The 72,089-nt window shown below is 36.0% G+C and overlaps 3 protein-coding genes across 6 annotated transcripts; 1 reads left to right on the top strand and 2 right to left on the bottom strand.

Annotated features, from left to right (window-relative positions):
• Positions 1 to 27,179: 27,179 nt before the first annotated feature.
• LOC133817320 (protein MAIN-LIKE 2) lies at positions 27,180 to 31,792 on the bottom strand. 2 transcript variants are annotated; one of them, XM_062249806.1, is made up of 6 exons: positions 31,369 to 31,792; positions 30,592 to 30,707; positions 29,826 to 30,470; positions 29,529 to 29,696; positions 29,050 to 29,439; positions 27,180 to 28,946 (listed from the first exon to the last, which is right to left on the bottom strand). In XM_062249806.1, the coding sequence occupies exons 2-6, from the start codon at positions 30,697 to 30,699 to the stop codon at positions 27,903 to 27,905; spliced, it is 2,355 nt and encodes a 784-aa protein (XP_062105790.1). In that variant the 5' UTR covers positions 30,700 to 30,707; positions 31,369 to 31,792; the 3' UTR covers positions 27,180 to 27,902. The 2 variants fall into 2 exon arrangements, with proteins under 2 accessions (XP_062105790.1, XP_062105791.1); XM_062249807.1 differs by lacking the exon at positions 31,369 to 31,792 and adding an exon at positions 31,125 to 31,301.
• A 1,564-nt stretch (positions 31,793 to 33,356) lies between these two features.
• LOC133817319 (serine/threonine-protein phosphatase 5) lies at positions 33,357 to 43,386 on the bottom strand. 3 transcript variants are annotated; one of them, XM_062249802.1, is made up of 14 exons: positions 43,229 to 43,386; positions 42,052 to 42,142; positions 41,452 to 41,621; positions 41,296 to 41,367; positions 40,631 to 40,781; positions 39,114 to 39,323; positions 37,737 to 37,845; positions 37,520 to 37,637; positions 36,870 to 37,017; positions 35,799 to 36,047; positions 35,539 to 35,664; positions 35,367 to 35,467; positions 34,076 to 34,150; positions 33,357 to 33,934 (listed from the first exon to the last, which is right to left on the bottom strand). In XM_062249802.1, the coding sequence occupies exons 2-14, from the start codon at positions 42,119 to 42,121 to the stop codon at positions 33,875 to 33,877; spliced, it is 1,659 nt and encodes a 552-aa protein (XP_062105786.1). In that variant the 5' UTR covers positions 42,122 to 42,142; positions 43,229 to 43,386; the 3' UTR covers positions 33,357 to 33,874. The 3 variants fall into 3 exon arrangements, with proteins under 3 accessions (XP_062105786.1, XP_062105787.1, XP_062105788.1); XM_062249803.1 differs by lacking the exon at positions 39,114 to 39,323; XM_062249804.1 differs by lacking the exon at positions 43,229 to 43,386 and having other exon boundaries at positions 42,018 to 42,142.
• Positions 43,387 to 49,231: 5,845 nt separating this feature from the next.
• Positions 49,232 to 49,822, top strand: LOC133813930 (uncharacterized). The gene has a single exon (XM_062246958.1). The coding sequence runs from the start codon at positions 49,232 to 49,234 to the stop codon at positions 49,820 to 49,822; it is 591 nt and encodes a 196-aa protein (XP_062102942.1).
• Positions 49,823 to 72,089: the final 22,267 nt, after the last annotated feature.

Genomic DNA, 72,089 nt, shown 5'->3' with positions numbered 1-72,089 from the left:
ATCCTCAAGTGTTCCTCGTGCTCTACTTCATCCTTGGAGTAAATTAAAATGTCGTCGATGAACACAACGACGAATTTATCCAAGTAGTCCTTGAAGACCCTATTCATTAAGTCCATAAACGCGGCTGGCGCGTTAGTAAGACCAAAAGACATAACCAAGAACTCGTAATGTCCATAACGAGTCCTAAAGGCTGTCTTGGGGATATCTTCTCCCTTTACCTTGAGCTGATGATACCCGGACCGTAGATCGATCTTAGAAAATACAGTCGCGCCTCGGATTTGATCAAACAAATCATCAATCCGAGGTAGCGGGTATTTGTTCTTAATCGTTACTTTATTCAGCTCACGGTAGTCTATGCACATGCGCATACTTCCGTCCTTCTTTTTCACGAATAGTACCGGAGCTCCCCATGGTGAATGGCTTGGCCTAATGAAACCCAAGTCTAGGAGTTCTTGTAGCTGCGTCTTTAACTCCTTGAGTTCCGTAGGTGCCATCCGGTATGGTGCCTTAGAGATAGGCTCGGTGCCCGGTACTAATTCTATCGTGAAGTCTATTTCTCTAGTTGGCGGCAATCCTGGCAAGTCATCGGGGAAAACTTCTGGAAATTCTTGTATGACTCGAACATCTCCAACTTTGAGTGATGTCTCCTTCTCCACATTCGTGATGTTGGCTAAGAATGCTTGACATCCTTTCTCCATCATTCTCTGAGCTTTGAGAGATGATACTAACGGTGTGCGTAGTCCTGAAGCTTGTCCCATGAAGCACAGTTTCTGGCCGTCAGGAGTATCGAATGTCACCTTCTTGCGTCTGCAGTCGATCGTTGCGCCATGCCGTGCTAGCCAATCCATGCCTAGTATGACGTCGAAGTCTTTGATCACCAGCTCTATCAGGTCTCCTTCTAGTTCCTTGTCCTCAATCTTGATTGGTACGCCTCGTACAATTCGTGATGATAGAACTACTTTGCCCGAAGGCAACTCGGTTGCAAACCTAGTTCTAAATCTTTCACTAGGTTTGTCTAGTTTATCTATCATTCCTAACGAAATATACGAATGGGTGGCTCCCGAATCAAATAATACATGACATAATTTATTGAGGATGGAAACCTGACCTGTGACCACCTTGTTGCTAGCATCCGCCTCTCCTTGGGTTAAAGCAAAAACCCGAGCAGGAACCATCTTTTCGTCCTTCTTTCCTTCCGGCTTTTGCTGAGGACAGTCTCTTTTACGATGCCCTTCTTGACCACAGTTGAAACACTCCTTGGTGTTGGCACGGCATTCTCCGGGGTGCTTCTTCTGACATTTGGCACATGGCGGGTATTCCACGTAGCCCGACCTATTTCCCCCATTACTTGGTCGTGCCCTTTTATTGTTGTCGGCTTGCTTGTTGTCAGGATGCCTTCTCTTCTGTCCGTTACCGTTGTTGTTGGACTGACTGTTGCTGGACTGATTGTTGTTCCGACTGGCCTGAGGTTGGCTCTGCTGCCTAGGTTCCGGCTTGCTGGCTTCTTCTTTGCTCACGTTGGCTTGCAACCTTTCTACTTCAATTGCCGTCTCAAGAACGTCGGCATATGAAGTGTTTCCCGGGTTTGCTAGTTTAACCCCCATCTCGATCTTCGGGCGAAGTCCTCTAACAAACTTGTTCACCCTTAGATAGTCGGTTGGAACCAACTCTGCTGCGAACTTCGCTAAGCGATCGAACTGACGAGCATATTCCGCCACTGTTAAATTCCCTTGCTTTAGATTGGTGAACTCCTCAACTCTCGTAGCAAGCACTGCTGAATTGTAGTACTTCTTGTGGAAGAGCTCCACAAATCGGGTCCACGTCATGGTGGCAGCATCGTGGGATTGCTGGACCAAGTCCCACCATATCCTGGCATCTTTCTTGAGCAAAGATGAGACGCAGGATATGCGGTCTGCATTACTAAGGTTCATGTGGGCTAGGATCGGCTCCACATTCCTTAGCCATTCTTCTGCTTCAAAGGGGTCCGTAGTCCCTTCGAAGTTCGGAGCGTGCTGCTTGCGGAACCTCTCGTACACTGGCTCCATGTGCTGTACAGGATAAGGAGCGTAGTTCGTCATAGGCCATCCCCCATATGGACCAACTTGTTGGGGTGCTGGGGCCATTGGCTGTGGCTGCGGCTGCGGCTGTGGCTGTGGCGGAGGCTGAGGCTGAGATTGAGCCTGTTGGCGTTGTTGCTGCAGAAGTTCCTCGACTTGTTGTCGCAGTCTGGCAATCTCTGCAGTGTTGTCAGCTGGCTGTGCCGGCGCGTTGCGGCGAGCAGTAACACGCACTCTCCTTCGGCGAACGGTAGGGACCGCATTGGTCGCTGGAACATCGTTGGAAGCGTTCCCGTTGGTGCGAGCAGATCTTCGGAGAGACATCGTAGCAGAGTTCTAACAGTTAAAAGAAACATGTTAGAACTTTTTCCTAATAGGCTCTAAGGCAAAAACTTATTCTAAAACAAACATATCTCGGACCTATTTATTATGACTTTTTATGAAAAATTATATAGGTCTTTATTTATTATTAGAGTGGGTTTCTATACTTAGAAAAACAAGTCATATTTATTTTCTAAGTGTGTTTCTAATCATCCTATATGACTTAATTCTCAGGCTCGAAACTTATCTTTGTTCCAAAGTTAACCATATTGAGGGAGGGCTGGGATCAGTAAAATCGTTCCCACTACTAAGGCCCCCTAACTCTCAACAAGGAAACCAGGTTCATTGATTCGTATCCACCCTCACCGAACTCAGTCATTATTCATTTTATTTAGTATTTATTATGATTGTGAAAAAAAATTTCAAACTCACACATGATATTCATTTGAAAAAAAAAAAATTTCTTATTACAATCATAACATAAAAGTAAATAAAACAAAAAACTACTAATCTAAAAATCGGGATCTTCTACATCCGATCCGTCATCTAACATATCATCATCTATAGCCTCATAGTCATCATTATCATGAGCATCAAAATGCCCTCTAGGAAGGTTTGTGAGAATCCTATTCTTTTGCTCCTTGGTGAATTGAAATTCAAATTTTGCGGTGAACCTAACTAAGAGGAAATAGTATCTCATTGCTAATGGTGATTCATCCTCATCATTCATTTCTTCCCATATTTCTTCTAAGGCTGCTATTACAGGATGGAAATCTTTAAACAACCTAATCACTAATACATATTGTTCCGTTGATCTTAGCATTATTTGTTTAGCCTCTTGAAGGCCACCTATTGCTTGGTGAAACAAAAGCAACCTTCGTGTAATCCTTTCTAAGGCTCCTATGGTGTTTCTTGGCTCCCTTATTCTTTTTAAGGCCTTAATGGCTCGGATATCTTGGTAGGTTAAAGCTCCATTCATTTTTAACTGAAACATAAACACTAAAGTTGTTAGCTATACACATAGACAAAGTAACTTGTAACTTGTAACTTAAACACTTACTTGGCGGTCCGATTCGGAGCTTTGAGCATGTGTATCGAGGAGAACTTCATGCGAAGGAACCGTTTGCTCTGATACCAACTGTAATGACCCACTAATCTAGACTAATTGGACCATTATCGAAACTATACATAAAAACTTACATTTTACGAAAATACCATAATTTATTGAGTAACTTGAAAATAAGAGTTATTTACAAAGAAACAGAATACTAAGAAGGATTTTGGGATCCCATTGTCTTTAAAACAAAATAAGATTTAAAATAAAAGACATTACATAATAATGCGGAAAATACATGTAAAACCATAAAAAACATAAAAGGAGACTACATCCTCGAATCGATAACGCTCGGCCCCTTGACTCCATTCATCATCGATACACATCCTCCCAAGCATCACGAATCTTACCGCCTCTAAGCTTATTTTCCTGCACATAAACAGAAAGGAGTGAGCCTAATGCCCAGCAAGGAAAAACCTAACACATAGTCATATACACAATTTCATAAGAAATCATAAAGACTTAACATAATACATATAACATACACTTATTATAATGGCCATTATTACTTGGGGTCCCATAGACTAAACAAGCATATGCCCATGGGGTTAATGGGGTCCTACTAGCTAAGTAGGTCATATGCCCATAACCCATTTGGGGTCTTGTTAGTCATATGGGTCATATGCCCAAGCCTACATACACATATACATATCATGACGCTTTTAATAACATAAACATATAGATAACATAAGCACATAACATATTAATTCTAGCCTATTTTCCTTACCAAAGTTACCGGGATAAAATGGACTGAGTTAGGACTTTTGGAACACTCCTAAAACCACAATGAACAAGGGTGAGTCTAAAGAAAGGAGATGAAATGAAAGAGAATAGGAAGACTAAACCATTAAACGAAAATATGCTTACCACCACTTAAGTGCTTAAGAACTTGGATTCCCTAACCAAAAATAAGAATAAGGTTAGGGGACTGAGTAGAAGGTTTTGAGAAAAGAAATAACATAGAATACAGAAAGGACTAGAGTTTTGGGTTTACCTCAAAGATTGCAAGATCAATCTAACATCCACCGAAATACTATAGCACTCACTTACTTCCCAAGTGTTTGATAAGCTTATGATGTTTAAGCTTATAGTTTTTCCCCAAACCAAGTGTTTACACTCTCTCACTCACTTAACACTAGCAGCCTCTGAACTTAGAGCAAATGGTGAATAATGGCTGGGTACTAGGTCCTATTTATAGAGTTTGGGAATGAAAATATCTTGATTTTACTTGAATAAAAATAATGGCTTTTTAGGTGAAAATCATTTGAATAATCGTTCAGCAGAGGCTGAAGACTCGTTCAGAAGATGCTGGACTGTTGAAGGAGTTTGAATGGCTGAAGGGAAAAGAATTCAAATGTATTTGAATTCATGCTGGTGGAGGCGATATATCGCCCCCTATAGGCGATATATCGCCTGGACCTTTGTTCCCGAGGCGACCGTGCATCGATTCGTGTTTTCCGTATCTACGTGCTGCGACATATCGCCCCCTATAGCTGCGATATATCGGCATACGCAGAATATTTAAACACGAGTTTACACATTTTTAGCTAAGTTTGAATGGACTAAACAGCCTTGACTAAGCCCTCAACGTGCTCAAAGCTGCTGACTGACCCTATACATTCAAACTTTTACCCTTATTTAATTTAATCCTCAAAAATACTTAATCCTTAATTACCATTCAAAACATGTGCTTAAAATCCTATTGGTTGATGTCTAAACCTTATAATATAATAATATAACCCTTAATATCAGACACATTAATCAAACCTTAGGTTATACTTAATATTCTTAAACTATAGGTTAAACTTAGAAAATCTATAAGTACTACTATGAGTGTCCAAATAACTCCCGGTCTGAACCAAAAATCCAAAGTAACAATGATAACACTAAACATACTATAATACTACTAAACAATTAGCTAAGTAAAGTTCTTGGACTCTACAGCCGTGGTGATCGAGCAGCTGCATATGTACACATCGTCACCTAAGCTCTCCAACTCAAGGATGGTCCAACTTTCTTTTGCCTTTACCTGCACCACATAGCACCCGTTAGCCGAAGCCCAGCAAGAAAACTCAATATGCTCATGAACAGTCATATCATGATATCAAATCATATCTGACATGCCTAGCAAACATAGCTATATTCAAGCATGCAAATAAATTCAAACAATGCTGGGGAATCGAGGATAAGAAATCCGGCCCTTCTGATTGGATGACTATCAAGTCAATCCTAATTAGATGAGTGATTTAACACTAGAGGTTCTAGTAAACCATACTGAGTGACTGACAAGCAAGTCACTACGAGGCTTAACACCCAAAGCCATGCAAATGATGGTCAAAATGATCATACAGAGCTTATAGCCCAGAATAGATGAGTGAATATAACTTTGAGGTTCTGTTAACCATACTGAGTGACTGACAAGCAAGTCACTATGGGGCTCAGTGCCCATAGCCATGTAACGAAACGGTTACCTGGGCTTTCCTGCAATGGCTCTATCAAATGAGTGACTGATGGGTAGTCACTAGCTTAAACAAATGAGTGACTCCTGGGTAAGTCACACAAGCGCTTTTAGTTTTCATCGAACTTGAGGTCGGTCCGGCGTTAATGCTCTTGTTGAGTCATCTAATGCAGATGTCAATTAGATCTAATCTTTATTGGCTTGCGTAGAACACGCTAAGGCCGTCCTGACTTATGAGTCAGCACTGTGTGACCAGTGCCCAGTACCACTACCGAACTTGACTAATGAGTCACAGCTTCACAGTTGATGCTGACACCTTTGCCAATTCTGACTAATTAGTCAGTACCATGCACAAGTAAGCAATGCTACCAAACATATGTCATATGTCGAATATTCAAACATAGGGCATTCAGCATGCTTACTTAACAGTTGCTAGCACAATTATGATCATGCACAAACACAGAGACTCAAGCTCTGATCAGTCTCATAGTCAATATTCATGGCATGCCCTAATCACATGTTTCTCGTGCATCACACGCATCACACTTAATCATCCAGCATGCCTCAATAATAACCATATACAAATGAGCAAGATTGCTAAGCATTCAATATGATATCAATGTCCACATTTAAGCATCCAACATGCATCAAAAATAACCATGCATGTCACATATGGGGTGCAGTTTTCTTACCTCGAGTTCGAGCAAGAATTAGCAAAAGAACAACCCTTGAGAACAATCAATCCTTTAATCCTTTAGTGGTCACCTAGTCATAACCAAATATGGAATCCCGTCAATAAAATAAATCATAAAAAGGTTTATAATCTAAAACCTCACTCCCGGGATCCATCCCACACTCTCGGGACTCTCAATCACCCAAACGGGGTAGTGGAACCATCCCCCGAGCCCCCAAAATCATCCAAAACCCCAAAAATATGTTTGCTGGAAATTGCACTAGCGCTGGGGTGCTGCCTAATGGCGCTGGGGCGCTGCCCCAAAGTCAGAGAAGTTCGAAACCTGCCCTGCCTAGCGTTGGGGCGCCAGGAATGGCGCTGGGGCGCCATCAGCAGACCCAGAAACTTTTCTGGTTTCCTCCCCTGCGACTTCCCTTGAAAATCAAGCATCCAAATCAATCCCAAACATCACCCAAACATCTAATTCAACCCCTAAACTTCATCTACAACACACCCTCATCAAAACCCAAGCAACCAACCTCAAGAACTTCCATTAATTCCCAACTAACACATAAAAATCCTCAACTGAAAACTAACAGAAAAACAGAGTATACACCAAAGATATTCATGGATGAATTTCTTACCTCAAGCTTGATTTAGATCCCCTTCAATGATTGAACCAAGGTCCTAAGCCCTCAAGCCTTGCTCTCCTAGCTTGGATCCTCAAATTGGCTCTCAAAAATTGAAAGGAAGAAAGAGGAGAAATGGTGTACGGGTGAGGTAGAGAGATGAGGATGATGATGCTCTGTTTTTAACAATTCCACAACCTTCTAAATAATACATATCCTTTGCCAAATAACCAAATTGCCCCTAGGTCAATTAAATCCCTCTAAAGACTTCCAAGGGTAAAACTGTCATTTCCCGCCTATCTCGTTAATTATAATTAACACCCTCCAATTCCCGTTATTCTCAATATTCTCAAATACCAATAATTCATATCCCGTTACCCTCTAATTCCCGGCAACGTTCTAATCACCAAATTACCCCGAGACTCACTCCGAGCCCCGAACTTAATCCCGTTATGATTAGACCGAAAACTTGCATTTCATGATCGTCTCATGCCGAATGGCTCAAACCAATCCACACATAATGTGGTATTATTTATAATTCACCCACATGCATAAAAATACACAATCACACCCTCAACGGGCCAAATTACCAAAATTCCCTTATAATTAAATGTGGATCCATATGCATGCATTTATCATCATATAATAATATAATTTACATAAACATGCATATAATCCTTTAATATCATAATAAATCAATTATGGCCCTCCCGGCCTCCTAATCAAGGTCCTAAACCTTATTAGGAAATTTGAGGCATTACAATACCTATCACCAAATAATTTAATAATTAAATATTATAATTAAGAAAGATTCACAACAAATCTCATAACCATAGAGTGTTTAACAAAATAATTAAATGTACAACAAGCTAATAAACTTTAAGCAAAACAATAAAAATATAACAAACTAATAACAAAGAAAAAATGTAATATAAAAGTAAATATTATTTTAATTAAGGAGGAATATCTTTAAATTGAAGTAGAATATGTGTTAGCATCCTATGAAACATTATATTTATTTTCTAGATATTGTGTATATTATATTATACTATATAAATATTTACGCATTAACTTTAAATGTAGTAAAATTAAAAAATATATATATAATGATGCGGTACGGTGTGGTTTGAACCGCATTTATAAAATTTAAAACCGCAAACAGTACCGCACCGTGTGGTTTGGCAAAAATACAAACCGCAAATTGCGGTGCAGTGTAGGCGGTTTGTGCGGTGTGAGCGGTTTTATGAACACCCCTAACTCTAGGTATTGTCCTTAAGAATCAAGAAGTCATATTGTAGAAGCTAGCAACACTTGGTGGTATACCTACTCCTGCATCTACTCCAGCAGAGGATGTAGAGTACAACATTCTCCCCACATGTTACGAGGCTCATGTTGGAGAAGCCACACCTCCTCAGCCAGTAAAGACGGTCTTAGGTACTACTAATCTGTAACGCCCTACTTCCTTAGAGTCGTTACTAAGTGAGTTTAAAACATGCATTTAACTCACAAATTGAGGTTTTAAGACAAAAGTGTAATTAAACCATAAACAGAGTCATAAACTTCGAAAATAATTCCATTTACTGAAAAACATAAAGTGTTTAACATTTGGGATCCCAAAATATTGTTTAGAAATATTTACAACTCAAAAATATAACTAAAGTAGGCTAAACGACAAAATTTAGGTTTAGTACAGTCATCTTCCAAAATACCTCTGACAGTGGCAGCCAGGCAGGCCAAACATGTACGTGCCGCTCATCACGCTCTCCACACTCAAGGCTGGTCGACTTTCCTCTTGCCCTTACCTGCACCATAGAGCACCCGTGATCCAAATCCTAGCAAGAAAACCCTCACAAGCAGATAACATATGCATATTACACACTTAACATATAAACAAGCCATCACCAGGATAACCACATACGGCCATGCCGTCCTAGGCGCTTTACCAGGCCCTGGGTTCGCAATCCACACCGTGAGGATATCTTAGGTATCCTTTAGGGTTTCGCCCTAGCAACTCGCACTTCGCGTGCTAAACGCTGCTCCCGGCCTCTTGCCGTTCTCGGCTTTTCTGTTCTCGGCCCTCGCTGCTCCTGGCCCTTGCCGTTTATTCACATATATGCACACATAGTATAATTAAACATATACTTAAACATGGATAAACTCAATCAAAGACTATGCCTTGCAACACAATCATGTAGGGTTGTGCCCTGCAACACAAGCTCTACGGGTACAACATTCTTCTTACTTGTGTCCCGAGCTTCCAAGCACTGATGTCCCGAGCACAGTCCTCTAGTCCGAGCCTTGCTGAAACTCTACATAAACCCTAGCACAGTCCTCTACCCCGAATTTGGGTCATTACATAATCCATGAGTTTTTACATGTTTTAAAGAGATTATATACTAATTGCTCCTGTTACAGGTAAGCTGTAGAGTTCAAGAACTTTACTTAGCTAAGTTAGATAGTAGTATAATAGTAAAAATAGTATTATCTTTATGACTGTGGATTTTTGGTTCAGACCGGGATTTATTTGGACACTCATAGTAGTACTTGTAGATTTTCTAAGTTTAACCTATAGTTTAAGAATATTAATTTTAACCTAAGGTTTGATTAATATGACTGATATTGAGGATAATATTTAGTATACTATAAGGTTTAAATAAGAACCAATATGATTATAGCACATGTTATGTATCGGTTATTAATGATTAAGTATTTTGAGGATTAAATTTATTAAGGGTAAAGTTTGAATGCTCTAAGGTCAGTCAGCAGCTTTGAAAACGTTTGAGGGCTTAGTCAAGGCTGTTTACTCAATTCAAATTAAGCTAAAAATGTGTAATTTCGTGTTTAAATAATCAGCGTATGCCGATATATCGCAGCTATAGGAGGCGATATATCGCAGCACGAAGATACGAAAAACCCGAAACGATGCACGATTGCCTCGGGCATACTGGCCCAGGCTATATATCGCCTATAGGGGGCGATATATCGCCCCTCTCAACACATTTTGAAAGTTTTCAAAATCATTTCCCATTCAAACCTTCAACCTCTTGACAAGTCCAGCATCTTTTTGAACGAGTCTTCAGCCTCTGCTGAACGATAATTCAAATTATTTTCACTTTAAAAGCCATTATTTTTATTCAAGTTAAATGAAGATCTCTTCATTCCTAAACTCTATAAATAGGACCTAGTACCCAGCCATTATTCATCTATTACTCTAAGTTCAGAGGCTGCAAGTTGCTAGGTGAGTGTGAGAGTGTAAACACTTGGGTTGGGAATCATAAGCTTGATCATTATAAGCTTATCAAACACTTGGGAAGTAAGGTTTTATAGCATTTCGGTTCAAGGTTTAGATTGGTCTTACAAGTCTTCAAGGTATTTCCACACTCTAGTTCATTGGTATTATTTTATTTAAGTTCTCATAGTCTTCTACTCAGCCTTCTAACCTTATTCTTATTTTGGTTAGGAAATCTAAGTTCTTGAGCACAAGGTTTTGGTAAGTATATTTTAATAGTATAGTTCCTTCATCTCTTTCATCTCTTTTTCTTCAATAGACTCACCCTTTCATAAATGGTTTTTAGGAGTGTTCCAAAGTCCCAACTCTGTCCTCATATCTCGGTAATTTTTGGTAAGGAAAATAGGATAGAATTTATATGTTATATACTTTTATATGTTATCTTATGATTTTATGTTATGCAATATGTTATGATATGTATGATTGTAGACTTTGGCATATGACCCATATGACTAACAAGCCCCATATAGATTATGGGCATATGACTTGCTTAGCTAGCAAGACCCCACTAATCTAATGGGCATATGACTTGTTTAGTCTATGGGACCCCAAGTAATAATGGCCATTATAGTATGTATGTGATATAAGTGTTATGTTTTTATGTTTTTTTATGAAATTTATGTATATGGACTATGTGTTAGAATTTTCCTTGCTGGGCATTAGGCTCACTCCTTTTTGTTTATATGTGCAGGAAAATAGTCTTAGTGGCGGGAAAGGTTCTTGGATGCTTGGAGAATGTGTATTGAGGCGGAATGGATTCAAGAGCCGAGCGTTCGATTCGAGGATGTAGTTTTGTTTCTTATGGTTTTTACATGTATTTTCTGCATTTTATTATGTAAATCTCTTTTTAATTATTTCATGTTTTGGTTTTAAAACAATGGGATCCCATATCCTACTTGATATTTTATGCAAGGTACATCTTTATTTTTTTACAAGTTTCTTAATAAAGTTATGCTATTTTATCTTGTAAGTTTTATTAAGGATTAGTGTTTATGTATAGTTTTCGTTAATGGTCCATAAGTCTAGAGTAGTAGTTGGGTCATTACATAAGCGCATGATGGACCCAAAACGGGTGTGTTTTAAAAAATTATAACTCGCAAGCGCATGAATCGTATATGAAGTATAGTGTTCTTGTAAGCACGAGATCGAACTCAAAGGAGTTGTCTAAAATCAGAAAGAAAACTAGTTTAAACCAAAATTAATAAATTCTAACCTACCTCCAAAGATTGATGAGATTTTTGTATAATGAAAATAAAATAAAAGATAATAATAAAGAAATTAAAGACAATATAAAAATAAATTTGTTTATCCAAAAAACAGCTGTGGATGACGTGGCAAGAATTTTTGACACGTGGCAGAGATGCTGCTCGCCTATCGACTAGAGATACTTCCATATGCGAGGTTCAAGATTTATAAACGACTAGTCTAGTCGTATGCTCCGTTTATTTATGTATAAATTTGTATAGTTGTAATGATAGCCGAGAATATCTCTTCATTATAACCTGAATATCCATTTATTAAGGAAAATATGATTAATTGACTCATGTAACCCTCCTTGAGCCTATAAATATACAAGAAATAGCTCAAGGGGGGATCTTTTTTCGAATCCTCTTTTCTGATCCGAGAAGAAGAGAATTGTATTGCTATTATTCATCATCTGTATTGTTTCTCCTTCTAAGGTTTGTGAAACTCAAGAACCCTAGTTCTTTGATCACGCCTTTGAAGCTCAACATTAATAATAGTATCAAGTGGACGTAGGTCATTACCAATCTTTGGGGCCGAACTACTATAATTCTTGGTGTCCTTTACTTTCCATTAGATATTGAGTTATATAACCTTCTTCACCGAACAGTTTAACTATATAACCCTCTTATGATTCAAATATATATTTTTTTATTAATTTTTTTTTACAATTTTAGTAATAAAATTACTAATATATCCTTATTCTAAAACTTAATATTAATATTAGACTTAACATTACAATACAGAGAGCATCTCACACAACAAAGACAATTTCTTTCATACAACTCAGCAAACTCTCTGGTCATCTCATTCTCTCTATCTCAGCTAACTCAAGTGCTCTCCATTTGAGCTAGCTTAGTATTTTTTAAGAGTCCAAGCTTGTCTAGCCATTTGATCACACTATTTATCTTCTTCAATTTTTTTTCTTCAGTTTTTCTTCAAACAAAGGTATGTAATTTTAAATCTTAAATAAGAACAAATTGCAACTTGTTTCTATGAGTGGATTAAAAAAACTTGATAGACAACTACTTTGATTTTTGTTCTTGCTAGAGTTTTGCTATTAGTGGGTAAATTTTTTTTTTCTTTATATATTCTTGATGATATTAAAGAATGCAAATCATATGTTTGTGAAAATACCTCTATGAACTAACTTTATTAAATTAGATTGAGATTTTCAACTCATATACAATATGTGATGTTGCTTATGGTTTGATATTTGAAATGAATATTTACATTGTTTGTACTACTTCATTATCTTTTTTTGTTAAAAAAATATATTGGATATGTGATGAAGGATATACATATTAGCTTAGTTTTATAATTGATATGTTAACAATCTTGTTTTTATTGAAGATTACAGTCATGGTGCATAATCACTTCAAGTCAATTTCCTTAGATTCATATATTCAAATAGATCTTATTATAGTGTTTGGGTAATGATATTTTTATGTAAATTTGCTTTCTATTAGCGTTTTTAGGTGGATCGACTGTCTAATTATCCAAGCTCAACTCTTATACACTCTATTTCTTGGATTTCATGGCACGGACGAAAGTACCAAGCATTAGAGATCCACAACAACCGATTCAACGACGGTTGATTATTCACGAATCTAGTCTGGAGTCGTGCTCAAAATCGTCGGATTCTAGTGTGCCACCAACACCTCCAGCAAACACAACAATGACTCAATCAGATAATGAGGTAAATGAAGTTAAATACATTTTTTCTATTCTTATACTTTTTTTATTAGATAATATATTTAATTGAAATCAATTGACTATAAATTTAGAGCACTAAAGGCATGATTTGAAAAATATTGGTCTAAAATGTAGAACTCAACCAAAACAAGTAGAGCTCAAGGGTTATGGTTGAAATTTAAAAAAATGCTATGAACTTTCAATTTAGAGCTTGACTAGCTTGAGTCGAGATTTGCAAAGTCTAATTGATAGAATAGAGCTCGACCATATATAGTTGAGATTTCAAAAGTCTAATTGATAGCATAGAGCTCGATCGGTGAGTAGAGCTCGACCATATATTGTTGAGATTTCCAAAGTCTAATTAAAATTATAGCATAGAGCTCGACTGATGTGAGTAGAGCTCAACCAATGAGCGTAGAGCTCGACCATACAAAGTGGATATTTCCAAAGTCTAATTGAAATTGTAGAATGGATATCAACTAGTGTGAGTCAATAAATACCATAAATAGTCGAGAGTTCCAAAACATAATTGAAATTGTACCATAGAGCTCAACTGGTGTGAGTAAAGCTCTACTGATGTGAGTGGAGCTCAACCATACATAGTAGAGATTTCCAAAGTCTAATTCGTTGTAGAAAAGAGCTCAACTGGTATGAGTAGAGCTCGACTGGTGTGAGTAGAGCTCGACCATACATAGTCGAGATTTCAAGGCTTAAGTAGAGCTCTACCAAACATGGTTGAGATTCCAAAATTTTAATGAAATTTTCATAGGTTTTCTCAACTGGAGTGGGTATAGCTCGTCTAACATGTGTTTTAATCTATTGATTAAAATTCTATCTTTCTCTTGTATTTAATTACTAGGTACATAATGAAGAAGAGTCAGTGACATGTTTTGAGAAACAATCAGAATCACATGTTGATGAACAATCAAATTCTTCCTCTGTGCCACGACAAAATACACTTCCAGTAAGTTTTATTTTGTAATATATTTAATTTTTTATGTTATTTATTATTGAGAAATATGATATTTAATTTATTGCAGATCAAAAAGATTCCTCGATTGAAGCCTATATTAGAGGAGAATGAACACTTTGAGTGCAAGATAGGTGTAAAAAGTAAGATGAAGGATGTCACAAAACTTATCAATGATGTACTAAAGAATGATCTGACCAACTTAAAATTATTCAAGGAATCTCCATTCAGCCACTTTCTTGAACTTAAGAACTATGAACATTTAAATCAAGTGATGTGGTTATTACTCATTCAGGAAGCCGACTGTGATAGAGAATCAGATATGTGGTTTGTTGTTAATAAGGTATCGATCTGATTCTCGTTGGTTGAGAATGCATTAATATCTGGGCTAAAATGCTCAGAATATCCAGAAGGTTGGAAAAGTCAAGCTAAGTCAAACACATTTAGAGACAGACACTTTCGTGGGAAAACAATAGTTAGCATTGACGATGTGAAGGCCAAATTTACACAAATGTCCAACCCAAACCAAAATAAAAAAGGTCGAAAGAATGTAAATGTATAGCCGAGCTCTACTCATATCAGTTGAGTCATATTATAAAGGTTCTACCAAACTCAACCATGTATAGTTGAGCTCTACTCATGTCAGTCGAGCCATACAGTAAAGGCTCTCAAAACTCAATCATGTATAGTCGAGCTCTACTCATATTAGTTGAGCCATACTGTAAAGGTTCTACCAAACTCAACCATGTATAGTTGAGCTCTACTCATGTCAATCAAGCCATATAGTAAAGGCTCTCAAAACTCAACCATGTATAGTCGAGCTCTACTCATATTGGTTGAGCCATATTGTAAAGGTTCTACCAAACTCAACCATGTATAGTTGAGCTCTACTCATGTCAGTCGAGCCATACAGTAAAGGCTCTCAAAACTCAACCATGTATAGTCGAGCTCTACTCATATCAGTCGAGCTCTACTCATATTAGTTGAGCCATATCGTAAAGGTTATACCAAACTCAACCATGTATAGTCACATTGTCACATTTATTAAGATTCAATTATTCGTATCAAATACATTGTCACATCTCCTATCTACTATATATAAATTATCGCATTTAATTAATACAATAATGTTCATGCCAATATTTTACTAATAAATAAAATTGTCAATATAATTAATAAATTAATTGTACAAAAAATATTTGTATTTTCATAATTTTTCTAGACTAAATTGTCACATTTGTTAAGATCCAATTATTCTTATCAAACACATTGTCACGTCTCCTATTTACTATACATAAATTATCACATTTAATTAATACAATAATGTTCATGCCAATATTTTACTAATAAATAAAATTATCAATATACTTAATATATTAATTGTACAAAAATATTTGTATTTTCATAATTTTCTTAGACAAAATTGTCACATTTATAAATAAAATTGTCAATATACCTAATATATTAATTGTACAAAAATATTTGTATTTTCATAATTTTCCTAGACAAAATTGTCACATTTATTAAGATTCAATTATTTTTATCAAACACATTGTCACGTCTCCTATCTACTATACATAAATTATCGCATTTAATTAATACAATAATGTTCATGCCAATATTTTACTAATAAATAAAATTGTCAATATAATTAATAAATTAATTGTACAAAAAATATTTGTATTTTCATAATTTTCCTAGACTAAATTGTCACATTTGTTAAGATTAAGTTATTCTTATCAAACACATTGTCATGTCTCCTATTTACTATACATAAATTATCACATTTAATGAATACAATAATGTTCATGCCAATATTTTACTAATAAAGAAAATTGTCAATATACTTAATATATTAATTGTACAAAAATATTTGTATTTTCATAATTTTCCTAGACAAAGTTGTCACATTTATTAAGATTCAATTATTCTTATCAAACACATTGTCACGTCTCCTATCTACTATACATAAATTATCACATTTAATGAATACAACAATGTCCATCCCAATATTTTACTAATATATAAAATTGTGAATATAATTACTAAATTATTTGTACAAAAATATTTGTATTTTCATAATTTTCCTAGACAAAATTATCACATTTATTAAGATTTAATTATTCTTATCAAATACATTGTCACAAGCTCGATCACCCATAGTTGAGCTATACTCATGTCAGTTGAGCTCTAAGATGAAATTATCATTAGTTTTCCAAATCTCGATCGTTAACAGTTGAGCTCTACTCACATCAGTTGAGCTTTACGCTAAAATATTTATCAATCTTTGCAAAGCTCAACCATCCATGGTCAAGCTCTACTCATGTCAGTTGACCTCTATGATGAAATTATCATTAGTCTTCCAAATCTCGACCGTTGACAGTTGAGCTCTACTCACATCAGTAGAGCTCTATGCTGAAATATTTATCAATCTTTGCAAAGCTCAACCATCCATGGTCGAGCTCTACTCATGTCAGACAAGTTCTATAATGGAATATTTATCAATCTTTCGGCTTTAGTGTCTCTTTTTGGCCATCGAAACTTGACCTCACAGCATTAGCAATTACTGCAGCAGTTGCTTGACGATGCTTTCTTTTCCGACTAATAAGGGAACAAGTGTGAGTGTTACAATAAGTTCGTATTGAGAAACGCTCTGAGTTGGTAACTTTTGCTGCACGCACTGACCAATTGCATGACTTGTCAATACATTTTGTCACATATAATGACTTGGTAGATTTATTAATTTCCATTTCAAAGCAAGCCTTTATTGCAATATCATTCAACTTAGTTTTTACCTCGTCCTTGTTCTTGAATTCTTGACCAATTGCCAAATCTGATCCATTTGGGAAACTAAACGGGTCTTCACTAGTGACTTGATTTTGTTAGTCGTGGTGGTCTGATGGATCATAGTAGTTGAGTGGGTCAATGTCATCTGGAGTTGGAGATGATGATGTCGTCCTTTTGTTAAGAAGGTCCATAGGTTCATAACCTATATTAACACAACTTTCGCCTGGTGCAGAAGCAGCATCACAAATATTATTTTCAATGTAGAATTCACGGTCAAAGTAATCATCTATTAAACTTTGTTCATTTTCTTTTATTCCACGTTCAACTTCCCTATCACATATATCTTCTCTCTTATGATGCTAAAACTGTCGCCAAGATTGTTGTTAAGGTGGAACAGATCCTTCAACGATTGTACACTTATGATGCAAATATTTAGTTCTAACATTCAAATGTAGAAAGATTCAAAATTTAAAATACTAATGTCGACTAAGTCCAGTTGAGCTCAACTACTATTTTAACCATAAATAATTGAGCAACAATTGAGCTCAACCATGCACCCTTGTTTGGTTGAGCTCAACTGTACATAGTCGAACTAGTATCTCACCCATGTTTGGTCGAGCTCTACTGTAACTATCATCTCAACTGAACCTAATCGGGCTCAACTGTACATAGTCTATAACCATTTTCTGGTTTTTGAGTTGAAAATGTCAATTTTTCAAAGTGAAACTCACAAAGAAGATAATACACAGATCTCAACTGTGCACAGTCGAGATCTACGTATCATCTTCTTCGTGAGTGCTCTCAACTGTGCACAGTCGAGCTCAACTGTACACAGTCGAGATCTGTGTATCATCTTCTTCGTGAGTTTCACTTCGAAAATCGCCATTTTCAACTCAAAAACCAAAAAATGGTTATAATATGGCTAACAATGTACTTATATTGTTTTTTTTATCACATTTACATGAAAAAACAAACATCTAAGCCAATAAAATACAACTTTCTTTATTTTCACATTCAAATCAAAAATTAAAAAGTTAGGGTTTTTCACTTACTTTACCTTAATGTAATTGCTTTTTTCTAACAATGTCACTGAAATAGATAAGTAAGTGTGTCATAACATAATTCTTCTATAGATTTGGAGAGATTTTGAAGAAGAAATGGTGGATGGAGAAGAAAAGGATCAACCCTATTTTTTTTTCAGATTTTTTTTGGAACATCTTATTTTTGTTCTTCTTTTAATTAAAAATAAATATAAAAATAAAAGGGGCATTATTGGAATACCAAAGTTTCATTAAAGGAGGAGGTTAATGCAGCTAAAATTTGAAAAATAGAGGTTACAAAGCTAATATAAAAACTTTTTAAGGTTATATAGCTTAATTATCCTATTCTCAAGCATCGTACTATTTTCCTGTCGTATATTTGACTCCGTGTCGTTGACTAATTTGAGGGTCAACAAAATTAATAGTAGAAATCAAGATGGTAAATGAAGATTATTAAGGTATTAGAATCCACAAAATATAAGCTCAATAATATTTATAAGTACATTGATTCCCAAGTTTCATCAATAGTAGAAATTAATCAACTATCACTTATTCAAATTAGATATTCTATTTAAGCACAAATTATTATAGAATTGTAGGATTTATCTTCACTTTTAAAATTATAAGTTCAAAGTATTTAATGTAAATCAATCTAATGAAATAACAAATAAATCAATGAATATTATTTATAAGGCAAAACATAATATTTTTGTTCTAAGCATTTGATGTGCACAATTTAATGGCACACCTTAATCAAAGAATATTATGATTTTGCACTAATGAAGAAAGAAGTGTAAATATGTTCTAACAATAAAAAATACAAGATATTTAAGATGAAAGAAAATATTTGAAGAAGAAAATTCATAAACTTTATTGCACAAAATGAGAAATCAACACACAACATAAATACTATCTAGTTACATATTGTTTCATCATCACCTTAATAATCTTAAAAAGATTAGAAACTCATAACTAGCATAGAAATTACAAACCAAAACTACAAACATAAATAGGAAAATTTGGAGGAGGAACCCCCAAATTTTTCCTCTAAAAACTCATAGAAAAATGACCAAAAAGAAGAAAATGATGAAGAAAATGGAGTGGTCTTGAAAGTGTAGAAATTTTGTAGTGTGACCTCCTCTAAAAATAAGCACCCCAAATGGTCTTGAAAATTCCCTATTTATAACCAAAATGAGAGTATTAAAATAATCAATGCCAAATATGGGTAAATTTTAGGGTGTAATGATAATTTTTGGGTAAAATTTGTGGAAAAGTTTGGGTAAAAATATGACATTTTTAGACATTGGGGACAAGGGGACAAATTGAGCTCAAGGGGAAGGGTGTAGGTGGCTTGGTGGGTTGTGGCAGGCAGTTGGGCCATGTTTCAGGCTGCTGGGCTTGTGGCGAATTGGGCCAGGCGACTGCTGGGAATGATGGGATATAATGAAATAATACTTACCCATGATTTTTTCTCTTAAAAAACACAAAGAATGATAATTTCTTCACTTGAAATGAAACTTCCAGATCCGAGCAGTCCAATTTCTTCACCGATTTTAGTATATTCGACAATGCTATTAAGGTTGTTGTGAAATGGTTGTAAATGATGGATGCGAGAGAGAGATAAATGTGTGAAGTGTTAAATTTTCACTATTTTTAACTGATGATGGTATTTTTATCCAAAATAGGGGAGGGGGCATATTAGTGGGAGAATTTTTATGATGACATGTTAAAAATTTTAACTATATTATGATGTATATAGTGTAAAATTTCTCTTTAACAAAACATAGGGACCAATCGAATTTTCAAGCAAAACACAAGGGTCAAATTGATATTTTCCCATATAACAACATAACAATAAAATTTTATTATAAAAATAACATATAATATAAAAAGTAAGTTTATTTTTTTAATTATTTTCATAAATTTATATTTGAGATTTTATTTAAACATTTAAAAAATTTATTTAATCATCTATTTTACTAAAAAAAAAATTAAATTAATCATATAAAAAACTTTAATCTCCAAATTTAGATAAATAAAAAGCACAATTTTTTAATTTTTTTTAAGAGGTATACAAATCAAAACTTAATATAGAAAATATATGAGGTGTAATTATAAATTAATACATTTTAATTTGTGGAATAAGGTGTGTATATAAATTTATAAGGTATAAATACACCTTTCGTTTTTTTAAAATATGTATCCTGTAAATTTTTCCAAAAAAAAGTTTAAAATTTGTTATACCCATTTTTTGGGCATGTATGATGTTTATAAAAAATAGCAATTATAAATGGGTGATGAACACATCATTCATATTCTCACGAAGCACAAAGCAAACTACCAAGCGCTAACATGAGAGATTTGGTCGCGTAGCCACATTCTTCAGCCTCTGCTCGCACAAGGCAAACTATTACACGCTAACAATAGGATCATGTTTGTTCAACACATACTATCCGCGATAATAGAATTGTCAAAGGAGTACAAAGTTGTCATTTATCAAAATATAATTGTATTTGTGTTGTATTGTATTATTTATGGGTCAAGCCCAATAGCTTAGGCCCATGATCTAAATGCAACCATAAACTCCTCACTATAAATAAGATGAGATTGGATAGAAATAGAGGGAGAATTCCAAAACTCCATTATTGTATAAACAAGTCCTTATGTAATATCAAAGTGAAGGAGGACTGTAGAAGAACCGACAACGTAAGTTCATCGAAAACTATGGTTCTTCAGGTTAAAATATCAATAAAAGTGTCTAAGTGGACGTATGTAATCTTTTTAGGGTCGAACCACTATAAAATATGATGTTATTTATTTTGTCATATCTTTATTCTTGAATCCATGCTCTTATGTTCTTGAGTTGACGAAAATCGATGTCAACAGTTTGGTGCTTTTATTGAGAGAGCAGATTCAAGATGAAGGGATTCAATCTGACAAAGTTTGCAGCTAAAGACTGGTGAAATTATCTCCAGCAAACCCCCAACGTCATCGGCCAGATTAGTCCACCTGTTCATTTTTACCTAGGCCATCCGCGGAGCAATTGCAAGTCGTAAACAAACACCATATTCGTCCAAGATATATCGCAGATTTAAGTGGAAAATAATTCCACTTAATTGCGTTCGAACTAGGCATAATGTTGAAATTAAAAATCCGACGATTCTGATTTGCAAGGTGGAGCGATCACGACAGTTCAAGAAAAGATCCACCTATGGTGGCAGCTCAGTCCAGATAGTAGGAGTGATAAATAAGCTATTTGGAACCCTAATGGAATAAGTGGGTATCAAAAAGCTTGTGAAACTCAAAAAAAATTCTTGTTCGTTCACTTGTGTATAACACACACGAACAGAAATGGTGCAATATGTTCGCCTAGGTGTATACATTAGGGGCCAACATGACTCCTACAAGGAAGGACCAAGATTCAAAACGAATACTATTAGCAAGATTCAAAGTCATACGAACCTGTTATTGCTCCCAAGAGAAAACCTATTCTCACACTTATGTACAAGAATTCATTTTGCCCCATATCATAGGCAATTCCAAGATGACGTATACGAGCTATCAAGGACATAAACTCGCAAGCTTCATGGCACCTGGGTTCAAACTCAAGCTCTCATGGCAAAAAGATTATGTTCATTTAAGAATCTTTAAAACAAGCAGGAGTGAACAGAGCTTCAAAAACAAAGGGATCTTATGGAACTAACAACTGAAATCATTGGGGACAGTTTTGAGATCGGAGACATTCAAGCCATAAATGAAATTTATCTTCGAGCTGACCCATATGCACCCTTCGAGATGACCCATATGTACCCTTCGAGCTGATTACCCCTTTACACAAATTGTCCGAGCAACATTCGATACTCATACCCAAGCTAGTCATCACTCCACACAAGTCATTCGAGCCATAGATGGGGTTCATCTCCGAACTAAACCATAGTTTACAACCGAGTTGGGGACAAAGTTCATATCCGAGACAGTAATCACCCGAGCTAAAACTATAACATAAAAATTTATGTTCTCAACCGTGCTTGTGTAAAACAAGCAGACAAGAAATTTCATAGTTTTCGAGATGACATAAAAACCTATTCGAGATGACTTGGGTTTCGAGATCTTGTTCACTCATTAAAGCATGCTAGGTGAACATGAAAGGAAGATTAGGCTTGAGACCATTTCGAGGCCACCACAAAACCATGTTCGCACACACAAAGGACAATTCAGATTAATCATAGATGGTTAGATTTGTTCGCTCAAAATATTCGCTAACTCGACTTAACTTTTTAATGAAACTTATTCGCCCATCTGTCCTTAAATGGGGCGAACAGGAATAAAGGAATACAGCTCGAAGGATTATGCTCGAACTATTTCGAGGTCAACTTTGGATGGCCAAATTAAAAGCTTATGAAGACAGCTCAAAAATTTATCAGCTCAAAGACATTCGGCATCCGTACAAAGATTAAGCAAAGTTGTTCTCCCTTATGCTGACACATGAAACAAACATAGTCCAAAGAATAATCAAATGAGCTTGTTCATTTATAGTGCATTATGCTGCCCTGTAAAAAACAAACAAAACACTCAAATAAATTGGAACACATTTTGACCTGTTCACCTATAGTGTATTATTCAAAACGAACAGGAAAAGAAAAGTATGATTGAAACTCCTCAAAGTTACCCTAAGAGGTCTGGTCGTCTACAAGCCTTCATAAAGGCTAAGGCAACATATTTTGACTTGCTCTCCTGACTATATATAAGAAACGAACATAATCCTGAAAGCTAGAAACAAGCTCGTTTATCCAACAATGTACATAGAGAATGAACAGAAATGAAGAATAAATATGTTCGCTTGTGGCATGAAGACATACTCTACTTGAAAACCACAAACAAAGTCTGTTCGCTCGTGTGCCTTAACAAGGACTAATAGAATCAGTCCAAATCTGTTTGTTTACCTTTGCAAACACGTACTAACAGACTAATGGAGCAGGGGCAAGGAATGACCTGTTCGCCCAAGGTTACTTTTAAGGTGCGAACATGAGTCAAAAATGTCAAAGCATGTAAACTCGCTTTAAAAACTATGTTAGCGTTATCTCTTCATCATTTCATCTCCAATCCAATACCTTTCTCCAACTCAAGGTTTACCGAGATAATACCAAAATGTATATAAAATAATATGCTATAAAAATAAAAAAAATTCATGAAAAAAGTAACTAATTGGTAACTTATTAACATTTTAAGTAACCAAAAGATTACTTTTTTAAACCCAGAAAAACGGGAAAATCGAGATTTCGGGAAAGTTTCAAATTCAGGTATATTACTTTTAAAATCCAATCTTTTTTGATGACGTGACAATGTATTTTTGTACATAAAATTTTGTAGGTGGTTTTTGTAATTATTTTATATTATAGGTATATAATTGTAAAGATCCCATAATGAAACTCTCTTTTCATAAACACTCTCTCAAAATCATCATTTATCGAAGAGGAAATTACATTTTATATGAGATTTTTAATAGAGTGTGCAAAAATATGACTTTTTTTTAAAAAAAAGTTAATCACGGCTTTCTTTAAGAATTTTCACTTTTAAGGATTTATTTTCTCATATTTTTGTATAAAAGTTGGTTTATGCTATAGTTTTACTCTTAATCAAGTTTTATTAATTTGGAAGGGTATGTTTGTAATTTAATAATTATTTTTTTTTAGCTTATTTGTTTGTTTTATATTATTTTTATATAACTGATTTCATATTAAATTTTTCATTGGTTGCTTTGCAAAAAAAAATTTCTTTTTTTTTTTAAAATATGAATTTTGTTTATTAATATTTTTTATTTATTGTAAACATCTTTTTCCTTTTATTTTTAGATTGTACGTTTCTTTTTTCAAATCTTAGGTAAGGTAACTAATTACTTGATTGATCTTCGATAGTTATGTAAAAAAAAAATTATAGAGCTAGATTAAATAACATGTACCAGGAGGGGTAGCCAGTTACCCTGGGTAGAGTAACCTTCTGCCATAAGAAGGGTAACCAATTACCATAAGAGGGATGACGGGTTACTCATATTAAATATGAAAAGAAAACATTAAATTTGAAGGAAAAAGATAAAGAATACTTCATCAAAAAATGAAAAAATAACTATAATTTTAGTAACATAGGTAACCAGTTACTATAAAAAACTCATAAATATACACACATCAGAACGTAAAGATAACTAGTTACCTCCAGAAATATACACACAAAGAGAGAAAGGGTTTGTGTGGCTGGGGTTTGAGAGAGAGAGAGAATAGTGGAATTCTAATTTTATAATATTACCCCTTGGTTGATTTGTTTTGGTTTTAAAATTAACTTCTATATTTAGTTAGTTACTAATTGTGTTTCTCATACTTTATCTTTTTCTTTAATAAATTTTCCCATACAAATTAACAAAATTATAATTCCCATATTTTTGCACAATAATAGTATAAAAGCCATATTTTTTAAAATTTCTCATTATTGAATGCTATTTATTCCATTTGGCCTAGAGAAAATAGCCGAAGTACAATCACGGTACTCCCCATATTTTTACAAAGGAAAATTAATCTCTAGTTTTTCGGACTCGTACCTCATCGAAAGACTAGGTTTAACTTTCAAGCATAGCAACGACCAAGGCCCAAGCTTTCTCTTCATGCTTATCCATAATATAGAGAACGAGATCTTACACCAACAATTTACATAAGAGTTTGACACTAAAATGAACTTTTCACAAAGAGTAATAATAAATTCACACAGACCATGCACCAAATTTTTACGTTGACATTTTTTTTTTCAACAAATCACATTTATTTAATGTAAGATCCACTATGTTAAAAAGGTATAACATGTCATTGGGTGTGCAAATTTGGTGCATAGTTTAGTACAAATATCGAGGAGATAGCGTATAAATTTTGTATAAAAAAAATAATTGTAAACAATATTTTGAAATATCTTTTGTCTATTTTATAATAGAGAAATTTACATTTGACACATTTTTTATCATCTTAAATCAAAAAATGTCTTGACCCATCTTAATTCAAATATATTGTTGCTCCTAACATTTTTTGCAAACAATATAACATTATATTACTTCTTTCTCTCTCTTATCCACAACTTTAAAATAAATTTGTCACACCGTTAGTCGTTTGGGCTCAAGAGTGGTACTATCACAACTTAATCTTAAAGGTGATCATTTTGATATGTAAAAAGCATATATTTTCTAGTCATCACCGAAATCAAAAGCAATCATTTGGTTGCTTACGATACTAATTAAATATTGATTAGTTACCATTCTTAAAAAAACTTTATTTTCGTTAATTAACTTCAAGTTTAGTTTTGCAAAGTGATTAATAGTCTCTATTATGTATGAAAAGTAACTTTGTAACTAATTATTAATTTTTTTAAAGTAGAATTTAAATCAAAGAGTTCAAAAAATGTGCATTATTTTTGTTATGATGGGTTTCTTGCCGTCGTCAGAGAAGATGGTTGGGATGAGTCATTTTCTGTTGTGTTGAAAAGTTATCAAAAAATGTATTCTTATTTTACATATAAAAGATATCATACGGTATTCTAAACAACTTAACAGCTATTTTTGAAACATTTCAAGTAACTTTTTTAAAATAGATTATTTAAGATATTATTTGGTAACTTTTAAATAGAACATAATAAGACTATTTTGGTAACTCACTTAGTTGGTTGCTTTAAATTTGTTTCATACTACAAAAAAAATAGTAGTTTTTTAAAGTAATTATGTAGTATACTAAATTTTTTTTTTCTAATAAGCTATTCATGGTAAATTATAACTATAAGAGTAATTTTTTATACTATATCATAACTAATTAGTTTCTAAAATAGACTTGAATGTAACTTAAACGTTTCTTAAACAATAAGACGTAATTTACATGAGTGACTAAAAAAATCTATTATAAGTTTTCATTTAAAAATTGTTGTGTAGTATACTAAATTAATATTTAATAAGCTATATGGTAACTTACTATACTATATGTCAACTCATTAGCTTATGATATAAGCTTGTAGGTTACAAAATTGTATCTTAAATAATAAGATACAATAATATAACCAAAAAATAACTAATAGTATATTAAGATGTCTACAAGAAGTTTTGGAGGTAATCAAAATGTATCTGAAATAATATAATCTGAAAAATAAATATTTATATATATATTTAAAAAGTAACAAAAATGTATCTTATCGGAATCGTAAGCAACAAAAAAATAGATTTTTACAACCCAGAAAACAAAAAAATTTGGGAAGTGCGATTTCCTAATTTTTTTCAAATTTTGGTATATCCTGACGACGTAACACGATATTTGTGTAAATAAGTTATTTTAAGATATTTATGAAATTAATTTATATTTTTAAGGTATTTGTTTAAATCTCCCTAATAATAAATGGATGTATTATACTTTTAGTATGATGTTGTATTCTTTTGTTGCAATTGCTTAGCAAACAGTATTTTTTTCTATAAATACTTTGAAAACCATATTTTAAATAAATTATAACTGTACAATTGATTAAAAAAATAGCTATTTTTGAAAGAAAAAAATTTAAATCGATGATGCTATTAAAAATAGTAATTATACGATTTATTTTTTTTATTTCTAGAATTTTATTTAAAATGGCATCTCTACAGTAATTATGTTATGACATAGCATCTCTAATATAATTCTATATCCCATCTGTAACTAAATTCTTTACTGTATTTTAACATCTCTGTAACTTGAAATCTTGTATATTTTAATAATCCGAAATGGTATTTTTGTACAAATTTCAGAATTAGTCGTAATTTTATATATTTTTTTTTAAAAAAAAACCAATTGAAAATTCATCAAAAGTTTGGACTAACCAATGCTAAGATTGGCTCCAAACTTTTTGGGTGGGGCAATGTTGTAACAACAAAGGTGATAAAATGAACAATAAACACTACAGTTTTTTCATCAATAAATGTCAGCAGACAATTCAATTCCTCCTCCAACCTGTCCGGTACATATTGACATAAGAACAGTAATAGATCAATGGTCTAGCAGAAACCAACTGTTGAAAACTATTACAATAACATTATGTGTACAGGGAAAACTATTTTTGTTAACTTTTACCTCTTGTCCTAATGTTTTTTACAACTTCACGTGCATGCCACAAAATAGTCATTTATTGGAAGAAAATTGTCAATGAAAATAACTGAAGTCAGCCAAAAATATAAAAATGTTTCCTCATTTGGAACCAGAAGTGACCATCTCTAATTACATAAACAAACTAATTAATACTATTAAGCTACTCTCTTTTTTCTTTGTCAGCATAAGATGTAGAAGCAACATTTCATTCCAACTGAGAAATTATATGACTCTATTGGTGTTGGATCTTATTATGGCACCATTTCTTGCTCCAAAACAGATTGCAGAACCATGTTGCTCAGAGTAAGAAAACAATAAGCAATGAAGGACAAAAAACAATCCAATAAATAGGGGAGGGCAGAGGATACCATTAAATAATGCCTCTTCAAAGTAATAGATGCTATACCATGTAGAAAATCCTATCTATTAATATTTGACTGTTCTGGAAGAATTAATTACCATGAAAAAGTTGCATGATAGCGCCTTCGTGTTTGTCCTATGACGCTACAGCATTCTGTTGTTGTACCATATCTATGGAAGTCTCGAGAGATGATTGTTGAACAACCTCTGCTGCTGTTACATTTTCTTCACCTGTCTGCTGATCACTCTCACTAATTGCATGAGAAATTTGAGATTTGCTGGCCTTGTTAAAAGCATCAGGAATCTGCGAATCCATAACCTCCCTTGCATCACTAAACTGTGACTCCATGACCTCAGTTGTATCACTCAGCTGTGAGTTGACAACCTCCTCCGTTGTCTCATTAAGCTGTGAGTCAGGGACTTCCTTTGTGGGATCATTAACTTGAGAGGCAGCGACCTTCTTAGTTGCATCAGGGTGCTGCAAGACAACCTCCTTAGGTGAATCACAAAACCGTGAGTCAACCTCCTTAGGTGCATCTGTAAGCTGTGAATCAACCTCCAGAGTTGCAACAGAAAGTTGGGAGTCTTTGATCTCCTGCATTGCATCACAAGGCTGAGAGTCATTGTTGTTTTCTGTTTCATTAAGAAACTGTGTTTCATCATCTTTGGTCAATGCATGGCTCATCTCAGCATCAGCTACCTCATCAGTTGCATGGTTTAGCTCTGATTGATTGATCACAATATCAGCATCATTACATAGCTGCATATGGTCAACCACACCATCAGCATGTATAATCCCTAAAGGATGTTCCTCACTATCTAGAGCGCACAAGTGTGAGTGGCTCTCTTCTGTATCAGCTTGATGTAGTTTGTAATGATCAATAGCAACAGTTACCCCAAAATGAGATTGGTCATCCTCGCTAGCTGTGTTATATTGTGCCAGCTCATCCTTACGCAAACGTTTTCCAGTACTCTTTCTTCTTACTCTCTCCTTTCCTCTAACCCTTTTTCCGACTTCAACTTGTGGAGTAGCAGTCAGGATGGCTGGACCTCCAACTTGGTCCCTAAGACATTCATGGGCAATATATCTGATTCTAGAAATCAATTCAATTTGTTGAGAATCCAACCCTTTTGTGGAGAATGTATCCGCTATATGTGCAATATCCCTCAACCCGGCATTCTGCAAAATTCAACAGTAAACAATTAGTATAAGATCGACAAATAATTTGCTTTCTCACAGCAGTAAATACTATTCCCCAAATTCATAATCATCTCAGCCTTACTGTTCTTTGAAACTCTGTTGAGAGAGATATAGGTCTCCCTACAAATTTGCGGGTAACTTTCAGGTACCACTGCAAGTAGTCATTTTCATCTGTGCTATCGTCACCTTCCACAATATTATATCGACGTTCTGACCATTCGTTAAGTTCAGATTCCATCTTCCCAGACAAGTCAACCCCACCGTCAACTCCACGACTTTTTCTCTCCCATCTCTGTACATCTTCTGGAATTGACTGAAGCATACCATACTGCCTAAGACAACGATTAGGGAGATGCCTTTCTGCCTTGTCAAAACAAATCAACATTGTCTTTGACCTTCCTAGAATCAGATTACTTTTTATATCTTCTGGAATTAATGTACTGTCCATATTTCTATAAGGAAGCCACTCCACCTGCATATGAAAAAGCATACTATTTGTATCATAATTTCCAGAATAACCATAAATTGAACATTATCCAAAACAGTGAAAATATAACTTACATCACAATGTTTTAGTGAATCCAATGCCTTCCGGTAAAATACTACATCACGGTTAGCAGTGGGCCCACTTTGTTTCCCCTTCCATTTAAGCACAAATGGAAACCGGTCATGTGTTAAGTCATGATTGAGCTTTGGTCGACCAATGTTCAAGTGGAAGTAACTCCAGCACTGCAAAAATAAAAGCAGATTAACAAAGACTATTTTGAGAGCAAATATTGAATGGAAACCCAGAGACAGTACTAAAAAGAAGAAGTAAGAACGAATGAGACAAAGAAAGAGAAAGAAGCCTAAAATTACCTGTAAAAGTGTTAAACAACCACTAATCGTACTCTGAGATCTCAGTGAGGCATTACCTAGAGCCCTATACAAGAATGACAAAGCAGCGGCCCCCCAAGCATACTTTCCACACTGCTCAAAATTCTCAAATAAGGGAAGGTACATAACAGGGACTTTATTTCCTGTAGTAGTGGAAAATATTGTGCTGCCTACAAGGTATAAGAGGTAAGCACGAGTATGACGTTCAATAATCTCAAGTGGCGCATCCTCAGGACAGCGTGAAAAAAACTCTTTCAACCAACTTAGCTTCACCATTCCACCACTCGTATAACCAGATTCTGGCGCTTTTCCAAGATATTTTTCACAAACAAATTGGCAGGTGGTGTAAGTTGTCCCAATTACTGGTTCTCCATCTATAGCTAGTCCAAGCAATAATGCAACATCCTTGAGGGTCACAGTCATTTCTCCAACATTCAAGTGGAAAGTGTTTGTTTCTCTCCTCCATCTCTCAACTAAGGCAGAAATAAGAGGATTGTCCAGACTTATTGCAGGGATCAGTTTTAAATAACCAAACCCAGCCTTCTCTACAAACTCAAGTTGTTTTGGCGTAAGTGCCCATTGATCTAACTTTGAAGTGTGTTCATGACATCTAAGCGCACCACGCTCCTGTAATCAAAATTCAAAACACAGTCAAACACTATATAAAGGTGTTATTAAATAAGAATGTCAAAATAAATAGTAAAAACACAAAAGAAAGAAAACTTAGAGCCTATTAAGTAAACTCCACCTGCCCGTCCCAAACTGCTGAGGAAACATGCTTCTCTTGATCATAAAGTACTGAACAATCAATTGGTCCAGGATTCGTCCCATAAGGGTCTGCCACTGTTACCTCCATTAGCCACACTGGAAAAAAAAAACCCATCAAAATAGAAGCATAAAAAACACATTAGTTACATAAAGTTTGATCAAGAGTCAGCATGTTTAAGTTCACAATCATATAATGCAGCAATAGAAAGAGATAGAAGTGAAAGGCTTGTAATGGACTCATAATTACATAAAAAATGAACACACAACCCTTTAACTATTTGTGAGAACATATCTCCATTACCCGTTTCGCTGAGCTCCTTCTGTTCAATGTGGAATAGTTCATAAACAAGCTTTTGTGAAAATTATCACGCATCTAAATTAATACAACACCATATTGAAAATCAAATATGTCATAATCTATCTTCAAGTCAGGTCCCATACATGACAAGCAAGAAAAAAGCCCTCAAAATTTCAATGACAACTAACTAAGTAAAGAGTAAATAATCCACACACCCCATTTATCTCTAACGCTTGCTACAACAAAGCTTCATTACATATCTCTATTCTAACTTCACAACAATACATCATATCTCAACCCAAACAAGCTTGATACTCTCAACCAATTTCCTACCTTACAAGAACATTGTGTTTCTGCGAAAAAAAAAAACCTCGAAATTTCTCTCTTTCCATGGTCCCAACCCAGTCAAACCCAATTGAATCCTTTCAAAAAATGAAAATATAAAAGAAAAACAAATACCTTAGAATAAAGCCAAAAAAGGGGGATGCAGCGAAGGATTCGAAGAAGGGACCCTTAATAGGTCACCGGAAATAATTCCGGCAACGGGAGACCGGCGAGGAATCAGAGAAGGAAAAAAAATCAAATAACTCCGATTGATTTTGTAAAGGCCGCAACGACGCCGTTTTCTCAGATTAGATTTAGATGTAGTCCTAGAATTGCTGTGTATTTCTTGAAAGAATAATACCTATTTCCGCTTTTTCACTCCTAAAGAGAAACCGACACCGTTTAGAATAAAACTTAAATAAAGAACGCAAAATAATAAAAATGACATTTATTAGGGACCAAAAAACAAAATAACAGAAGCAAAACCTAATAATATGGCGAACACTCAAAACGACGACGGAATGAACCCTAAAGAAAAACGACAGAGGAAAGCGGCGAAGAAGTGAATAAGGGCACTTGGAAATTTAACAAGTCTTATCACTTTATAACCAGAAGGAAAATGGTTTTTTTTTGTTGGTGATATTTCATGTTTGCAGGAGTGAAACAAAAAATTAAAATTATATTTAGCAAAATAAATAAATCATAATATTAACGAAATAACAAGAAAAGAAATATATATATATTTGCTAATGCTTAGAAATAATGTTATATTTGCTGCAAAAAAAAAAAAAATTATATAATATTGCTTTTTCTCAAAAAATATCTTACTTTTTTATTATTATTTAAAATTAATGTGCTTATTTATTATTTATTTTTGTAGGTTAGTTTATTCTTCTCCAAACAAAATGGATGATGACTAATCAATTTTTCCCAACCTATATTTTTTATTGTTGAATAGGACTAAGTGGACTTTTGAGGATTATATTAAGAATTCTTGAATTGATTCGCAAAAAAATAATATTGCTACAAAAAAAAAAGGAATCCTCAATATAAAAATATCTTTTTTAGATATTTTTTTAAAGTTTAATGTCTAATTTTTTAAAGTGTTCCAAAGTGATGAAGAACATAATGCCTAATAAATTAGTTATCCATACTATTCGGGTGATAGAAAATTTATTTAGTTAGAATAATTTTTTTTCTCCATAATGTAAAGATGATATGTTTTTTTTTCCAATGATATTTACTACTACAACATAATAATAATGTAAAAGAAATTGCCCATTGATTCTTAAGAGGACATTTATACAAACTTGTAAAAAATAGTTAAATTAGTCCACTTAATAAAATTGAGGATTGTAAGCAAATCGTTATATTTATTAAATCTAGTGTTACATTAGTTTTGATTTCATTTGCATCTTCATGTTTTATATAACAACTCACCAAAATCTTATTTTCAATTCAACATACCAAGTCCCTCCCTCCCTACCTCTAGTAAAGAGTAAAGACACTCACTACATACCAAGGCAAATCCCAACAATAAAGCTTATCCTTATTCTATCATTCGCTCATCATCAATGCCTCCATAGTACACTCAATACTGTCTTCCCTCTAAGATAAGAGCTCTCTAGTGGCACCAAAGATATACTTTCAATCATGGGTCACCCATCAACACACCATGTCTGGTGCCTCAACACATGTTTGTAGACCATTCAAATTATCTCTTACTGTAGCACTTATGGTACACTGTACTGATACATTTATGGCCCCCTAGTCTCCCTTTTGTGTTGACACTCGTGGCCATATTTGATTATTACGTCCATGAATCTCAGACCAGAGGAACTAACACATTATCTGGTTGTTCCAGTAATGTCTACAAGTTAGTTCCTAATATAGGTTCTCTTATTGTTAGGGGGAAGAATTTACACCAAGTACTTCCTAAAAACCATGTGCAACTAACCATGATTTCAACTCTAGAGACATGCTTTCATAAATTATATCTTTGAATTTTCAAATTCTGTTGAAGATATTGCTCACTTTTCTTTTCTTTTTATTTATTTATTTTTTTTAAATGAGTATTGTCATCAATTATCTGTGCCTCCAAGAGTCTACCTCAAAACGGTAACTGAGAAAATGGAAATTACATGCATATATCATTATCAAAATATTATCTAAAAGTAAGAGATGGGGGTTTAAAAATAATAATAACAAGGGTCAAGGGAGATAGTGGCTTCAATTTTTAAATACAGAAAAGCACTGCCACTTTCCACATCTCCAGAGAACAACAAGAAAAATAAAACTACACAGGATTAAAATGAAAAAGAAAAAGGAAGAAAACAATCAATAAATACAGATTTTGATTGTCTATTTCAACAAAGCAGATTCGTGTGTCTTTTCATCTAACCTGACTGCCAGGTAAGAAGTTGAAAGGGAAAACGGGTATCAAACGAAATGCAATAAAAATGGTCTCCAAAGATGCGAGGGACTACAAAGTATCAAATAAACGAATTGTGTGGCGTTTCTCTAACAGACCATCATCACAAACATCATACTGTATTTGGGCTGTCTCCATTTTCTTTTGTGATTTTGCAGACAATCTAATGTGCACAAAATGCAATTGTTGGTCCTCCCTCCGGGAAGGGAACTATTGAAACATTCGGAGGAAGTTATTTGCATATGCCATTGGCTTCACATCAGGGTGTGGCTGTAAGTTCATTCAAATACTCAAAATATTAAACTCCAGACATGTTTACTTTTACTAGACTGTTTAGGAGAGGTAAAGGTAAATGAATGAGCAAGCACTAAAAATAAAAGCATTGTTTGGTAGCAGAAGCAAGCAACTTACCACTGCTGAGAATGTAACAATGTTTGGTTTTAGTTCAGGAGCTTCGAAACGGATAAAAGCACCTTTATTGCCCATCTGCAGAAAAGCCATCAAATGTAAATTAAGCATGCGTTTCAAGCTGACAATGTACTTCGAGTTACTAGCTAGACAGACTACATTGCTAGATAAAGTGAACATCCATTGCTCTAATTCTAGAATATAAGACAACAAAATCACCAACATCATCATTTGATTGATCTTCAATTTCAAAAGTAGAGCTTACAAATACATCGATTACCTTTGGTTGCAGTCCACCTTTCATATTGACATAACAACTACTCAAGGAATAAATCAATGCATGATATAGGATCATGCATTATTTCTGATCGCACCCAAATACCAATCAAAAAGCACAAAAAAATTGTAAAAGCAGGTCGATGGCCATCTTAACAGAGCTATTCTATAAAGGGGAATAATATTAACTCATCTTTATTGAACATACACAGATTATTGTGCAGTGCATGAGTTGGCAAAAGAGATATTGGCGGCATAAATATCTAAGTTCTACTAAAATACCTAATTTTTTTTTAAACATAAATACCTAACGTTTATTTTTTATTGCAACCGTTACTTTTTCTGTTAAAAGGAAAATACCAAACTTTTTAATCAAGGATATTGGCGGCATAAATATATAAGTTTATGTAACTGTTGCACTTAAATACCTAACTTTTAATTTTTGTAGCATAAATAATAAAAAAAATTAATTTTTAAAAAAGTAAATATATGCTAAGTATTTAAGTGCAACAGTTACATAAATTTGTGTATTTATACCGCCAATATCCTTGATTAAAAAGTTTTGTATTTGCCACTAACGGAAAGAAGTAACAGTTGCAACAAAAAATAAATATTATATATTTATGCCATCAAAAAAATAAGTTAGTTATTTAAGTGTAACAAAAACATAAACTTAGGTATTTATGCCGCGAATGTCCCGTTAGCAAAATGAAGAGATAAGATTCAGGTAGAAAATGTTAGCATCTATAAACAAGAAAACAAAACAGAAAAACCAGCACAAGATTTTCATGATCTTTAACAAAGATTCAACAATCAGTGACTCATCCCGATTGAATGAAACCATTGAATGAGCCGGTCAGTATAATGTCCAGAAATAATTTGGTAAAGGTCATGTCAAAGTGCAGATCCTTAGAGTTATTGACAAAAGCAAATGGTACATACTGCAAAGGTTTAAAAATGCTTAACCACTCCTGGAGCATTATTGTGGAATTTAAAACACTAAACATAATTGGATTACCTGATCACAGTAGTTTGGTGCAGAAAATACAGTTATGAGTTTACCATCATGCTCAATCTCATACCCCTCATCCTTTACCTCATGAGAGCGCACAACTAAATCTGTCATTGGACCAAGCATGTGAGGTTGCTGACTATAGAGCAAGAATGTGAAGAAACAAAATGAAACGTACCTAAATTGTTTTCCTGCAAAAATCTCTTCGTCACATCAGCACCAAAAGAAAGGCCTACACCACGTTTGCTAGGTCCTCTTCCCAGTGAAGGTTGTGGATCACTCCATAGCAATTCACACATCAACCCTATCAAAATAAATATAAGAAAAACAAAAGAAACAAGCATAAATCCATAGAGCACAGAATGTCAACGGCAACATATTTGGACATGTAGCTTTCACATGCCAATAACATCATATGACAAAAGTTATGGTTTAAACCTTCCTCAGGAGGTTCACAGAAACGATCGATAGCTCTAATGTCTGAGAGTTTCACTCCATCAACACTAAAAAGACCCCCATGAACGATAAAAACCTTCTGATTGATTACATGGGCCAGTGGTAAGCAACAAAAAACTTCTGCAAATAGTTCCACAAACGTTTCATTCAACTTAGAGCGAACTTCTCCTTCAAAACCATATATCTTGTTCATGCTCTTGCTCTCATGATTTCCCCTTGCAAGGTACATTGCTGAAAAATATACAAATATGTTAATAAAACAGCTAAATTACACATGAAAAGTGTGGAAACAGTTTATCAAAATTTATAAGTACATAACTTCTTTTTAAAATAAATAAACAAAACCCAAAGAAAAGTTATTAATATGAATTCATAAAAAAATTATTGTTTTCTCTTATTTTTGGGCTACTGTAAGCTTTTTTGTTGTTTTCAAGCTCTTCGTTCTTCTTTTTAAGACCATCTTGCTCTTACTTTCTCTGTACTCTATTCTTATGATTTAATACAAAGTTATGTTTGTATTAAAATAAATAAATAAAAGTCAGAAGCTCCTGGAACACTTGCATGCTTTCTAGTTGCTATCATAATCAGACCAAAATTGCATAAAACCAAGACATTGATGGTACTACTAAATAAAAATAGGAATATAACCATTTGGTAACCATTGTTTTATCAAAATACAGATTTAGTACCATATAATTTTAATAATGCTCATCTGGTACTCTATAATTTAAAATTATACATATTTGGTGCCATAAACTCAAATTTGAACAATAAAATTTTATCAATACGATCAAACTGCCCTCAATTATATATAATTAAGTAATTAAATTTGAATTTAAAACTCATAATTGGAGACAGTTTGGTCATATTCATAAAATTTTATTGAAAAAATTTAAGTCCAGATACTAAATATGTTTGATTTCAAATTAGAGTATTATTAAAAACATAAAATACTAAGTATGTATTCTGATAAAACACAAGTACCAAATGATTATTTATCCATAAAAATACAGACAATGCCAGTAAAACAATTACAAATTGCAGGTGGTTTACCTGATGGAGACATGCACTTGAATGCAAACAGTGTAAGGATGACCTCCAAAGAAAACGATCCTCTATCCACAAAATCACCATTGAATAAATAGGGATTATCTTCCGAAGGAAGCCCATTAAGCTCAAAAATATTTAGGAGGTCATAGAACTGCATCATGAGAAAAATAAAAGAAATTTAAGAAATAGCAATCCATTAACAACATGGCCACAAGACGCAGTCATGGACAAGAACAAGAACAGAAAATTTTGAGAACACTAGTATATCAATTGAAACCATCAATCAGGATATTGAAAAACAAAAGGGAGAAAAACTAATAAAAGGCCATCAAACAATTGTCTTGTCTTTCAGACAAGTAATAGAAGACAGTGCTTAAACATTGAAACATGGGACAATGGCTACATGACAAGGTATGAATTGAATGTCGTACACATAGATTGATAGACCATAACTAACAATCACCATTTAATCTCACTATGAAAGTCCAACCATACCTCCATCGCTATTAATTACTTAGGATGTGTTTAACGAACTTCATTCATACTCTAAACTCAGCCGGCTATACATTTAAACATGCTCTCTCTAGCTTTGAGTGTTGGGTCTAATGTGTCAAATACAGTGTAGTACCAGAGAGAGGAGATAAACAAGTTACCTGACCATGCACATCACCACAAACAGTAAAGTGCTTGCCTTCTGGAACAGTTATATCAACGAGAGAAGGCAGGTTCTGCAACATTTCTCTTGTTTGTAATACTATCTGGAATGCATATCTGCAATATGAAAACCAAATTAGAAGACACTCAGAATGATATCTGCAATATGATATTAATTTATGAACAAGACACTCAGAATGATGTCTATCAATGTACCGTTTGTGTAGGCACTTTTGATTCTTGAAATCCTCCATCATTTTCTTTACAAATTCCAACGTAATAGTATCTCCTTCTATCCGTGCACCCGAATACTGTGGCTCCACATCTGGAGTTAAAACAAAGAGCAACTTAATGAATACCTAGGGGTTAGCACATATCATGAACTTCCTTTACTACAAGAAAGATACAAAAACGTAACAGAGATACAGATCGTTATACAGACAAAAGAGTAAAGGACTCAGCAATTAATGTAAGAACCTCGTGTCTAAAAGTTTACCCTAAACTAAGTTCAGGAAAAGTATATCCTTCTATGCCATGTATCACTAGGACAAAACTCAAAGAAAGACAAACTTTTTACTTAATACAAAAATATTGTTCCTAGTCCAACCACAATTAACAAGACAAACAGGTTGAGTTTCAAAGCACATTGAGGTAAAGCTACCTATTTATGAAGGTAATATAAACTCTTTTGAAAGCATTAATCAGCCAAGAAACCAATAATCTAGAACATGGTTCACAGACTGTTCATTTTTCCCCCCAAATGGAAAAACTGCAATTTGCAAGATTTTAGCAACCATTTCTTTCAACAGCTAATCTTAATATACAAGACACGCCTTTCAAAATCACAAATCAGTGCAAGATGAAATAATAAGTTTCAACCAAGTTGTGGTTACAGATAAAACTTGTGCAACTGCACAGTCAATGACTTTAGCTTGCCAATATGAGCTTTACTTTCAATTCTAATTGCATTGATGATTCACTAACTTGGATATTGCACATTGCAATCCAGTATCTCAAAACAATTGACTCTAAAATTTTAAAATTCAAACCATAGCAACATTTCTCTGGTTTGTTTTCGATAATTTCAAAAGGATTCTTAAACCAGTCTCCCGTCAACCTGATGAGAGTGAATGGAAAGAGACTAAACACCTACAATTTGGTTAGCCAGCAAAATTATCTTACACTATTGAACTCTATCATGGCTATGTACTACACTAAATCACTCCCTACCAAGTACTTAAAAAACATCAAAAGAATGACATGAGTATGACTACATATGATATCATTAGGAAATAATGTAAATCATGCAATGTTTGACCTGTCAACTTAGGCTATCATCCCAATTTATTGGCATACCATTTGCCTCCCTACATTAGGCACATGAACAGAGTGCACAAAAAAGATTCCCTTGGGAACATTTTTTTTCTACCCGCTGCATTGAAAAAACCGTATTCCCAAAGAATTGTATGATGCAATCTTTTATAGCAGATCTATGAATTTACCATCAGTGAATGAATTTAATCAATCATTCAGTTCCTACACTCTTAAAGCTTATTAAATTTTGTTGTGATATGACTTATTGTGAACTCAAACCTAGGTCATTAACTCGACTTTTGGCATGAATACCACCAATGCAGCCAGACCACCAACATGCCCCAAGAACCATCAGCAGCACCACCAATATTGTGGCTACCACTATGGCTGTTGTTGTTCCCACTCTCATCACCATCGCTGCCACAATTGCTACTGCCACAGCTGCTACAGCCACTTGAGTGGGCACTGATGATGAACTGGGGGTCGCTCCTATAATGATACATTATACAAGAATACTATAAATAAACTAGTTAATTTTTTTATTTTTGTTTGAAAAATAAAGTAGTTAATTGTCAATATATAACAGTAAACATAATGCTGATCATCAGATATGATCAATGAATTAACCAAGCTTCTCCTGGAAAACCCAGGCTGCAGAAGGTCACGAATCTCAAATGGGAATGGCAAAACTAGAATAATTTTCTAATCGATACTTACCAAGAGTCAACACTGGAAATTTATCCAACTACAATGACATCTGAACAAAGCTGGATACCTTGGTAAATAAAACCCTAATTAATCACTTAAAACAGGTTCTCCATGAAGGGTTAATTAATCCATTTAGTTACTTTGGTCCAAGGCAATTTTCCTAATGCACAGTCACTGTCAGCTTTCAAAATTTTCCATATTGAAACCCCAAGACCAAAGTCACAGGTTCTGGTTTGTCAACTACATTGAGACCAACTTTAACAAGTACACTTTTCTATATGACATAACCTCAGAGATCAGTAGGACTGCACCTTTTTTCACAATTATGTAGCTCCTCAAAAGTTTCAGGTTTTTTTTCAAAAACTTAAATACTAAAAAAGTGAGGTACTTGCACAAATCAGAGGTTGAAATGTGGCTATGATGACAAGCCTGACATTAAAATTAAAATAGCATCAAAGGAGCTGCATAGAGACTTTAGTTAAGCAATGCCCAACAATCTCTATCAATTTGTAGAAAGACATATCAAGGGAGGATTGTTACTAACAAATGGGATCAATGATGAATCTAGCCCCTTATAAGTAGACACAAGACACATTTGTGGTCTATGGACCTAACCATATGGGTTAGGCATAGTATACATACAAAGGACACTACAGCCCTACCACATGATGAGGGTAATGACTCAAGTCAAGCGCCTGAAATTGGTCATTCACTAAGTAGGACTCAATTACAAATCATATAGAACTTTTAGTGAATGACCTGAATTTCTACACATTTTCCGCCTCAAATAATAATTTTACTAATGAGCCCATACAATCACTACAAATATAAATTAGGTATATATATCAGCAAAACTAACGAATCAAAATAAATAAATAAAAAACCCCAGAATTGCTTGAAAGTAAAACAGTGAAACTTTGTATAAACTTGAAAAAAGAAAAGCAAGAAAAAATGGTAAATGATAAGACATAAACCAAACCAAATAAAATTGCTTCAAAAGTTTGTAACACTACCTAAGCACTCAAAATAATAATAAAAATAAACTACTAAAAAAAACAGAAACAGCTTGATATTAATAATATCGATACCTATAGTATGGAAATCAATAGATTCTGCAATAGATCGCTTTTCAGATTGTGGTGCAGCAATTGCTTCTTCAAATTTAAGCTTCATCACTGCTTTCTCGCACTCTTTCAATTTCTTGGTGGCATCAGGATCATTGGGACATATTCTCTTCACCTGTTTCACAAAAGAAATTGAACTGGTCAACAATAAAGACACTAAAAGATGATTAGCATCTAGATAAAATTAGTGACCTGCAAAGGGGTTATTAAATAATCACAAACAAAGAAAGAACTGAAAATAACACAACAAAAGGTAGACTAAAGCTTTATGGGAAAAATATACAAGATGCTTCCACTAAATTGAATTAATTATGAAGGCCTAATACAATAATGATATGACTGTTAACACGTATTCCACAAATTACATGCACCTCCTTTCGTAGAACCTGATTACACTTACAATTTCCACCCTTCGAAATTACATGAAAGCATATGGTGTCGAAGGTGAGTTTCAAACTACTATAAAATTAACTAGAAAGAAATAATACACATGAGATTACTGAGTCTGAAACATGAAGCCAACCTTCCAGTATGATCAGTGAATTAATAGCATACTAAAATGCCATGAACATAGATGCCTTTTAAAGAAAAACCTTGAGACACGCAGACACAAAGAGTGAGAAACCAACCTGCTGAAAATCCTTGAGTGCTTCTTTGAATTTCCCCATGGCAAGATAAGCTGCACCTCTCCTGTAATAACCCTGTAACAACAGAAAATTATCAGAACATGATCAAGAATATTTGGATGAAGAGTAACTATAAGAAGTTAGACCACAAAATCATGCCTTGGAATATTTAGGATCAACTTCAATAGCTGTCGAAGCATCCTGTATAGCACTGCCATATTCCTCCAGTTTAAGATGAGCAAATGACCGGTTAGCCCAATATACAGCATTTTGACTGTTTATTTCAATTGCTTGTGTATACAGATCAATAGCTTGAGCATATTTGCGGACTGAAATCAAAGCATCACCATCAGCACAACAAAAATGTAGAAAAATAGCACAAAATCCAGTAACTGTTCTTAAGTCTTAAACAAATGATAGATATAAAAAATGAAAGGATTCTTAGATGAGGTAAAATTGGTAACAAATAACATCTGCCTTGTAAGCTCACCCTATACATTCTAATTTCTACTTCTTTATTGCAGCGACATTTTAGTTTCTATTTTTTAAATATATATAATTAAGAACTCACGCCATTAATAAAATAAATTATATTAAATTTAATACAAGGAGGAGTAGAAATTCAAGTTAGATGATTTGGATTCAAGTTAGACTTTCCATCAAGGTCAAAATCTTGGTCCAATACCTCGATAATAAGTATTTTATTAAAAAAATAAAGTAATAACCTTAGAAGCAGATTCCAGAAGAATGATTTATGACCTTTAAATGCTTCATTGGCCTGGACTTTGAAATCCTCAGCTCGTGAAACATCAGATTTTTCAGTTTCCATACCGGGCAAAAAATTTGTTGTCTGCAGTAAGTGAGATACAACACTTGGCAAATAAAGTTACCATAATCAAGCAACCAATTGACAAATTAATGATCACACACGTGTGTGTGCACGTGGCGACCATAATCAAGCAAGCAATTGAGAAAATAACAAATGACACATGTGGCGTGCACATGACAATCAAACAAACAATCTTGTATCCATTCAGTAACCAGAATAAATAGTCAACAATCAGTGGTGAGCGTAAAATTCACACAAACAGTCTTGTGAGTTGTACCCATTAAATATTCACATAATTAGCCAAACAATCAACACCATACTGATCCCCCATCTCCCCCAATTGAAGGACCTCCCCCAACCCCAACCAGTGAAAGTAATCCCTATTCCAACATTCAAATATACAGAGTACCAAAAAAAGAATAAATACATTTTAGAGTATAAATTTCCACTTATTTGTCTCCTAAATGATACAGCACAAACACAAAAACTCTTCATGGAAACATAATTTAGTAAGTATGAAACTTATGGTTCAAATCCAAGTCAAAACTCATGTCAAAACTCGCCACTCTGGCAGAAATTAAATCCATACATAAATATACATATCACTTTGCGACAAGTGCTTATAGGTGCAGCAAAACTCTAACATATGAGGATCAATCCTTATCAATGTTTTTTCCAGTAAATTATTCTTTTTTTAAATAAAAGAGGATAATAAATCAAATAAAAGTATGATTCCTTACCAGTTTTGGTGTCTTAAAAACACAAACCCCATTACAAAAAGGGACCTGACAGAATCATTGAAAGAGCAAAACATATTGTTGATACAAAATTCATAAAACTATTTTCCTTTTCACTCAATCCCAGCAGCCAAATGGAGTTCATGCTCTGTTCGGCTACCGACAATGATTTTTATACACATAAATATATGTATATATAAGAATGAATTTAAGCAAAGTGAGGTGAAAATACACGAGTGCAGGAAACACAAAAAAAAAAATTGTGAACATACAAAATATTTTCCTACGAACCAAACAGATTATAAATTAATGGCGTAAAATGCTAATTTAAAGAAAAAATAAGATGTACCAATGGCAGAATGAAGCTTACCTAGTGCAAGTGTAGTCGATCTCTTCAGAGACCAAACAACAAAAAACGAGTTTGGAGGGAAAGCGAAAAACCCTAGTCTGAGTCTAAGACAGAAATTTGAGAACCCACTCCCACTTTTTATTTATAATAATGATAATAATAAATAATAATAACTTCACAAAACAGTAGATAGATAGCTCTGAAGTTTCTTCCCTCTCTTCTTTTACCACTAATTAAGCACACAAATAAAATAGATAAAAGATAAGAAAAGAGTATATTTTATTTTATTTTGGAAAATTGCAGTCAAAATTAGTTAGTAGTATAAAATGTTGCACTTAAGCCACAATAGACTGAAAAGTCTTGTATTTTGACATGGTTTGAGTTTTCTCTCTTTATAGTGTGTGAGGGTTTGTGTGTTTCAAATGACTTATAGTTACTCAATGTTTTGGGATGTCAAATCTGGTGGATCATTATGAAACTATCATGCTAGAAGAAGAGGGTAATGGGAGTATCTCCTATGAGGATGATGATGAAGGACTTTGTGAGATCGATTCAAGATGGTGTCTTGTGGGAAGTTTTTAACTGAACGTGCGTGCAACACAGGATGGCTTCATTGTGGAGACCAGAGAGAAGGATGTATGTGAAGGAGTTGGAGAACAACCTATATCTATTTCAGTTTTATCATGAAATAGACATCTGTAGGGTTATAGAAGGAAGTCCATGGACCTTTTATAGGTTCCAACTGATATTTGCTCGATTAAAGGAAGGTGATAATCCTCAAATTTGGTGCTTAATAAGTTGGATATATGGATCCAACTCCATGGAATGAGCCCTGGTTTCATGTCAAAGCGTGTGGTGAAGGACGTTGGCAATTATGTGGGAGCATTTGTTGAATCCGATAAGAACAACTTCACAGGGGTTTAGAGGGAATACCTTCGGGTCAGGGTCTCAATCAATATAGATACTCCTTGTGGATGCCAAAAATCCACCAAGGAAAAAATCTATGGTCTGAATACATGGCTAAGGTCACTTAGTCATGCTATCGGGCTCGGGCCTATAGGTCTCACGAGACCACGTTCTAGCCAACACTCCCAAGTGCCCCGCAGGTCTCTGCCTTGCTGAATATTCGAAGGCTCACGACACCCTTGTGTGTCTCGCGGCCCTGGGCCTTGCGAGGCCCCCGCCTCGCGCCCATGTGTCTCGCGAGACACTTACCTGGTTGGAGACCCAAGTGCCAAGTTCTTAAGAGTCATGCTCCCATGCGGCTCACGAGGCCTCCACCTCGCTGAAGACCAAGTCGCCTTGTGCCCAGGTGCCACGCACCCTTGTGCCTCGCTGAAGACTAGAACCCCTCGCACCTAGACGCCACGCACCTGGGCCTCGCGAAGCCACCGCCTCACATTCAGCTGAGGTGCCTCGCGCCAAGCGCCTTGGCCAGGAGGGCCCCGCGTGCCCAATGAGACCATCTCGCCCCGCACGCTGCCACCGCGTCGCACCTCCGCGAGACCCGCGTGCCTCGCGCGCTGCCACCATGTCGCGACCCTGCATCACTTGCGTGCCCAGCGAGACCATCTCGCCCCACGTGCCTCGCGCGCTACCACCATGTCGTGCCCCTGCGAGGTCCGCGTGCCCAGCTAGACCAGCTCGCCCCACACGCTGCCACCACGTCGCACCTCTGCGAGAGCCACATGCATCACGCGCTACCACCATGTCACATCCCTGTGAGGCCCGCACTCCCAGCAAGACCATCTCGCCCCGCGCGCTGCCACCACATCGTGCCTCCGCGAGACCCGCGTGCCTCGCGGGCTGCCACCATGTCGCACCCCCGTGAGACCATCTTGCGTTGCCATGAGGCATTGCGTGCATCAAGGACCTCTCTATTGACCAATTCAATGGAACCATCTTGTCAGGTCCCCAAGAACCTCTTGAGGCATGTAGCTTGCTAAAGAGGCCCTATCCCATTTTGGGGGAGGTGCCACCAGCAAGATGCACCCCACACGTAGGTTCCAAAGGAATTCCCTAGTATGCTTACTTAGCCAAATATTGAGGAGCTCAAAACATAAATGCACCCCATTAAAATGGTGGAGTGGATGGAATTCACGTACAGGTACGGAAGGTACAAACAAGACAAAAGGAACCAAGGTAGTGTATAACACCCATACCCTTCAAGTAGTGGCCGTATAAGAATGGTACATGGCAAGTACCCCCTTAGCATGCCTACGAGGTTCGTACCCGACAAGTAGTGAGGGTACGGCATGGTACCATGGCAGGAGTACTTCTGCAGACCCCTGACACATATTGGAGCCGACCGCCACTCCTCCGACAACACTACAACCTGCAGCCTGGATATGCAACTCCTTGTCTCTTCGGGACCACAATGTATCAAGTGACATTAGATCTCACCTATACATAGAGCCTCACTTCATCATTGAGGGGGTGGGAAAATTCATTGTATACTCAGGCTATTAAGCAATATACGAATGATAACTCCATCACTGATCTGCATTTATTTTTCCTTAAGTCCATTCTAAGTTCTTATTTAGCTATCTCCATACTTACCTTTGAGTTTTCAGACCTAACATCGTTGACGAGTTCCCACCGTCAACACTCCTAAAAAAAAAGAAAGATGAAGTTGATAAAGAAAGGAGGACAGTTGTGCTGAGTTCAGTTCAAGTATGAAGGTGTCCCAGTGTTTTGCTTTATTTGCGATATTATAGGGCACTCAGAGAAGTTTTGTGAGAGATTGTTTGATGAACCATTGGAGACAATAAAGAAGCCATATGGAGTATGGATGCGGGCTGCTCCGAGCGTAAGAACCATACCATTGGCTCACGTTGGCTGCGGAATGGAAGTGGACGTCGAGTTTCAGATTCCAATGAGTCTAGTGGCAATGGGGGTGATGCGTTGATGCCAAATGTGCCACTGAATGCAAGGGCGGTAATTGGGGCAGGATTTGTTCCTCACGATCCGATAGACAAAGGTGTAGGAGGAATTGAGGGAGAAGATCGGGCAATTAATGATAATGTGATCGTGGATAGAAATATGGAGGTTGATAATGAAGCGAGAGATGAGGGAATTAAAAAATATAGGCTCATGATAGCAGACCCAAAGAGACGTAGGACCTCATGAGACCATCTTAGTGGGCATCTTGGTCATGAAGTTGGCCCATTGGGCCATGAGGAAGACGTGAATCAAAAAAACTTGTATCAGGCAAGTTGTGTGGTTCAGGCCCGTTGTGTGGTTCAGGCCTGCCAAGTATTATGAGTACACTAAGTTAGAACCGCCGTGGGCTTGGGAAGAACCCATGGGCTGCCAAGTTCCTTAAAGACATCACTGTTGAAAAGAAGCCCAATTTTATTTTCCTTTGTGAAACTTTATGTAATCGTAACAAGGTGAAGCGGGTTAGGAGGTTACTGGGATTTGAGGGTTCGTTTGTGGTAGAGGCGCATGGTAGAAGCGGAGGCTTAGCACTTTTTTGGAGAAACAAGGATGAAGGAAAACTACTCAGTTTCTCTAAGAATCATATTGACGTAGGGGCTAACATGGAAGGATTGGCTACTAGGAGGCTTATTGGATTTTATGGAGAACCAAATAGGAATCTTAGGAGAAATACATGGGACTTGATGAGGTAGTTAAAGGAATAATCAAACTTGCCATGGTGTGTTATTGGCGATTTGAACAATGTGGTGAACCAGGAAGATAAAAGGGGCGGACAACCATACCCAAAGTGGCTTCTGAATGGTTTCAACCAAGCTTTAAGCAACGGTGGCTTACGCGATCTTGAGCTTATGGGTTACCAGTTCACATGGGAGGGGGGAAGAGGCACAAATAAGTGGATTGAGGTAATAATTGATAGAGTTGTTGTCTCAAATTAGTGGCTGGCTATTTTCAATTCGGCTAAGTTATCTAATTTAGAAATCTATTCATTTGATCATTGTCCTCTATTAATGGAACCAACCGTTAAACAGTCAGTCTTTCAATATAAGAGGTTTCGTTTTGAAAATGCATGGCTTAAGGAGCCTATGTGCCATCAGATAATAAAAGATAGTTGGGAGTCTTGTGGCAGTGTTAGGGTGCTTCAAAAGGTGACTGTTTGTGGAGAGAAACTTGTTGATTGGGGAAAGAGTGTTACTGGGAACTTTGGGAAAAAACTAAAGTGATGCAAGGCGGAAATAAAGAAGCTAAAAGGTAAGCATGATGCAGACTCTGAGATTAAATATTGTGAACAACAAAAGAAACTTTTTGATACTTTGGATTAGCAAGAAGTGTATTGGAGACAACAGTCTAAGTAACTTTGGCCCCAGGCAGGTGATCATAATAGAAAATACTTTCATGCCAGTGCAAGTGCTAGAAAGAGGTCAAACCAAGTGCAAAGAATCAGAGACAATGAAGGAAACTCGGTCAATTGGGATAGTGGGATGTCGGAGGTCATTACTGATTTCTTTACAAATTTATTTACAGCTTCCCACGCTCATATTAAAGAGATTATCGATGTGGTGCTGAGGTCTATTATTGAGGAGCATAACAGACTATTGTTACAACCAGTTGAGGAGGGTGAGGTTAAAGAAGCCTTGTTCCACATGCACCCTGACAAATCGCCGGGGTCAGATAGAATGTGTTAGGAAAATATGAATTTGCCTAAATGGAAATAGGTAAGATAATTACAACTCTAAACTAAATATTACAAATAAATATTATTGATTAAAAAGTGTTACAACTCTATGACAAAAAATTACATGTAAATATAGAGAAAGAGATAGAAGATGATAGAAATAGAAGATACAACTCTAAGACAAAAAGATACAAATAAACTAGAAGTAGTAGAATGAAAGATATAGATGAGATTACAACTCTAAAACAAAAGATACATATAAAAGAGTAAATATAGAATAAATGAAAAGCAATAGAATAAAAGAACAAGAACTCTCACTCACACAACCAAAGTGAAGAGTGTTGGAGATCACCAACTTGAACAAGGTTTGAAACCTTTGTCCAAAAGCTTATTTCCCCCTAATTCAAGCACTAAGGGATCTCTCACAGATATTGGAAATGCTTTCTGGAATAATCAAGCCTCAAAGTGTTTCTAGCCAAGTGCTCTAATGGATAGAAATGTTGTGTCTTACAAGTGAGCATTAGGCTCCTATTTATAGAGTTTTGAGACACCATTTGAATTTCAAATTCCACTAACCCCCATGGCTGTTACCAATGATTAATTTGATGTTTTATGGAATTAAAATAGAGATTTGGGAGTTACTTGGATGCTGGAAACGTTCAAAATTGGATAAAAACCGAAATTGTATGAAGTTGTCAGCCACTAGGGCCGCGGCGCTTGTTTCAAGCGCCACGGCCCTTGGTCATTTTCAGCAACCAATTTTTTTAGTTTTTTCCAAAACGTTCCAATTTATTCCCACTTGATTTTGCAACTTCCATACACAATATGGGAGTTAAAATCACATCTCTATCAGCCATTTCTCATATGGCTTTAAGAAATTCATCTCAATATTGTGTAACAACAAATCTACATAACAATGGGTGATATTTAGGAGTTACAAATTTGTGATGAATTTGTAACACCAAATATGTTACATGTTTGGATATTTCACATATATCCAAATAATGTAACTCTCTATTATATGTTACAATATGTGACACTCTATGTCACATTTATTTAATCTAAAATATTATATTATAAAATAATATAACAGAATGACGCCAGGCTTTTATTAGAAGTTTTGGCTCATAGTTAGAAAGGGTGTGGTGGAGACAGTAAGGAATTTATTCAGTCAGGGGTCATTTTTGGCTAGTTTAAATGAGACAAATATGGTCTTGATCCCAAAGAAAAAGAATCAAGAGTCGATGGGTGACCTTAGACCTATTTCGTTATGCAATGTCTTATATAAGGTTGCATCGAAAGTTTTGGCCAATAGGATGAAGGGATTGCTGCACCATGTAGTAGCCGAGACTTAGAGTGCTTTTATCCCTGGTAGATTAGTCACACATAATATCATGGTGTCCTTTGAAGTAATGCATTATTTGAAGAGGAAAAAGGGGAAAGAGGGGTATATGACACTCAAACTTGATATGAGTAAAACGTATGATCGAGTTGAATGGGCTTATCTTCTTGCCATTATGAGTAAAATGGGGTTCCATGATAGATGGGTGGACTTGGTTTTGTATAGTGTCTCATCGATTTCTTATAAAATAATCAATGGTGGGAGGGAGATGGGACCTATTTTCCCCTCAAGGGGCATTCGACAAGAAGACCCATTGTCTCCTTATCTTTTCATTATTTGTGCAGAGGGGTTGTCTGCCTTGATTAGAAAATATGAGGCTCAGAAGTGGATTCACGGGATTAAAGTTGATAGGGGAGCCTCAATGGTCTCTCATATGTTTTTTGCATATGACAACTATCTCTATTGCAAGGCTATTGATAAGGAAGCAAGAAGAGTGATGGAGATTCTTCATAAGTTTGAAAGAGCTTCGGGGCAACAAGTCAATGTGGCGAAATCTTCTGTATTTTTCAGTTCCAACACAGAGATTAGAAAGAGAATAAATGTCTGTCAGTCACTTGGTATGCATGAAGCAAATGCTCAGAGCACATATGTAACGTCCTAATTTTGCTAATAAGGCTTAGTGCCTTGATTAGTGTGTCGGGAGGACATAATTGGATTTATATGTGAATTATGTGAAATTAATTGAATATATGTGTGATTATGTGGCATATATGAATTATATTGTGCTATGAACACTTAGGCATGTTTATGTTGATTAAATATGCATGTGGGCCCATTTATGTTTATAAGGGCATTTTTGTAATTTAGACTCATTGAGGGTATAAATGTAATTATATATGTTATGTGATTGAGACCACATTATTATGTGGATATATTTGTGATATTCGGCTCGAGGCAATCCTAGTGAGCGAGTGAGTGGAAAAATCACAACAAGGTCAAATACCCAACTTAGGGTAAGCCTAAGGGTATTTTAGTAATTTAGTGCATTGTCGGAATTTACCGAGGAATGGGTAGTTATTTGGTGATTACTCGGGTATGTCGAGGTTAATTGGGAATTTATAGTGAGCGAGTTAGCGGAAAAGTCACAACAAGGTCAAATACACAGCTTGGGGTAAACCTAAGAGTATTTTAGTAATTTAGTGCATTGTCGAAATTTACCGGGGAATGGGTAGTTATTTGGTGATTACTCGGGTATGTCGAGGTTAATTGGGAATTTATAGTGTTATTTGAGGTTTAGCGGGAAAATGTGGTAAATGACGATTTTGCCATTGGGGGCATTAAAGAGTAAGGTTTTTATCAAGGGGCATTTTAGTATTTTTGTGTCAAAGGGAAAGACTTAGCCTTGGGTTACCTTAGTACTAGACTTCTGTAGAAGCTGAGGAAAACAAAAGTTAGAACAAACACTCAGCAGCTCACATCTCTCTCTCTCGTTCATCTCTCTCTTGGGCACTTGGGAGGCTTTTGAAATTTTTGGAGAATTGGCCAGGGACTGAAGCTAGGATTGGGATTAAGAGGTAGCTTGAGGTCGTAATCATTGTTAAGGTAAGATCTGTGCTCTATTTTTGAAAGAATTATGTTATGGTTTAAGTGTTTTTTTTTTAGGTTTAAACTCTATCTTTGGTTTTTGAGTGTTGTTAAGGAAGTGGTTTAGTTTTTGGGGTAATTTTGTTGCTTGGGTTGTGTTATTGAGAGTCCTGGAATCAATTAGGACTTTTTTATAACTTTGGGTTGGGTTTGAAGAGATTTTGGCTCAGGGAAAACGTAGGAAAAACCTAGAATTTCAAGGTTCGCGGGGTCGTGTGCGCAGCGATGTTCTTGAAGCGTTGTGGCCCGCATGAACTCAGGGCTAGTGGTGGTTCTCTGAATCACCTTAGCGCTACAGCAATGGGTGGTCTGAACCGCGGGATATGTCTAGGGTAGCAAGGAGGGAGGCTCTCTGACTTGTAGAAGGTCGCGGCGCATTTGAGGGGTGTCGCGACTCAATTAGGAGGTTTTGACAAAAAAGAGTTTTTAAACTTGGGAACTCAAACCTAAAGGCTCGGGAAGGATTCTACTACCCGGTTTAGTAGAATTCGAGGTCCCAGAAGCTAATAAGTAATTTCTAAGCTTTTAATTAGTTTAGATCTTGATGATTATCTGTTATTGCGTTGTGACTAGGTTATACCGTTAGGGCTCGGGATCGCCATACACTACCTGCTTAGGACTCGAGGTAAGAAAATTGCACCCTAGTTGTAATTAGGGCTCGGGCCCCTGTTAATGAATATGATTATGATTATGCCTATGATTACTTGATTAAACATGCTAGTATATGATGTAATTGATTGTGTACTAGGAAAAGTGTATGTTGATTATACATGATCTGAAAGCTCGGCTTAAGAGAGTCAGGGTCAGCATTAAGCGTGTGGAATGCAAGCCGTTTTGGCTAGGGAAATATGGAAGTGCAATATGCACTTGTCTAGCCATAACACCACCTAAATAATTAGAAGTGTGGTCTGCACTTGTCCAACTCATTAGTTGTTTAAATTGAACTAAGTGTTTGTGTTGAGTAGGGTTGTTACTACTAAGCTTGTTGTTTATATTATGTTACCTATTTGAATTTTGTTGATTTAAGTTTTCTTGTTGAGCATTGGCTCACGGGTGCTATGTGGTGCATGTAAGATGTAATGACCCAACTACTCTAGACTTTGGACCATTAACAAAAACTATACATAGACACTAATCCTTAATAACACTTACAAGTGAAATGATCATAACTTTATTAAAACTTGTAAAAACAAATGTTAAACTTACATAAAATTTAAAGTAAGATATGGGATCCCATTGTTTTAAAAACAAAACATAACATAATGGTAATTAAAAAGAGATTACATAAATAAGTGCGGAAAAATACACATAAAAACCATAAGTAAAGACTTCATCCTCGAATTGAAACTCTCGGCCCTTTGAATCCATTCCGCCTCAATACACATGCCCAAAACTACCAAGAACCTTTCCTGCCACTAAAGCTATTTTCCTGCACATATAAACAAAAAGGAGTGAGCCTAATGCCCAGCAAGGAAAATCTAACACATAACCATATACATAAAATTCATAAGGTAACATAAAACATATCATAACACTTATGTCACATACATACTATAATGGCCATTATTACTTGGGGTCCCATAAACTAAACAAGTCATATGCCCATTAGATTAGTGGGGCTTGCTAGCTAAGCAAGTCATATGCCCATAATCTATTTGGGGCTTGTTATTTGTATAGGTCATATGCCCAAGTCTACAAGCATACTTAACACAGCATATTACATAACACAAATTCATAAGATAACATATAAAATCATATAACATATAAATCCTAGCCTATTTTCCTTACCAAAATAACCGGGATATGAGAACTGATTTGGGACCTTGGAACACTTCTAAAAACCATTTATAATAGGGTGAGTATATTGAAGAAAATGGATGAAAGTGATGAAGGAACTATACTATCAAAATATACTTACCAAAAACCTTGTGCTCAAGAACTTAGATTTCCTAACCAAGAATAGGAATAAGGTTAGAATACTGAGTAGAAGACTATGAGAACTTAAAGAAAATAATACCAATTGAACTAGAGTTTGGAAATACCTTGAAGACTTATATGACCAATCTAAACCTTGAACCGAAATGCTATAAAACCTTACTTCCCCAAGTGTTTGGTAAGCTTATAATGCTCAAGCTTATTATCCCCTAACCCAAGTGTTTACACTCTCACAATAACCTAGCAACTTGCAGCTCTGAACTTAGCTTGAAGAATGAATAAATGGCTGGGCACTAGGTCCCATTTATAGAGTTTAGGAATGAAAAGATCTTCATTTAACTTGAATAAAAATAATGGCTTTTTAAGTGAAAATCATTTGAATTATCGTTCAGCAGAGGCTAAAGACTCATTCAGAAAGATGCTGGACTTATCAAGAGGTTGAAGATTTGAATGGAGAATATTTTCAAAATGTTTCAAAATGCCCTGAAGGAGGCGATATATCGCCCCCTTTAGGCGATATATTGCCTGGGCCAGTATGCCGAGGCAATCGTGCGACGTTTTTTTTTTTTCGTGCTGCGATATATCGCCCCCTATAGCTGCGATATATCGGCATATGCTGAATATTTAAACACGAAATTACAAATTTTTAGCTTAATTTGAATTGAGTAAACAGCTTTGACTAAGCCCTCTAACGTTTTCAAAGCTGCTAACTGACCCTAGGATATTCAAATTTTAACCTTAATAAATTTATTCCTCAAAATACTTAATCATTATTAAACATACACATGACATGTGCTATAATCTTATTGGGTCTTATCTAAACCTTAAAATATAATAAATGTTACCCTCAGTATCAGTCATATTAATCAAACCTTAGGTTAAAATTAATATTCTTAAACTATAGGTTAAACTTAGAAAATCTACAAGTATTACTATGAGTGTCCAAATAAATCCCGGTCTGAACCAAAAATCCACAGTCATAAAGATAATACTATTATTACTATTATACTACTATCTAACTTAGCTAAGTAAAATTCTTGGACTCTACATAAGAGAAAGGGGTGGCTGGACCAGTCATGAGTTGGAGAGCTTTAGGGGCGGCGTGTACATTTGCAGTTGCTCGACCACCACAGTCGAGGGTTCATGAGGGACTAAAGTCAAACCTTAAGTTTGCTGCTTAGGCCGACTTGTGTTGTAATTACTTTTGGGAGTTGTAAATGCCTTTCAAATATTTATTTTGGGATCCCATGTACAGACTCAAAATTTTAAATGAAAGTAATCGTTCCTGTGATCACAACTTTAAACCATAATTCGTTAATTACTCTTAGTTACACGTTTATATCAAAATGACTTGATTAGCAAGTCCCACACTATTTAAAATACACAATGTAATGGTCTTGGCTATCCAAAGTGTTACAAAATATTTATGACTGCCCAACACGATGGGAAGAAATAAGGGAGTAATCCTTGGTTTTTTGACGGAGAGGATAAGAAAGAGAGTTCAGAGCTAGGATGGGAAGTTGTTATCTTAGGCGAACAAGGAAATTCTTATTAAAACAGTAGTGAAATCCCTTCCAAGTTATGCTATGAGTGTTTTCTTGTTACCTCTGGAAGTAAGTAGAGATATGGAAAGAGTTATGAGTAAGTTATGGTGGCATTCCTCCTCTACGAATGGAAAAAGGATAAATTGGATGAGCTGGGACAAGATGAGCTACCACAAGAGTCAAGGAGGAATGGGTTTCCGTAATCTACAAGATTTTAATATTGCTATCCTTGGTAAACAAGGATGGCGTTTATTGACAAGAGCCAACTCTTTAGCGGCATTGGTCTTTAAAGCAAGGTATTATCCAAATGAATCCTTCCTCAACGCTGTGTTGGGTAATAAACCAAGCTTCATTTGGAGGAGTCTTTGGGAGGCGCAAAGTATTGTTACAAATGGGGTGAGGTGGTGCATTGGGATGGGAGTGGGGGTGAAGATCCTAGGGAACTATGGCTGCCTTGTGAGGAGAACCCCTTTGTGGTATCAGCTTCTCTAGGTTTAGAGAAAAAGAATGCATCATCATTGATGAAACCAGGCAGGCTTTAATGGGATGAGGATATCCTATATGATATGTTTGTGGATAAAGATAAACGATTAATTTCGAGTATCCAACTTAGTGACTCAGGGGTAGAGGATCACTTCCAATGGAGCAAGGAGATCTCTGGTTGATATTCGGTGAGAACTGCTTATAAAATGATCCAAGTTATGAAGGGTAGGTGGCACTTAGATGATAACTCAGACTTTTGGAGGCTGTTGTTGAACTTAAAAATACCTCCAAAAGTTAAAAATCTGGTGTGGAGGGTGGTTGTAGGTTGTCTTCCTACTATGTATCAATTGCCTCTAAAGCATGTCCCTATTCCCCGTGAGTGTCCTATCTGTCAAAGGGTTGATGAAACGATTATGCATAGTTTGGTAACATATCATTTTGCATCTCTCTGTTGAAGGAAATCAATAACTAGGTTACGTGTAGATAGAGTGTTGCATTTTACTGAATGGCTAACATGAATATTTGAGAAGGTTGGGAAGTGTTGACGCGATTTTTCGCCAACAGTGCATTACGAAATTAGCTGGAATAAATTAGTGCTTAAGGATAAATCATAACTAGGAAAATAACACTTAGGGATGTTAGAAATGAAATATCAAGAACACTCGTTTCTTTTTTACGTGGTTCGAAGGCTAAAATCCCCCTAGTCCACGAGTTGATATTATTACTGTATATCTCTCTATATTTTTGCAGAGTATTGCATTACAGAGAAAGAAGCCAATCCCTTCCCTATCCAAAGTCTTGGTATTTATAAAAGAACCATCCCAGGATAGGGGTTGGGGTCATCACGTGAATACAAATCCTTCATGTCATTTGTCTTACACAAATGATGAATATTATAATTTACATTAAGGTATGGTCTAATCATTAGGTAAAAATGATAATGGGTCGTCTGGCATAATCGAACATATGATGTCTGATCATGCACGTTTATATTACGTGTCCGAGAATTCAGGAATAATCGGACATGCGATGTCTGATCACACATGTTTATATATAATGTATTCGGGTTTATAAAAGTTCCTAGAAATGGCAAATCTGTAGCGTACCCCGACCTGAACATAACTTCAGCTCGCGTCAAGGACGCTGTGCTTCATATGCATCTCCAGCTCGTGTCTTAATGCTTCATATTCCTCAGCTCGTGTTATTACCTTGGGAGCCGCACTGCCTTCGCAGAGGAAATAACAACTGGTAGATCCTTTAGTATTGTTCTTAGCTAGCTAGCTGTACTCGAGCTGCCTGAAAGACCCGGGCTAAATACCAGGACGTACAGGAAGCAAAAAGCTAGTGAAGTTGTCGTGCTTTGCTGGGCCTTGCGGAGGTCTAGAAACGAGTTTGTGTGGAGAAGAAAGGAGTCGAAGGTGGAGGAAGTGGTATCATCAGCGGTTATGTATCTTAATCAATGGATTAAATCCCAGAATAACAACTTGATTTATCCATCGTCATCTTTGTTGGAGGGTGATGGAGCTGAAGTTTGGGTCAAGCCTTAGATGAACAAGATTAAGCTTAACGTGGATGCTGCCTAAGTTTGGGTTCACTAATGTTGCTAGAGATCATGAAGGTCAATTAATAGAAGTAAGAATTTGCAGCAGGGCAGGTTTGTTGGCTCCGGAGGTAGCAGAGGCAATCGGGGTGAAGGAAGCTTTAAGCTGGATCAAGGAGAAAAAATGGAGAGGTGTGGTGCTTGAAATCGACTGCCTTGTGGTTGTTCAAGAAATTCGTAGTAGTACAACTATGAGCTCTATGCTTGGTTTAGTTATTAATGATTGTGAAAATCTTTTGTCTAATCTTCGAGATGTTTCTTTTTTGTTTGTGAATCGTTCTGCTAACAGGACAACTCATAGCTTTGCTAGAGCTTCTTGTTCTTTCCCAGTTCGAATACTCAATAGGGGGATGTCCCTACTGAACTTCAGTCTACATTGTTAGACGATTTGTTGAGTTGATGAAGTTTATTATCATTTAAAAAAAAAGTCACTATAGACTAATTTGGTAATGTTGTTTTATAGGAAAAGTAGTTGCAGTTGTGTTGTGCAAAAAAAAAAAAAATTGTTGAGTGTTTAGTAAATTATAGATTTTAAAGTGTTATGAATTAGAAAATGTGTATTAGACTTTTTTGGTAAACTATATAATTCAAATGTCGTTAAATATTACAATACCAAAATAAATGTCATACTTATTTCATTTTATTTTATTAAAACAAATTCATAGATACAATATAGATTTTAATAGAAATATTTTATCTATATTTAAATGTTAAATAAATAATAAAATAATAATAAACAAAAATTATATATTATATAATATACACATATAATTGTGTATATATATATATATATTATAATTAGTTGGTGGAGGTAAGATTCTAATTGTAATGATTATGGTATAATACTTTAGTCCATGGTATAATCACAAATGTGTAAATTTTATGTTACGCAAAACTCTCAATAAAGGTGTCTTTAATTGTTTCTCTTTTTTTTTTCTTTTCAAAAACATGAAATTTATATGTGTTTGATAAATTATAATTTGAAAATACTATGAGATGCAAAAATAATATTATAGCGTTCAATAAACTCTATATTAATGTGGTTTGCTAATATAAAATTACTAAAATAAATATATTTAAAATGTCCTATAAATATAAAATCATAAAAATATTTGTAGAAAAAATAAAGAATATTTAAGATCTAAATATGGTTTATTTTATGAGAAAATACCAATTTGGTCCCTGTGTTTTGCCCGAATGCTCAATTGCCCCTTATGTTTTGTTAAATGACAAATCAGACCATGTGTTTTGTAAAACGAATCACTTTAATACCCTGAGCCCGATTTTGGTCAAACTATTTTCAAATATGACCAAAATGTCCTTAGTTTTTTCAACTAATGATTTTAAAATAAAAAAATAATTAAAAACTTTATTAAATATATCATTAAACTAAAACTTAATCTACCATAAAACTAATTTATCATCTAATTAATCATTGGAAGAAAAAATTAATAGAAACCATCCTAAATCCCAACTATGCAACTTAAATTAAAAAAAATTAAATTTTGTTCTTGAGTTCATCCTCAACCCATATTTGAAAAAAAAATCATCAACATCATAGAATCAATAACCAAAACACATAATAAAAATGGATTAATTTCCTTTCTTCAATATACCAACTTTCATTCACAAATCATGAACAAAAACTAGCAAAAACATGAATAAAATCCAATACTAGCCCCATCACCTTCACCGTAATAGATCAGTACATCACCCACATTACACAAACAAATTACAAGAAAAATAAAATTACCCAGACATATCACTTATTTGCCTAAGAGCTGGAGCCGAAGCCGAAGCCTAGATTTACCATCCCCTAGATCTTACCCAATACTGCCAGAGCCACAGTCAGAGCACCCAATACAACCCACCGATGAGCCATAGTCGGAGCACCTAGCAGCTTTGTCTAATGATCTGCAAGCTGCTACCCAATGATCTGAGGCTCTATTCATGACCTCTGTTCGAAGCCCCACCACAACCCAGATCCAAGAAGGAGACAACCCCGCTGCAACCCAGTCTCATCGTTGTTTGAAGGCCCCATTGCAACCCAACCCCACTGCAACCCAGCTCTATTCGTGACCTCTCGCCAAAGCCCCACCACGACCTAGATCCGAGAAGGAGACAACCCACTACAACCCAACCCCATATCCTTCGCCGTTTGGAGCAAGAGGAAATGATGAAGAAGAAGATGAAGTAGAATAAGAAGAGAAACTAAAGAATAAGAAGAAGAAGAAGAAGAAGAAAACAATTTAATTTTAGGGGTTTTTTTAGTTTTTAATTTTATTTAGCTTTAGATTTAATTAAGTTTGTTTAAGATTTTTATTTTATTTAATTAAGTTTAGTATAGAGATTAAAATTATAATTATGTTTTAATTTTTAATTATTTTTATTTCAACATTATTTTAATTTATTTTCTATTTTAATATATATTTTTAATTATTTATTTAATTCATTAGTTGAAAACCTAAGGGAATTTTGGTCATGTTTGAAAATAGCTTGACCAAAATCAAGCTCAGGGTATTAAATTGATTCATTTTGCAAAATACAGGGTCTAATTTGTCATTTAACAAAACATAGGGGTCGATCGATCATTCAGAGAAAACACATGGGCCAAATTGGTATTTTCCTTATTTTATTATCATATTAATTAATTATAAATATATTTATTATGAGTAATATATAATAAATAAGTAAATATATTTAGATAAAAATATATTTATTGCAGAGTTTTTCAAAAAGCAACTTTTAGATGTGATAACTTTAGCTTTAAGCTGTTGCTCCTACGTAAATTCTTTAATAGGTTTTCTGACTATTTACCAAATACCTTTTTTTTTTAGAAAGCAACTTTTAGTTTTTCTAAAATATGTTCCAAACTGGCTTTAAGTAGTTTTTTTTTTTTTTGTGGCAGAAATTAATAAGTAGTCTAAAATGTTGCTCTTATGTCTCCTCAATTTTTGTTTGCGGCAAAACTCAGTAAGTGATCTAACCTATTGCACTTAAATCACTAAGTAGTTTTTTGGTTGCAAAAACCTTATTTTATACTAATTTTGTCTTAATTTTATATAATTAATAAAACTCAAAAAAAATATTTCTAACCTTGAAAAATTATTTGAAATTTGTTTTAAAAATAAAAAGTAATGTAAAAGTTTAACATTAAAAAATTATTTAATTTTAATTAAACTAAGTTTAAATTCAATTAAAGTTGTATAACTTTCTAAAACTTAGTTTAAGTAAAATTAATAATTTTTTCATGATAGAAATTTTAAATTAATTTTTTCTTTTTAAAACATAATTCAAATATTTTTTCAAACGTAGAAATGTACTTTTTTAGATTTTTATTGATTAACTAAATTAATAAAAAAGTTGGTGTAAAATATAACTTTTGCAACAAAAAGCTACTCAGTGACTTAAGTGCAACATTTCAGACTACTTACTCATTTTTGGTGCAAGAAAAACTACTTAGTGATTTAAGTGCAACTTTTTAGACCTTATTGATTTTGCCGCTAAAAAAACTACTTAGTGATAATTTTTTAAACTACTTACTAATTTTCGCCATAAATTTTCATTTCTTTAAGGAAAAAAAAAAGAGTTTGGATTTTGAAATTTGTCGTGGTAAAGAGGAATGCAAAAAAAAAAAAAACATAAAAAGAATGGTATAAACAGAAAATTGAGAGGAAATTTTTTTATCCCTTTTGTAAAAATGGAATTATAATGAATGAAAATTTTCTAAAATGATACTGCCTTAATTTTTTTTTTAGAAAAAAAATAATGACTTTTTTGCCTCTTAATATTTTCTTTCATCTCTTTTATAATGTAAAAAATTATTAAGTTGCGTGTGTTTCTTTTATTTTGTTACCCAAATTTATAAAATTATGGTAAATTTAAACTTAGATTTTATAAATATGGACAAAAAAATAATGCTACTAAAATATGTTTTTCTGTTTTTTTTTTACATTTTTATGGGTTTTTTCCCATATTTTTGTAATATTATTTTTATTTTCCCATATTTTTTACGATAACCGTTTACTAGTGTTGAATTAGTTATTTTTAAAATTAATATGGTGGAAATCGGTTATCACTATCCAAGTATATATATATATATATATTTGTAGTGCTAATAACCAATTACCAATATTGCAATATCCACTTTTGCTAGTAAGAGTATTATGGTAGATTGTATGACATTATGTGTTTAATTATATGAATTATGATATGCATGATTTATGATGTACGTTTTATTATATGTTTTGTCAAGCAATCCACACGCATTAGCTTATTCAAGTGTTAGGGGCCAAAGTGTAATAGAAATGATGTACAGGGGGCCAAAATATAATTATGGGTTTTATGATAGAAAGTGTAATTATTAAAAGTTGAAGCTATTAGATTTGAATGGAAATTACAATAAGGATCTTAAGTGATGATTAAGGATTAATTTGAGGTTGGGGACAGAAAGGTCATTTGGCTTTTATACGAATTAAGTCATTAAATAAATCAAAATAAGTCAAATAGGTTTAGAAATCGTATCATTCAGACTCTGGTTTTGGGCGATAGACTGAAGGGGAAACAGACCAAGAACAATCTCTCGTTCTTGATCTGAGTTTGTGAAGACTTGAGGTTGAAGGAGATCAATAGTATGGGCTATTGAAGGGCTAGAAATTTCATAAGCGACATAGATTTGAGTCTTGTGGCTAGATTTGATCTGTAAGTATTCAAACCTTTATTGTTTAAAGTTTTGTCAAATCTAAGTTTTTGGAAGATCTAAGATTGTTGTTATTGTTTTGGGTTGATAAATGGTTAATATATGTGTAGGGATGTTAATATCTTGATTCATGGGGTTGGAAACATGTTAGGATATCTGTTTTGGGGGTTTGGGTTTGAGATTTCAGGATTAGGTTTGATTTTCAAGTTTAGAAATCGCACTACGATCTCTGAAATACTCAGCTAGATTGGCCTGGTGCTCTGTCAGTGCGACCACGCCCAGGCACTGGTGCGACCGTGCCAATTGCCCATAAACGTGATTTTTGAGGACTTTTTTTGTACTTTTGGATATAAGTTGGTAATTGTTGGGACTATATGCAGAGGGGTTTTAAAGACTTTCTTAAGTATTATGGCGATGAATTAGTTTTAAAAAGAATTTTAGTGGGTTTAATTATGGTTTTTCTTGGTAGAGGGTTTTAAAGCCTTAATGTTATATGTTATGTTTAGGCTTGCCAAGGATACTTGAAGAGACGCATTAGGGTGTGTGTGTGTATCGCTGCTGCATTTGAGGTAAGAAGAGTGGACACCTGCATGCAGGGTGTACGCTTGACGTACTCTATGGTATAAATTATTTACGTGATATGCTTATGTTATTCATGATATTGTTAGTGAATGTTGTGATTAACGAGCTTATGTGAATTATGGTTACGTTTTGTGTAATGCCCCGAATTCTCCGATATGTTTAACGGCGTGAATAGTAGGCCGGGAGGGCCATACTTGCTTAATTATGTTATTAATTGATCAAATGCATGTATATGTTGATTATATTATGATATGATGTGAAATGCATGCATGTGAGTCCATATTTCTTATTACAGGGGTGTGATGGTAATTTGGCCCGCTGAGGGTAAATTGATTATTTGTACGCTTGTTGGTGATATATCTTGAGACCACATTATGATGTGGGTTTGTTCGAGTCATTTGGCATGAGACGATCAAGGAATGTTAATTATCGGTTTGGTCATAACAGGATTAAGCTCGGGGCTCGGGGTGAGTCTCGGGGTGTTTTAATGATTAGAGTGTTACCGGGCATTAAAGGGTAACGGGATGTGAAATATTGGTGTTTGAGAATATTGAGATTAGCGGGAATTGGGAAGCGTTAATTATGATTAACGGAATAGGTGGAAAATGCCAAAATTACCCTTGAAGTGGTTTTAGAAGCTTTATTAGACCTAGGGGTATATTGGTCATTTGGGATTTGGATATATATGGTTTTAGATGGCTGTAGAAACCGTACAAAACAGAGCAAAAACAGAGAGTGAACCTTCTCCTTCCCGTGCATCCATTTCTCTCTTTCCTTCTTTGGAGTTTTGAGCTCAAAGGGTGAAATCAAGCTAGGAGATCAAGGGGCTGAGGTTTTAGGCTTGGTTCAACTGTTGGGGAGGATTTAATTCCAGGTTTGAGGTGAGTTTATCCATTGAGTTTCTGGTTTATCTCTGTTTCGTTTTAAGTTTTCAGCTTTAGATTTTAGTGTGGAAAGTTGGAATCAAGGGGAGTTTTTGTGGAGTTTTACTTGGGTTGTGATGGGGGAAAGTTATGGGTGATGTTTGGAGGTTTAAATGGGTGTTTGGAAGACGTTTTGAGTTGGTTTGAAGGGCTGGTTCTAAGGATAAACGCAGGAGGATGCTTGCTGGTGCGTGCTGAATTCTGGGCATTTTTGCTTATGGAGCCGCGGCCTGGTATAGGTGAGCCGCAGCCCAAGGTGCCTATCAGGAGGGTGGCTGCCTCTGTTTGGAGGCGCGCCGCAGCGCAGCTGGGGAGGGCCGCGGCCCAACAGGGCATTTTGGCCAGAAAAGTGTTTTTAGCATGGGGATTCAAACCTAAGGCCTCGGGGTTGAACCTACTACCCGGTTGAGTAGTGTTTGATGTCCCGGAGGTTAGGTTTTGGTTTGGGAACCTTTTATTATTCATTTTATTGATGGAATCCCATAATTTGGTTATGACCAGGTAACCGCTAAAGGACCAAAAGGTCGATCGTTCTCAGGGTCACTCTTTTATTCGTTCTAGCTCGGACCCGAGGTAAGAAAACTGCACCCCAAGTGTGACATGCATGGATATTTGTAAGGCATGTTGATTGTGTAATATGGACATGGATTGAACATAGAATGCTTAGCATATGTTGTTCACTTGTGCATAGCACTGACTAATTAGTCAGGTTTGGCAAAGGTGCTAGTATCAACTGTGAAGCTGTGACTGACTAGTCAGGTTCGGCAGTGCTACTGGGCACTGGTCACGTTGCAATGACTCGTTGGTCAGAATTGGCAAAGGAGTTAGTATCAGCTGTGAAGCTGTGACTGATTAGTCAAGTTCGGCAGTGATACTGGACACTGGTCACTTAGTGCTGACTTATTAGCCAGAACGGTCTTAGCGTGGTTCACGCAAGCCAACGGAGATTAGATCTAATCGACCATTAGCATTGAATGGCTCAAAGAGCATTAATGTCTGACTGACCTCGAGGGTCGATGAATGAAATAAGCACTTGGAGGCTAGTGGCTTACCTAGCAGCCACTCTCCCTCTTGAATCATGTGATGCTCACTCGCTTGTTGGAAAGCTTTATGTTCAGTGTGATTATAATGATAATCATTTGATAATGTTATTGAAAAGTATTATGTTTTCTTGCTGGGCTTTGGCTCATGGGTGCTATGCTGTAGAGTCCAAGAACTTTACTTAGCTAATTGTTTAGTAGTATTATAGTATGTTTAGTGTTATCATTGTTACTTTGGATTTTTGGTTCAGACCGGGAGTTATTTGGACACTCATAATAGTACTTATAGATTTTCTAAGTTTAACCTATAGTTTAAGAATATTAAGTATAACCTAAGGTTTGATTAATGTGTCTGATATTAAGGAATATATTATTATATTATACGGTTTAGACATCAACCAATAGGATTTTAAGCACATGTTTTGAATGGTAATTAAGGATTTAGTATTTTTGAGGATTAAATTAAATAAGGGTAAAAGTTTGAATGTATAGGGTCAGTCAGCAGCTTTGAGCACGTTGAGGGCTTAGTCAAGGCTGTTTACTCCATTCAAACTCAGCTAAAAATGTGTAAATTTGTGTTTAAATATTCAGCGTATGCCGATATATCGCAGCTATAGGGGGCGATATGTCGCAGCAAGTAGATACGGAAAACACGAATCGATGCACGGTCGCCTCGGGAACAAAGGTCCAGGCGATATATCGCCTATAGGGGGCGATATATCGCCTCCACCAGCATGAATTCAAATACATTTGAATTCTTTTCCCTTCAGCCATTCAAACTCCTTCAACAGTCCAGCATCTTCTGAACGAGTCTTCAGCCTCTGCTGAACGATTATTCAAATGATTTTCACCTAAAAAGCCATTATTTTTATTCAAGTAAAATCAAGATATTTTCATTCCCAAACTCTATAAATAGGACCTAGTACCCAGCCATTATTCACCATTTGCTCTAAGTTCAGAGGCTGCTAGTGTTAAGTGAATGAGAGAGTGTAAACACTTGGTTTGGGGAAAAACTATAAGCTTAAACATCATAAGCTTATCAAACACTTGGGAAGTAAGTGAGTGCTATAGTATTTCGGTGGATGTTAGATTGATCTTGCAATCTTTGAGGTAAACCCAAAACTCTAGTCCTTTCTGTATTATTCTATGTTATTTCTTTTCTCAAAACCTTCTACTCAGTCCCCTAACCTTATTCTTTTTTTTTGGTTAGGGAATCCAAGTTCTTAAGCACTTAAGTGGTGGTAAGCATATTTTCGTTTAATGGTTTAGTCTTCCTATTCTCTTTCATTTCATCTCCTTTCTTTAGACTCACCCTTGTTCATTGTGGTTTTAGGAGTGTTCCAAAAGTCCTAACTCAGTCCATTTTATCCCGGTAACTTTGGTAAGGAAAATAGGCTAGAATTAATATGTTATGTGCTTATGTTATCTATATGTTTATGTTATTAAAAGTGTTATGATATGTATATGTGTATGTAGGCTTGGGCATATGACCCATATGACTAACAAGACCCCAAATGGGTTATGGGCATATGACCTACTTAGCTAGTAGGACCCCATTAACCCCATGGGCATATGCTTGTTTAGTCTATGGGACCCCAAGTAATAATGGCCATTATAATAAGTGTATGTTATATGTATTATGTTAAGTCTTTATGTTTTCTTATGAAATTGTGTATATGACTATGTGTTAGGTTTTTCCTTGCTGGGCATTAGGCTCACTCCTTTCTGTTTATGTGCAGGAAAATAAGCTTAGAGGCGGTAAGATTCGTGATGCTTGGGAGGATGTGTATCGATGATGAATGGAGTCAAGGGGCCGAGCGTTATCGATTCGAGGATGTAGTCTCCTTTTATGTTTTTTATGGTTTTACATGTATTTTCCGCATTATTATGTAATGTCTTTTATTTTAAATCTTATTTTGTTTTAAAGACAATGGGATCCCAAAATCCTTCTTAGTATTCTGTTTCTTTGTAAATAACTCTTATTTTCAAGTTACTCAATAAATTATGGTATTTTCGTAAAATGTAAGTTTTTATGTATAGTTTCGATAATGGTCCAATTAGTCTAGATTAGTGGGTCATTACAGTTGGTATCAGAGAAAACGGTTCCTTCGCATGAAGTTCTCCTCGATACACATGCTCAAAGCTCCGAATCGGACCGCCAAGTAAGTGTTTAAGTTACAAGTTACAAGTTACTTTGTCTATGTGTATAGCTAACAACTTTAGTGTTTATGTTTCAGTTAAAAATGAATGGAGCTTTAACCTACCAAGATATCCGAGCCATTAAGGCCTTAAAAAGAATAAGGGAGCCAAGAAACACCGTAGGAGCCCTAGAAAGGATTACTAGAAGGTTGCTTTTGTTTCACCAAGCAATAGGTGGCCTTCAAGAGGCTAAACAAATAATGCTAAGATCAACGGAACAATATGTATTAGTGATTAGGTTGTTTAAAGATTTCAATCCTGTAATAGCAGCCTTAGAAGAAATATGGGAAGAAATGGATGATGAGGATGAATCACCATTAGCAATGAGATACTATTTCCTCTTAGTTAGGTTCACCGCAAAATTTGAATTTCAATTCACCAAGGAGCAAAAGAATAGGATTCTCACAAACCTTCCTAGAGGGCATTTTGATGCTCATGATAATGATGACTATGAGGCTATAGATGATGATATGTTAGATGACGGATCGGATGTAGAAGATCCCGATTTTTAGATTAGTAGTTTTTATTTGTTTTATTTTTATGTTATGATTGTAATAAGTGAATTTTTTTTTCCAAATGAATAAACATGCTATTTGAATATCATGTGTGAGTTTGAAATTTTTTTTTTTTTCAATCATAATAAATACTAAATAAAATGAATAATGACTGAGTTCGGTGAGGGTGGATACGAATCAATGAACCTGGTTTCCTTGTTGAGAGTTAGGGGGCCTTAGTAGTGGGAACGATTTTACTGATCCCAGCCCTCCCTCAATATGGTTAACTTTGGAACAAAGATAAGTTTCGAGCCTGAGAATTAAGTCATATAGGATGATTAGAAACACACTTAGAAAATAAATATGACTTGTTTTTCTAAGTATAGAAACCCACTCTAATAATAAATAAAGACCTATATAATTTTTCATAAAAAGTCATAATAAATAGGTCCGAGATATGTTTGTTTTAGAATAAGTTTTTGCCTTAGAGCCTATTAGGAAAAAGTTCTAACATGTTTCTTTTAACTGTTAGAACTCTGCTACGATGTCTCTCCGAAGATCTGCTCGCACCAACGGGAACGCTTCCAACGATGTTCCAGCGACCAATGCGGTCCCTACCGTTCGCCGAAGGAGAGTACGTGTTACTGCTCGCCGCAACGCACCGGCACAGCCAGCTGACAACACTGCAGAGATTGCCAGACTACGACAGCAAGTCGAGGAACTTCTGCAGCAACAACGCCAACAGGCTCAATCTCAGCCTCAGCCTCCGCCACAGCCGCAGCCGCAGCCACAGCCAATGGCCCCAGCACCCCAACAAGTTGGTCCGTATGGGGGATGGCCTATGACGAACTACGCTCCTTATCCTGTTCAGCACATGGAGCCAGTGTACGAGAGGTTCCGCAAGCAGCACGCTCCGAACTTCGAAGGGATTACGGACCCCTTTGAAGCAGAAGAATGGCTAAGGAATGTGGAGCCGATCCTAGCCCACATGAACCTTAGTAATGCAGACCGCATATCCTGCGTCTCATCTTTGCTCAAGAAAGATGCCAGGATATGGTGGGACTTGGTCCAGCAATCCCACGATGCTGCCACCATGACGTGGACCCGATTTGTGGAGCTCTTCCACAAGAAGTACTACAATTCAGCAGTGCTTGCTACGAGAGTTGAGGAGTTCACCAATCTAAAGCAAGGGAATTTAACAGTGGCGGAATATGCTCGTCAGTTTGATCGCTTAGCGAAGTTCGCAGCAGAGTTGGTTCCAACCGACTATCTAAGGGTGAACAAGTTTGTTAGAGGACTTCGCCCGAAGATCGAGATGGGGGTTAAACTAGCAAACCCGGGAAACACTTCATATGCCGACGTTCTTGAGACGGCAATTGAAGTAGAAAGGTTGCAAGCCAACGTGAGCAAAGAAGAAGCCAGCAAGCCGGAACCTAGGCAGCAGAGCCAACCTCAGGCCAGTCGGAACAACAATCAGTCCAGCAACAGTCAGTCCAACAACAACGGTAACGGACAGAAGAGAAGGCATCCTGACAACAAGCAAGCCGACAACAATAAAAGGGCACGACCAAGTAATGGGGGAAATAGGTCGGGCTACGTGGAATACCCGCCATGTGCCAAATGTCAGAAGAAGCACCCCGGAGAATGCCGTGCCAACACCAAGGAGTGTTTCAACTGTGGTCAAGAAGGGCATCGTAAAAGAGACTGTCCTCAGCAAAAGCCGGAAGGAAAGAAGGACGAAAAGATGGTTCCTGCTCGGGTTTTTGCTTTAACCCAAGGAGAGGCGGATGCTAGCAACAAGGTGGTCACAGGTCAGGTTTCCATCCTCAATAAATTATGTCATGTATTATTTGATTCGGGAGCCACCCATTCGTATATTTCGTTAGGAATGATAGATAAACTAGACAAACCTAGTGAAAGATTTAGAACTAGGTTTGCAACCGAGTTGCCTTCGGGCAAAGTAGTTCTATCATCACGAATTGTACGAGGCGTACCAATCAAGATTGAGGACAAGGAACTAGAAGGAGACCTGATAGAGCTGGTGATCAAAGACTTCGACGTCATACTAGGCATGGATTGGCTAGCACGGCATGGCGCAACGATCGACTGCAGACGCAAGAAGGTGACATTCGATACTCCTGACGGCCAGAAACTGTGCTTCATGGGACAAGCTTCAGGACTACGCACACCGTTAGTATCATCTCTCAAAGCTCAGAGAATGATGGAGAAAGGATGTCAAGCATTCTTAGCCAACATCACGAATGTGGAGAAGGAGACATCACTCAAAGTTGGAGATGTTCGAGTCATACAAGAATTTCCAGAAGTTTTCCCCGATGACTTGCCAGGATTGCCGCCAACTAGAGAAATAGACTTCACGATAGAATTAGTACCGGGCACCGAGCCTATCTCTAAGGCACCATACCGGATGGCACCTACGGAACTCAAGGAGTTAAAGACGCAGCTACAAGAACTCCTAGACTTGGGTTTCATTAGGCCAAGCCATTCACCATGGGGAGCTCCGGTACTATTCGTGAAAAAGAAGGACGGAAGTATGCGCATGTGCATAGACTACCGTGAGCTGAATAAAGTAACGATTAAGAACAAATACCCGCTACCTCGGATTGATGATTTGTTTGATCAACTCCGAGGCGCGACTGTATTCTCTAAGATCGATTTACGGTCCGGGTATCATCAGCTCAAGGTAAAGGGGGAAGATATTCCTAAGACAGCCTTTAGGACTCGTTATGGACATTACGAGTTCTTGGTTATGTCTTTTGGTCTTACTAACGCGCCAGCCGCGTTTATGGACTTAATGAATAGGGTCTTCAAGGACTACTTGGATAAATTCATCGTTGTGTTCATCGACGACATTTTAATTTACTCCAAGGATGAAGTGGAGCACGAGGAACACTTGAGGATAATTTTGACGCGATTGAAGGAGCACCAACTCTACGCGAAGTTCAAGAAATGCGAGTTTTGGCTCTCACAAGTGGCGTTCCTCGGGCACATCATATCGAAAGACGGAGTTGCAGTAGATCCATCGAAGGTAGAGGCCGTGAAAGATTGGCCTAGACCAAAGAACGCGTCGGAAGTAAGAAGCTTCTTAGGGCTAGCAGGTTACTATAGAAAGTTTGTAGAGGGCTTTTCTAAAATAGCCACTCCACTCACCAACCTGACCCGGAAGCAACAAAAGTTTAACTGGAGTGATAAGTGTGAGGAAAGCTTCCAGTTGCTTAAGGATAAGCTTTGCTCAACACCAGTACTTAGTGTCCCAACACCCAACGACAAGTTCGTTGTCTACTGTGATGCATCAAAGTTAGGATTGGGATGCGTACTGATGCAAAATGACAAGGTGATAGCCTACGCGTCACGTCAGTTAAAGGAGTATGAACAACGCTATCCAACTCACGATATGGAGTTGGCAGCGGTGGTCTTTGCGTTAAAAATCTGGCGCCATTATCTTTACGGAGAACGGTGCGAGATTTATACGGACCACAAAAGTTTAAAATACTTCTTTACTCAGAAGGAGCTTAACATGAGGCAGCGCCGGTGGTTGGAATTAGTAAAGGATTACGACTGCGAAATCCTATACCACCCGGGGAAGGCAAACGTAGTTGCCGATGCACTTAGCCGAAAAAGTTATGGGAACTTAGCAGCCTTATCCGGAATAGAAAAGCCACTGCAACAGGAGCTTATCAGTGCCGGAATAGAAGTGGTTGTAGGAAAGTTGGCTAACTTGTCTATCCAATCGAATCTGCTAGAAGACATACGGAATGGTCAGAGACATGATGATTCACTAGCAACGCACATGGATGCAGTCAGAGAAGGCAAGACTACAGATTTCTCAATATCCAGTCAAGGTTTATTGAGATATAAGGATCGGGTATGCGTGCCAGACGATCAAAGTATTAAGAAGACGATCCTAGAAGAAGCGCACAACACCCCATACTCGGTTCATCCAGGGTCTACCAAGATGACTCATGACATCAAGGCAGTCTATTGGTGGCCAGGGATGAAGAAGAACATAGCGGAGTATGTATCTAAGTGTCTGGTATGTCAGCAAGTGAAGGCGGAGCATCAGCGGCCTGCAGGATTATTGCAACCGCTTAGCATACCGGAGTGGAAGTGGGACGATATAGCCATGGACTTCGTGACGGGTCTACCAAAGACAAATAAGCAGCATGATTCTGCTTGGATAGTCATAGATAGACTAACCAAGTCGGCTCATTTTCTGCCTGTTAAGACTTCTTATACGGCAGACCAATATGCAGACATCTACATCCAAGAGATTGTACGATTGCATGGAATCCCCAAGACGATAGTATCAGATAGAGGATCAGTGTTTACGTCAAGATTTTGGAGAAGCTTACAGCAAGCCATGGGTACTAAGTTAAGTCTTAGTACAGCTTTCCATCCTCAGACAGATGGGCAGTCAGAGCGTACGATTCAGATTTTAGAGGATATGCTACGCGCATGTGTACTTGACTTCGGAGGATCGTGGAACAAGTACTTACCGCTGATCGAGTTCTCGTACAACAATAGCTACCAGTCGACGATCGAGATGGCACCTTATGAGTTGCTATATGGAAGAAGGTGCCGATCACCGTTGCACTGGGACGAGGTAGGAGAAAGGCAGCTTCTAGGGCCCGAAGCTGTTAGGCAAGCTCAAGAAGCAGTAACGCTTATTAGACAGCGTATGCTTGCTGCTCAAAGCCGACAGAAAAGCTATGCAGATACCAAGAGACGCGATGTGGAGTTCCAAGTTGGAGATCAAGTCTTCCTGAAGATATCTCCTATGAAGGGTGTCAAGCGGTTCGGGAAGAAAGGCAAGCTCAGTCCCCGATTCTTAGGTCCTTTTGAGATATTGGACAAAGTGGGACCAGTTGCGTATAGACTAGCCCTACCGCCAGCACTAGCCGATAGTCACAACGTCTTCCACATCTCGATGTTACGCAAGTATGTGTCAGACCCATCTCACGTCCTCAAGTACGATACCATAGCACTCCAGAAAGACTTAAGTTACGAGGAACGACCGGTTAGCATCCTAGATAGGGGGATGAAGCAGTTACGGTCCAAGAGCTTTCCTATAGTTAAAGTCCTATGGAGCAATAGTTCTGAACGCGAGGCAACGTGGGAGTTGGAAGAGGACATGCAGAGCCGGTATCCGGAGTTATTTGGTAAGTAAATTTCGAGGACGAAATTCTTTTTAGTAGGGGAGAATTGTAGAGTCCAAGAACTTTACTTAGCTAATTGTTTAGTAGTATTATAGTATGTTTAGTGTTATCATTGTTACTTTGGATTTTTGGTTCAGACCGGGAGTTATTTGGACACTCATAGTAGTACTTATAGATTTTCTAAGTTTAACCTATAGTTTAAGAATATTAAGTATAACCTAAGGTTTGATTAATGTGTCTGATATTAAGGAATATATTATTATATTATACGGTTTAGACATCAACCAATAGGATTTTAAGCACATGTTTTGAATGGTAATTAAGGATTTAGTATTTTTGAGGATTAAATTAAATAAGGGTAAAAGTTTGAATGTATAGGGTCAGTCAGCAGCTTTGAGCACGTTGAGGGCTTAGTCAAGGCTGTTTACTCCATTCAAACTCAGCTAAAAATGTGTAAATTCGTGTTTAAATATTCAGCGTATGCCGATATATCGCAGCTATAGGGGGCGATATGTCGCAGCAAGTAGATACGGAAAACACGAATCGATGCACGGTCGCCTCGGGAACAAAGGTCCAGGCGATATATCGCCTATAGGGGGCGATATATCGCC

Source organism: Humulus lupulus, chromosome 2 (assembly GCF_963169125.1).
Source record: "Humulus lupulus chromosome 2, drHumLupu1.1, whole genome shotgun sequence".
NCBI lineage: Eukaryota > Viridiplantae > Streptophyta > Magnoliopsida > Rosales > Cannabaceae > Humulus > Humulus lupulus.
Note: the sequence above shows the minus strand (reverse complement) of the source record. Positions and strands in the feature narration are given on the sequence as shown.

Bases quoted from the DNA above. Each gene is read 5' to 3' on its own strand.
- LOC133817319 (XM_062249802.1), bottom strand. From the start codon at position 42,121: ATGGAAACTGAAAAATCTGATGTTTCACGAGCTGAGGATTTCAAAGTC. The intron at 37,638-37,736 runs GTACATTGATAG...TTCATATTGCAG, and splicing joins CAAAAGTGCCTACACAAACG to ATATGCATTCCAGATAGTAT. The intron at 36,048-36,869 runs GTAAACCACCTG...TATATTTTTCAG, and splicing joins CAAGTGCATGTCTCCATCAG to CAATGTACCTTGCAAGGGGA.
- LOC133817320 (XM_062249806.1), bottom strand. From the start codon at position 30,699: ATGGAGGTAACAGTGGCAGACCCTTATGGGACGAATCCTGGACCAATT. The intron at 30,471-30,591 runs GTGGAGTTTACT...TTTTGATTACAG, and splicing joins CAGCAGTTTGGGACGGGCAG to GAGCGTGGTGCGCTTAGATG. The intron at 29,440-29,528 runs GTAAGTTATATT...TTTCATATGCAG, and splicing joins ATTCACTAAAACATTGTGAT to GTGGAGTGGCTTCCTTATAG.
- LOC133813930 (XM_062246958.1), top strand. From the start codon at position 49,232: ATGCATTATTTGAAGAGGAAAAAGGGGAAAGAGGGGTATATGACACTC.